The 70,982-nt window shown below is 47.9% G+C and overlaps 1 protein-coding gene across 1 annotated transcript; it reads left to right on the forward strand.

Annotated features, from left to right (window-relative positions):
- Window positions 1-2,557: 2,557 nt before the first annotated feature.
- TDRD15 (tudor domain containing 15) lies at window positions 2,558-46,869 on the forward strand. The gene is made up of 4 exons (XM_016428356.2): window positions 2,558-2,633; window positions 30,371-36,547; window positions 39,556-39,661; window positions 45,469-46,869. The coding sequence occupies exons 2-3, from the start codon at window positions 30,409-30,411 to the stop codon at window positions 39,621-39,623; spliced, it is 6,207 nt and encodes a 2,068-aa protein (XP_016283842.2). The 5' UTR covers window positions 2,558-2,633; window positions 30,371-30,408; the 3' UTR covers window positions 39,624-39,661; window positions 45,469-46,869.
- The last annotated feature ends 24,113 nt before the right edge of the window (window positions 46,870-70,982 follow it).

Consider the following 70,982-nt stretch of genomic DNA (forward strand, 5'->3'; position numbering starts at 1 on the left):
ACACAGCTAGAACGTGTCCAAGGTCTGATTTGAACCCAGGTCCTTCTGAATTCAAGATGGGCACTTTATCAGCTGTGCTCCCTAGCTATAAGAGAGAATGACTGTGTGCTACACACGTGTGCGCTCTGTCTGGAGACAAGGAAACCCTCTCTTCCACACTGAGCTGGCCAGGGGCTGTCCCATTCTCCCAGCTCAAGACTCTCCATCTTCTGAGTCTCCTCCCAGGGTCTCTGGTGTGTGGAGGGCCGAGGCCAGCTGCCCTTCATGGGCACGTGCTCGTGGGTGTGCCCAGAGCCTAGCCTGGCATCTTGGCCAAAGCTTGTCCTGGTGCCTCAGCTCAGCCCCTGGCACGTGCCTAGAAAGCCGAGATGATGAGGGAGCTGACGGGAGCCCCTGGAAGCTGTGCAAAGTGATTTACAAATATGGCATCATGGGGTCCTCCCAGCAGCTGGGAGGGAGGGAGTGCTCGTGGGACAGCTGAGGAAACTGAGGCAGACAGGGAAGAGAGGCAGCATGTGAAGCAGGATTTGAACTCCTCTCTTCCTGGCTCTGGAACCTGCACTTTCTGCACTGTGTCCCCTCGCTGCCATGCACCATGTGACCAGGCACTGGAAAGGCAGAAGACAGCTCCTGCAGCCTCTGGGAGGAGACATAAGCAAAGGGCTCCATCCAGACAGACTGGAGACACTGAGCCAAGGAAAGGCTCTGGAACAGAGGGGGTGGAGAAAGGCTTCGTGTGTGTGTGTGTGTGTGTGTGTGTGTGTGTGTGTGTGTGTGTGTGTGTGTGTGTGTGTGTGTGTGTGTGTGAGAGAGAGAGAGAGAGCTGGGCCTGAGGGGGAGCCAGGAGGCCCAGAGGAGCAGCCAGAGCTTTTCAGGTGGTTCCTGGGGTGCGAGGGCTGGGGGTGAGCAGTCAGAGAAGCAGGGCAGAAGGTCCCCAACCCCCTCCATGGAGGGCTTCGGGCCAGCAGAACTGAGCTCACCTGTGTGGAGAGCCTGCCAGGAGAGGAGCTCGTGTGCGTGCACACGTGTGTGTCTGTGTGTCTGTGTGTGTACACATGCGTGAGCTCAAGGGTTTGACTGGGGGGCCCCTCCACACCCCACCCCTTTCCTGAGTCCTACACTGTGGGGGGCCCGCTTCTCCCCTAGCAGCACACAAACACTGAAGGCCTGATCTGGTCATTGGGTCTGGCTAAAACGGGGCAGCTGCCCGTTTTCTGGGCCTGGATACAGGGGAACCTGGCCGGGGGCCGTGGCCTTGCTTCCAGGAGGCCTTCCAGGATTCTCCCCCTTCTTTATGGCCCAGGACATCTCCTCACTCTTGGGCCTTCTCCCTCGTGTCCAGCAGGCCGAGTCCCGCCCATTCTGAATCTCTTTCCCACTTGGCACAACCTGGAGCCTCTGGTGGAGAAAAGGGAGTCGTTTTCCCCCTGGGAAACGCTGAGAAGCTTCTGGGGCTTTGAGGGGGGGGGGGGTCAGGGCTGACCGCTAGGGGGGGCCCCAGGCTCTTTGGGGCAGGTCCCTTCCTCCCCCAGGAGCCCGGGCTTCTCAGGGGGGAGGAAGCCTCTTTCTTGGATGGCGGTGCAAGCGGAAGGGTGGGGCATGAGGCTGGCCTCTCTCTCTCCCGCAGGGCTGGAGCAGCTGTTGGGGAGGGACACACACCTGGGCATCCTCAGAGCAATGACTGCTTCATCCCCGCCGGCCAAGTTCCACGGGGGCCTGGGGAAGGCCAGGTGCTTTCCTTTTCTCCTTATGGCCCGTGGGCTGTGTGTGGGGAGGCTGCAGCTCCCGAAGCCCAAGGAGGCTGGAGGGGGCTCTGGAGGCGTCTGCTCCAACCCCTCCTTTCTGGGGAGGAAGCTGAGCTCTGGGGGAAACAGGGGCTTCCCTCAGCCGGATAACCCTCCAGGGAGAGACCAGGACTGGTGTGTACGGGGCATCGGTGGGTGTGCCAGGATTGTGTCCTTCCCTGCATTTGTGCTTCACCTTTTATGAGCCCCCCCCCCCCCAGTGCTCGGCCTGGGATGGGGGAGGGGCGACCACTCACCTCCTTTTTAGCACAGGGTCTCTAGTTGGGGGCTTTTGCTTAATTTAAAAGTTTCCTTTTCTTGCCCCCTTTCCCCGGCCCCTGCGTTCTCCTCCTTCCCCTCTTTCTCCGCCCCGTTAGCTTGTTTTGTCCGTTCTCCCCCCCCCCCAGTTTTCTCTCTCTTCCCCTTGCTCGGCTTCTGTTTCTCGGGTCCCGCGTTCCATCGCGGTTCTTCTTTGGTCCCCGCATTCTCCGTGGAGTGAAACTCCTCCGAGCGGAATCTCCTCTGCCCCCCAGGGCCACCCCAGGGGTTCGGGCTCCAAAACCACTCCTATGTCCGCGTCACGGTCACTCCTGCATACTGGCTTTTCCCCGGGATTCTGTCGGGGTTTGGAAGAGATTCAGAATTCTTTGGTATCAACACCCAGCTAAGGTTCCATCCCGCTCCTACTGCCCCGCCCCCTCATCAGAGGCCCCCCCTTGGCGCTTGCGTAGAAGCTCCAGCCAGTCCTTTGCGCATGCGCGCTGGCCTGCTGGGGGCGCCACCGCCTCAGCCGCCATCTTGGGCTCCGAGGACCACTGCTGTAGAGGTTGGGTCCGCGAGCTGGAGCAGGTGAGAGGCCCAAGGAGTCCAGGAGGGCAAGCAGGGGACTCCCTTTTCCCCCGCAGCACCAGGGAGGCCTCGTGGCTCAGTTTCCCGAGCCTTCCCTCAAGTCCCTGATAGTCAGGCTTGGCCAGTCACCAGACTGCCTTTGTGCCAGCCTTAGTTTCTCCTTCTATAGGATGGGGAGATCAGCCTCCCAGAACTCCTCCGCCCTATTCCCTCCGCACCTGCCCTTTCACCTCTGGCCCCTCCCTCTGCATTCATTATGTGCCTGAGGTTTGGGGTGGGGAGCGGGAATGGAGCCTTTGAACCCCTGGGGTGCAGAAGGGACCCCTTTCCTGCTCCTGCCCCTCCCCCCTGTACTCTGGGAGTCCATCTCTGTGCCTTCCCCCACCCCATCATTTAAGGGGTTCCCTATAGCGCTTCTCATAGGAATGGGTGGAAGTGGACAAGCCCGGTCTTTGTCTGCATCCCTTGTGGTCCTGGCTGTGGTCAGCTGGCTCTGTTGGCCAGGCCAGGAGCTCCGCTCTTTTCCGGTGCTGGGATCTCCCGGCTAGGATTTTATTCAAGCCTTGGGGGGGGGGGGAGGGTCAGCGTTTCCTTGGCTCTCCCTGGTTGGGCATCAGCCATCCCTGAGGCCCAGGCGGGCCCCCTTCTTGCTCTTTGGTCCCATCTGGACAATTTGCTCTGTATCTCTGCCTCGCTTTCCCTTAGGTTTGTCCTCAGGGTCCATTGGCACAGGGCGGAGCCAGGAGCCTCCCATCGCTCTATTTTTCTAGTCTTCAGTTTGGAGGCTGCCCACTTGGCTTCCTCTTAATCGGCTCATTTTTAGTAAGGCAGCTCCTGGCAGTATTCGGGCTTTGCTTTGCTTGGATTGATTTCTCCTTCGCTTTTTGCAGGGTTTCTGTTTGGGTCTTTCACTGGGCGCTAATTTTTAGAAACGCGGGCCCAGTTCATTGTTCCTTCTCTCCTTTACTGCTGTACGTCCTTAACGCTGTGCATTCCCCCCAGTCATCCTCTGCATCCCACAGATTTCTCCCTGTTGGCCCATCCCTTTAATGGCAGGACAGTCCTCTGGTTTGTTCTTTGAGCCATTCTTGGGGCCAGATTCCGTTTTCAGCCCCGTTCTATACCTACCGGGCTTTTTATGGAATTAGAGTCCAAGAAGAGTGTCTGCTTTTATGTTTGCTTCTCTGCGTTTGATGGAGGTTTTTCTGAAGGTGCCGTAAATGATAGAACTGAGGGAAAGGGAGATCTTATTCCCATTGGGCATTCCTTGAGATCGAGCATATCCGGCTTTTGGAAAACTCTGTTCATTTCCTTCACGTCTCTCGATATGGAGGGGCCCCCACTGAGATAGTTTTGTTGTCTTTTCCCCCAGCAGTTTCAATATTGGCATTTTCTTCACCGTCTGCCGCACCCTTTAGCAAAGCTGAATTTTCCTGCTGCATCTCTCTTTCCATTGGGCCAGTTTTTGCTTTGAAATCACGGTTGCTGGCCCTCTTTTTCTTCTCACTTCCGTTGTAGCACCTTATTTTGAATTCTGCATATCTTTGTTTCAAATGTGTCTTTTTTAAACATATTCTGGTTTCTGATCTGTTCTGATATTCACTTCCATTCTAGGTAAGTTCATCCCATTTACATTCACAATTCTGATTGCTAACTGTGTATTTCCCTCCTCTGAAATCTGGGTTAGCTTTTGATTGCTGCTTCTCTTGGCACTCCCTACTCTTTTTTCTTAGCTCCTTCCCCTGCTGCTTCCCGGTTGGCTTCAATGAATTTCTGTATACCACGTGTGTATGTATTGTTTCCTCTTGGAATGAGTTTGGGTGAGAGGGAGGTGCAGAGGTGACCCACCCTCACTCTCCCCTCCATTGTCAACTCTTCCTTGTTTGCCTCCTATACATAAGATAACGTCCCCCTTCTTCCTCCCCCTTCTCTTTTCTCCTCATCCCTCTTCCTTCTCACCCTTCCATTTTCTTCTGAAATCACCCTAGCACAGCTGACTCACGCCTATGTGCGCTGTCTCAGAGACTCCCGCTACCTGTCCCCATGGTAATGTTCTTAGGAGTTACACGTGCCCTCTTTTCATGTGAGGATATAAAGTGTAAGTTCATCACGTCCCTTGTGATTTCTTTTTCATGTTCACCTTTTTCTACTTCTCTTGAATGCTGGGTTTTTATGCCAGATTTTCTGTATAGCTCAGGTCGTTTCATCAGGAATGTTTGGAAGTCCTCTTTCATTAAGTATCTCCCCGTTTCCCCCCAGGTTACTTTCAGTTTTGTTGGAAGGTTATTCTTAGTTGGGCATCTTGGCTCATTTGCCTTCAAGAATATCATGTTCTAGGAACTCATTTCTTTATTATGTGTAATGGAGGAGTTAAATGGAAGGAGGGAAAGAGGGGAGAGAGTAAAGGGATTGCTTTTCTCCTCCGTTAATTATGGGGAGACGCAAGCCAGGTCCTGTCTCCTTGGAAAGGATGTGACTCCAGTGAGATGTTGTCTTGAGAAATGGAGGAGAGGAGACTGGAGACTCTTCCTTACCCTACGTATGGTAGCTGCTTTATCTTGTGTCATCCTGCCTATGTGAACTATTTGAATGATTTCTGACTACTTTCAGTGTTTTCTCCTTGACCAGGGAGATGTAGAATTTGGTTAGAATATTCCTGGGATTAGAATTTGGGCATCTCATTCAGGAGATGATGGATGAATTCTTTCAATTTCTATTTAGTCCTCCGGTTCTATGTTACCCGCATAGTTTTCCTTTTTTTTAAAATTTTTTGATGTATAATATCAAGGTACTTTATCCTTGCATAAGGGGGGGAAATGAAAGGTTTGGGCTAAATTTAAGAGTGTGGTCGCCAGGAACTATTACTCATTTCCAAATGATTTTTTATGATAGTTTATTTACAAAAGGAGAAAAGAGTGACAGTAAGAAAATCAGGGAGAGCAGATATTTACTCCACTCAGTTGGAACCAGGCAGAGCTTAAGAGGCCCCAGCAAAGGGGGCCCAGAGGTAACTTAAATAAGAGTTTTAGCCACAAGGCCTCCTCCAAGACAAGGGCCCTCTCCAGAGGCTAGTACCTCCCCAATAAGCCAGGGAAAGGAGTCAGCCTTTTTCACTCACCCTCATAGTAGTCCTAATAGAAAATAGAAGCAGTCCAAGGTCAGCTGGAGCTTTCCCAGGGTCCTTCAAGTCCATTTCCAAGGTGAAAGACCTCATTACAGGAAGTTCTTGCCACTTTTAAAGACCATTCCTTTTGTCACTTCCTGTGCTTTCCTCCCACTTTCCATGGACAAATTGTAGTCTATAAATTTTCTTAGGCTTGCCCAGGGGGCAGTCAGTGGGTTCTGATTTGTCACCCACTTTTACACATGTGGGTCACAGAACTCCCCCACTTAAAGATAAGTGGGGTAAATACGCTTCTGGTGATGAAATCTAAAAATGGGCAGGGGAGAGTTAATCCCATCTTCACACTTGATCCTAGTTTTAAATAGGCCAATAATCTCCTTGATCAAATTTCTAGGTCATTTGTTTTTTGATGAAAGTTAACTTCTTCATTTTTTTCAGTCTTTTGACTTTGTTTTATTGTTTATTGTCTCATAAAGCCACTAGTTTCCACTTGACTAATTCTAATTTTTAAGAAGTGACTTATGTATTCGAAGGGAACACAGGGAATGAAGAACCGTGAGGGAAAAAAAACCCGGTATCTCCATATTGGGTCTCATGGCAGACTAAGATCAGTAAAAACAGGATATATTTGCAAAGGCAATTTTCTTGTTGTAGCCATATCAGAAATTCAAATGAGTTGACAAGTCCTGAAACCTTTAATGAAGGAAATGATAGGGGAGAGGGGGTTGTCTATGTTAAATTTGGAAAAAGTCTAAAAATCCCTTCGTAGATTGACTAAATTTGGCTTCTTCAACAAAAGATGCATACTCTAGCTCTCCTAATTAACATTACAAGTATGAAATTAACATATCAAACATCCCCAGCAGTCATAGGAACTCTTAAGATAGTATCCTTTACTAGGTTTCCCCAGATCCCAGTCTTCAAAAACTTCAGTCTCCAAGAATCTAAAAAGATTCTCACCTCTTTTCTACTTATCAAAAATCACATAGCCATAAAAATATGAATTATTCCTGTAACAGAAATTTTCGCTAAACTGCAACTGGACTTGTAACTCTGAGGTAACCCACTGTATTGTTTCTTTTATCTACCAGGGATGTCAGTCAAGTAATGGATTTGTATTGGTTTTCTAATTTATGCTCAAGATGGCAGCCAGAGAAGATTTTCCTAAACCTATCCTTGGCTCCAAGTCTCTTTTTTCTTCCTTTTCCCCTTCCTGTAATTCATTTCTGTAGCTCCTCTGTGGTATAAGGAACTGCCTAGATTTTATATTGGGGGGGGGGGTGTAACAGTATCAAAACCATATTTGTATTGTGCTATAAAGAATGATGAATCGATGGATTTCTATGTGAACTGGGAAGACCTCTGGGAACTGATGCAGCGTGAAAGGAGCAGAACCAGGAGAACATTGTACTCAGAGACTGATACATTGTGGCACAATCAAATGTAACTGACTTTGCTACTAGCAGCAATGCAATGATCCAGGACAATCCTGAGGAATTTGTGAGAAAGGACTCTATCCACAAAACTATGGGAGTAGAGATGCAGACGGAAGCATGATTTATTACTTGCGTATATGATTTGGGGTTTTGATTTTAAAAGATCCCTTGCAAAAATGAATAATATGGAAATAAGTGTTGCGTGATAAAGGGTATAACTTGTCAGCTGGTGGGGGGGCAGCAGGGAGAAGAGAAGGGGAGAGGGAGGCGAATCATTTAACAATGGAAAAAATTTAAAAACCATCTTAGAATTTGGTAGGACTTCTTATTTTCTCAAAGAGTTTATATATTATTGGAATTAATTCTTCTTTAAATGTTTGGTAGAATCCACTTGTAAATTCATCTGATCTTGGTTCCTTGCCCCTCCTTGCTTATTTATGGCTTGTTCCATTTCTTTTTCTATTTTTTTATTTTCATCAGTGAGATTTTGCTGTTAATTTTTATTCTTTTGTAATTTTCTTCTGTTATTCCCATTTCCTTTCCAAAATTTTCCTCCACTGCCCTTGAGTTAAAAAAAATTTTGCCCTTAAAATTAAAAAAAAATCTCTCATTAGCTCTTCTTCTAGTATTTGTTGTTGGACTTGAGTCCAATCCATGTTTTTTCTTTCAGGTTTTGCTTGAGCTCTGCAAATTCCTGACCTAGCTTTGGATCTAACCAACAGTAGATTGTTGTTGAACTCAGCCATTGGCACCCAACTGGGAAACTCTGCTAATTTGGAATTACTGCAGAATTGCTGATTTTCTTTTTTTCTGGGGACAGCTAGGTGGCACAATGGATAGTACCGAAAGTCAGGAAGACTCAGCTCTTTCTGTGCAAATTTGGCTTCAGACATTTACTACTTTTGTCATTTTTTAATTTTATTTTTCCCAATTATGTGGAAAAAACAATTTACTGTAGTACTCTCATTCCCCTGATTAAAAACATTTTCTCAGTGGATAGAGAGCCAGACCTGGAGCCAAACCTTTTTAAACTGTTTTGATGGTTAGGTTGGGAGAGCTCAGCAAAAATGCTCAATTCTATCTGCCATCTTGACATATTTTCTCACTGTTTCCCTCCCTTCATCCTTTCCATAAAGTCATCACTTATTTTAAAAGGGGAAAAGGACAACAAAACCAATATCCAGGGTTTCTCATCTCAGAAAAGAATCCAATGGAGGGGCCTTAGTTCTGTTCTTTGGGTGTCGTCATAGTTTCACAGCATTCCCTTGGACTTCTCCAAGTTGCTTTAGATTGTTGCTGAATTTGGCCATTGGCCTCCAGCTGGGAAGCATTGCTAATTTGGAATTACTGCAAAATCGCAGATTTTCTTTTTTCTTGGTGGCACAATGGCTAGAATTCAGGACCAGAAGGCAGAAAGACAAATCTCTTCCCGTTCAAATTTGGCTTCAGACATTTACTCATTTTGTCAAATTTTTATTTTATTTCCCCCCAATTACATATAAAAACATTTTCCAACATTTTTCAAAGAATATCAAGTCTGGAATCACTCCCAAATACCAAGTAATCTCATATATTTTACATGCGCAATCATGTAAAAATCCATATGAATTCTTTTGTAGAAATGAACACAAATAGAAAAGAAATTAAGAAAGTGAAAAAAATTTGCTTTGGTCTGGATTCAGACTGCTCTTTTTCTCTGGATGCAGGTGTCATTTTTTTTTAATCATGAGGCCTTTGGGATAGTTTTGGATCACTGTCTTGCTGAGAATACTCCAAGTTATTCACAGTTCACTGTACAGTATTCCTGTCACTGGGTCACATTCTCCTGGTTCTGCTTATTTCCCTCCGCTTCAGTTCATGTAAATCTTTCCAGGTTTTTCTGAGCTCCTCCTGCTTATCCTTTCTTATGGCACAATAATATCCCATTACACATATACTATAGATTACTCAGCCATTCTCTAGTCGATGGGTGTCCCCTCACTTTCCAACTCTTTGCCCTCCTAAAAAGAGCTGCTTTAAATATTTTTGTGCATGTAGGTCCTTCCTCCTTATTTATTTATTTTTTTATTCCTTTGGGGACAAAACGAGTAGTAAAAATACTAGTGATGGTATTGCTGGGTCACAGGGTATGTAGCCCTTTGGGCATCAGTCCAAATTATTCTCCAGAATGTTTGAAACAGTCCATAACCCTTCCAGACCATGCAGCAATGTCTCAGATTTCCCATGTACCCTCTAAGTTTTGTCATTTTCCTTTTCTGCCGTAACAGCCAACCAGATAAGTTTGGCAGGCGCCTCAGAGTTGTCTTAATTGGCTTCTCTCTCATTAAGAGTGACTTGGAGCACTTTTTTGCATGACTATAGAGAGCTTTAATTACTTTGAGAATTGTCTGTTCCTATCTTTTGACCATTTGTCAATTGGTGAATGACTTGTATTCTTCTATATTCAGCTCACTTCTCTATGTACTTGAGAAATGAGGTCTTTATTAGAGAGGCTTGTAAAAACTTGGTGTGCCATTATGCTTACTATGTATTACTCTCCATCCTATTTCAAACCCCATTTAATTTCTGACCTCCCTTTCCTCCAATTTACCCTCCAGCCCAACCCCCCCTTCTTTTACTTCTTCCCCTTCTACTTTCCTGTACAGTAATAGCTTTCTGGGCCCAGTTGATTGTGTATGTTTTTCTCCATTGAGACAATTCTGATGAGAGTAAGGTTCACATGCTCCCCTCCCCACCTCTTCCAGCTTCCCCTCCACTGTGACATTCTTTTGGGCCTCTTTTATGTGCAATAATTTACGCTGTTCTATTTTTCTCTTCCCCCTCCTTCCAATTTTTCCTCTTCTGTCTTAATTCAATTTTATTTTTTATAACATGGCTGGGTCAAAGGGCAGGCATTCTTTTAAAGCCCTTTGGGCATGGTTCCAAATTGCCCTCTAGAATGGCTGGATCAATTCACAACTCCACCAGTAGTGTATTAGTGTCCCAATTTTGCCACATCCCCTTCAACACTTATCACTTTCCTTTGCTGCCGTATTGGCCAATATGCTAGGTGTGTGGTGTGATACCTCAGACTTCTTTGCATTTCTCTAATCAGGAAGGATTTAGAACACTTTTTCATGTGCTTATTGATAGTTTTGATTTCTTCATGTGGAAACTGTTAAGGCAAGAGTTTATAATTTTCCCCATGGTTACATGATTTATGTTTGCTCTCTTCCTTCCCCCCTTTGTGGAGCTGACAAGCAATTCCACTGGGTTATACATGTTAACACTCAAAACCTATTTCCATATTATTCATTTTTGTAAGAGAGTAATCTTTAAAAACCAAACCCCTAAATCATGTACCCAAATAAACAAGGGATAAATCATATACTTTTCTTTTGTATTGCTACTCCCACAGTTCTTTCTCCAGATCCAGGTAGCATTCTTTTTCATAAGTCTCTCAGAATTTTCTTGGTTCATTTGCATTGCTGCCAGTAGACAAGTCAATTACATTTAGTCATTGCTACAATGTATCAGTCTCTGTGTACAATGTTCTCCTGGTTCTGCTCATTTCACTCTGCATCAGTAAACATGGGTCAGAGTAGATGGTTGAAATCTGGATGATCTCAGCCTCTTGGCAGGGGCCAGGAGGGTTGAAGGCCGCATCCAAAGGCAGAGTTTGATCTGGGTTCTGGCTCATAGACACACAGTGGGGAAACCTCTCAGGAACCTGGAGCTCACACAATGTCTGGGAGATGGAAATTGGAGGAGGACATGCAGGATCTCCGGAATCTCCTCAGTAGCCGGATCACTGGAACCTCCAGGTCTCAGGAAAGATAAGTCACCTCCTTTAGGCACAGAGACCCAACAGGAAGGACAGGAAAACGGATCCGAACTGCCTGTGTGTCCCCTTCCAGCACGGGCTCCGCCCAGCGCCACACTCTCTCAGAGCTGCTCTCAGTTCTTCCAGGGGGTAGGATGTGAGGAGAGCCCCAGGGTCCCCCGTGGCTGCAAGCTCTGGTGTCTGCGAGTGTCCTCACCCGACACTGAGCCCTGGCTCCGAGTATGGGCGAAGCGACGAGAGCCAGCAAAGGGACCCTGTACTCGCCTTCTAGGCAGTTGTCCGACCCCCCCCCCCATGGTGTGAGAGCCCCAGAAGCCTCTGCTGCTGCTTCAGCGGCCCCCAAGGCCTTTTTGAATGGTGGGTTAGACTGCTCCAGAATTCATTTTGAGGTTTTGTTGTGGTTTTTTGGAGGGTAATTTGGTAAAGATCAGATGGGCCCAGCTTCTGGCTTTAGACATTTACTGTGTGACCCTGGGCAAGTCATTTAACCCTGTTTGCCTCCATTTTTCTGCAAAATGAGCCAGAGAAGGAAATGGCAAACCAGTCCAGTGTTTTTGCCAAGAAAACCTCAAATGGGCTCACAGAGAATTGAGTGTGACTGAGACAAACTGAACAGCCACAAGGATTTTTTTGGTCTTGGAGAGCCTGGTTCTCCTCTGCAGCCTTCAGAGCAGGTTAGAAGCTGGACCTGAGACGCCGCAGAGCCAGGAGCAGATCCTCCATTTGGATGTTTGCTTCTGAACTTGTTCCTCGTTGGGTGGATGGAACAAGCCCGATATGTTGTTAAAGGACCTCTTTCCCCCCGTCGACTCGGTGTACTTTGCAGGGTGAGTTACATGGTTGTACGTCTGGAAATGTTCCCTTCTAGAAGATCCTGTTCAGTCTTTTCATCCTGTAGATTCTGGCTGTGAATCTGACTGTGGTTTCCCCGGACCTGGATGATTTCTTTCTGGCTGTTGGCAAGATTTTTTCCTTGACTTTGGAACTTGGGATTTTCACTTGAAGACCCTAGTTCTTATTTTGGAATCTCCTTCAGGAGGTGACCAGGGGCTTCTTTTCATTTTGACTTTCTCTCTGCTTCAGAGCTATCAGGACAGTCTCAAAGCTTCTTGACAAATGGCATAGAAAGTGTTTTGGGGGTGTTCATAGCTTTTAGGTCAGACAGCCAATAAATACGTATTAAACACCTACTATGTGCCAGACACTGTACTAAGTGCTGGGGAGACAAAAAGGAAGAAGAATGGAGTCCCTGCCCTTGAGGAGACCTGCATGTGCTTGTTGACATCAAGGGAGAGTAGATGCGTAGCCTAAGCAGGCCGCCATTGACTGAGGCACCACAGAAAGGGCCTCTGATCCTGGAAGGGAATCATAGGTTTAATGTGGAGGTGGATGGCTGCAACACCAGCTGGAAGAGCCACTTGTTAGCAGTTGGGCAAGCTTCTCCTATTGCAGGGATCGCAGGTTTTGTAGGTTGTGGAGAACAGTGGGACCCTCTGGATGGTCTTGGGTCATTGCATTACTGCTGGTAGGGAAGTCAGTTACATTTGATCATGCTACAATGTGTCAGTCTCATTGTATCCAATGTTCTCCTGGTTCTGTTCCTTTTGCTCTGCATCACTTCCTGGAGGTCCTTCTAGTTCACATGGAATCCCTCCAGTTCATCACTCCTTTTCAGCACAATAGTAGTCCATCCCCATCAGATACCACAATGTGTTCAGCCATTCCCCAACTGAAGGGCATCCTCTCGTTTTCCAATTTTTTTGCCACCACAAAGAGTGCAGCTATGAATGTTTCTGTACAAGTCTTTCCCCCCATTATCTCTTTGGGGTACAAACCCAGCAGTGCTATGGCTGGATCAAAGGGCAGACAGTCTTTTAGCGCCCTTTGGGCATAGTTCCAAATTGCCCTCCAGAATGGTTGGATCAATTGACATCTCCACCAGCAATGCACTTGTATCCCAACTTTGCCACGTCCCCTCCAGCATTCACTGCTTTCCTCTGCTGTCATGTTAGCCAATCCGCTAGGTATGAGGTGATACCTCAGAGTTGTTTTGATTTGCATCTCTCTGATTATGAGAGATTTAGAGCACTTTTTTTTAACTATGGGAATACTTTGCTTTTTTTCATTTGAATAAGTTTATTTAGTCAATTTAGAACATTATTCCTTAGTTACAATAATCATATTATTTCCCTCCTTCTCCTCCACCCACCCTTCCCGCAGCCAACACGCACTTTCATTGGATATTACTTGTGTCCTTGATCAGAACCTATTTCCATGTTGCTGTTTACACTAGTATATTCATTTAGAGTCTCCATCCCCAACCATATCCCTTTGACCCATGTATTCAAGCAGTTGTTTTTCTTTGGTGTTTTTACTCCCATGGTGCTTCCTCTGGGTGTGGCTAGTGGTTTATCTCCTAGACTCCTCCCAGTTGTTCAGAGTCACTGCATTGCCACTAATGGAGAAGTCAGTTACATTTGATTGTACCACAGGGTATCCATCTCTGTGTACCTTGTTTTCCTGGTTCTGTTCCTCTCACTCTGCATCAATTCCTGGAGGTTGTTCCAGTCTCCGTGGAATTCCTCCACTTTATTATTCCTTTGAGCACAATAGTATTCCATCACCAACAGACACCACAATGTGTTCAGCCATTCCCCAATTGAAGGGCATCCCCTTATTTTCCAATTTTTTGGCCACCACAAAGAGCACAGCTATGAATGTTCTTGTACAAGTCTTTTTCCTTATTTCTTTGGGCTACAAACCCAGCAGTGCTATGGCTGGATCAAAGGGCAGCCAGTCTTTTATTGCCCTTTGGGCAGAGTTCCAAATGGGTTGGATCAGTTCACAACTCCACCAGCAATGAATTAATGTCCCAACTTTGCCACATCCCCTCCAACATTCATTACTTTCCTTTGCTGTCATGTTAGCCAATCTGCTAGGTGTGAGGTGATATCTCAAAGTTGTTTTGATTTGCATCTCTCTAATTATAAGAGATTTAGAACACTTTTTCATGTGCTTTTTAATAGTTTTGATTTCTTAATCTGAAAATTGCCTATTCATGTCCCTTGCCAATTTATCAATTGGGGAATGGCTTTGATTTTTTTGTACAATTGGTTTACCTCTTTATAAATTTGAGTAATTAGACTTTGTCAGAGGTTTTTGTTATGAAGATTTCCCCCCCAATTTGTTGCTTCTCTTCTAATTTTGTTTGCATTGGTTTTGTTTGTACAAAAGCTTTTTAATTTAATGTAATCAAAATTATTTGTTTTACACTTTGTAATTTTTTCTAACTCTTGCTTAGTCTCAAAATCTTTTCTTTCTCAAAGATCTGACATGTATACTATTCTGTGTTCACCTAATTTACTTACAGTTTCCTTCTTTATATTCAAGTCATTCACCCATTCTAAGTTTATCTTGGTGTAGGGTATGAGATGTTGATCTAAACCTAATCTTTCCCATACTGTCTTCCAGTTTTCCCAGCAGTTTTTGTGAAATATGGATTTTTGTCCCCAAAACTGGAATCTTTGGGTTTATCATAGACAGTCTTCCTGAGGTCATTTACCACCAGTCTATTCCACTGATCCTCCTTTCTCTCTCTTAGCCAGTACCAAATTGTTTTGATAACCGCTGCTTTGTAATATAGTTTGAGATCTGGGACTGCAAGGCCCCCTTCCTTCGCATTTTTTTTTCATTATTTCCCTTGATATTCTTGATCTTTTTTTCTTCCAAGTGAACTTTGTTATGGTTTTTTCCAATTCAATAAAAATGTCTCTTTGTAGTTCGATGGGTATGGCACTAAATAAGTAAATTAGTTTGGGAAGGTGGTCATTTTTATTATGTTAACTCATCCTAGCCATGATCAATTAATGTTTTTCCAGTTATTTAGATCTAGTTTTAATTGTGTGGAGAGTGTTTTGTAGTTGTGTTCATATAATTCCTGTGTTTATCTCGGCAGATAGATTCCTAAGTATTTTATATTGTCTAGGGTGATTTTAAATGGAATTTCTCTTTCTAATTCTTGCTGCTGAGCTGGGTTGGAGATATATAGAAAAGCTGATGACTTATGTGGGTTTATTTTGTATCCTGCAACTTTGCTAAAAGTTGTTGTTTATTTCAACTAGCTTTTTGGTTAATTCTCTAGTATCCTTTAAGTAGACCATCATATTTCTTTTTCTTCTCCAATTGCTACTGCTAGTGTTTCTAGTACAATGCTAAATAATAGAGGTGATAATGGGCATCCTTGTTTCACTCCTGATCTTATTGGGAAGGCTTCTAGTTTATCCCCATTGCAGATGATGTTGGCTGATGGTTTTAGATAAATATTGTTCATTATTTTTATGAAAGGTCCTTCTATTCCTATACTTTCTAGTGTTTTCAATAGAAATGAGTGTTATATTTTGTCAAAGGCTTTTTCTGCATTTATTGAGATAATCATGTGGTTTTTGTTGGTTTGCTTGTTGATAATATGGTCAATTATATGGATGGTTTTCCTAATATTGAACCATCCTTGCATTCCTGACATAAATCCCACCTGATCATAATGAATAACCCTCATGATCACTTGTCTTTTTGCTAGTATTCTATTTAAGATTTTTGCATCTGTGTTCATTTAGGAGATTGGTCTGTAGTTTTCTTTCTCTGTTTTTGACCTGTCTTTCTTTGGAATCAGTACCATATTTGTGCCATAAAAGGAATTTAGTAGAACTTCTTTGCTTATTATGTCAAATAGTTTGTAGAGCACTGGGATTATTTGTTCTTTGAATGTTTGATAGAACTCATTTGTGAATCCATCTGGTCCTGGGGATTTTTTAGGGAGTTCTTTGATGGCTTATTCATTTTCTTTTTCTGATATGGAATTATTTAAATATTCTGTTTCTTTTTCTGTTAATCTAGGCCATTTATATTTTTGGAAATATTCATCCATATCACCTAGATTACCATATAATTGGGCAAAATAGTTTTTAATGATTGCCTTAATTTCCTCTTCATTAGAGGTGAGGTCTCCCTTTTCATCTTTGATACTGTTAATTTAGTTTTCTTCTTTCCTTTTTTTAAATTACCTTGACCAGTATTTTGTCTATTTTATTTGTTTTTAAGAAAAACAGATTCTAGTCTTATTTATTAATTCAATAGTTCTTTTACTTTTGATTTTATTAATTTATATTTTAATTTTTAGGATCCCTAATTTAGTTTTCATCTGGGAATTTTTAATTAGTTCACTTTCTAGTTTTTTAATTTGCATGCCCAATTTGTTGACTTCTGCCCTCCCTAATTTGTTAATATATGAACTCAAGGATATAAATTTCCCCCTGAGTACTGCTTTGGCTGCATTCCATAGATTTTGAAAGGATGTTTCATCATTGTCATTTTCTTCAGTGAAATTATTAATTATTTCTATGATTTGTTCTTTAACTCATTTTGGAGAATCACATTATTTAATTTCCAATTAATTTTTGATTTGCCTCTCCATGTACCCTTACTAATTATTGTTTTTATTGCATTATGATCTGAAAAGCTTGCATTTATCATTTCGGCTCTTTTGTACTTGTTTACCATGTTTTTGTGCCCTAATACATGGTTAATCTTTGTGAATGTACCATGTGCTGCTGAAAAGGTGTATTCCTTTTTGTTCCTATTTATTTTTCTTCACATATCTATTAACTATTTTCTACAATTTCATTTACATCTCTTACCTCTTATTTATTTTCTGGTTTGATTTATTTAGATCTGATAGAGGAAGGATCAGGTCTCCCACTAGTATAGTCTTACTATCTATTTCCTCTTTCAATTCAACTAGTTTCTCCTTTAGAAATTTGGATGTTATATCATTTGGTGCATACATATTTAGTACTGATATTTCCTCATTGTCTATACTGCCTTTTATCAGGATGTAATTACCTTCCCTATCTCTTTTAATTAGATCTATTTTTACTTTGACTTTGTCAGATACCATGATTGCAACTCCTGCCTTCTTTTTCTCAGTTGAAGCCCAATAGATTTTGTTCCAGCCACTTACATTTACTCTGTGTGTGTCTACCTGCCTCATGTATGTTTCTTGTAGACAACATACAATAGGATTTTGGTTTCTAATACACTCTACTCTTTGCTTTCATTTTATGGATGAATTCATCCCATTCACATTCAGAGTTATGATTTCCACCTCTGTATTCCCCAACATTTTGATATCCTCTCCTAGTTCTGCTCTTTCTTCTTTCGCTATTTTCATCCTTAAAAAACAAGCAAACAACCTTACATTCCGCTTAGAATCAATTGATTCCAAGGCAGAAGAGTGGTAAGGGCTAGGCAATGGGGATGGGGTGGTAGGTGACTTGTCCAGGGTCACACAGCTAGGAAGTGTCTGAGGCCATATTTGAACCTAGGACTGCCCATCTCTAGGCTTGGCTCTCAATCCACCCTGTCACTATTTCCTTCTAAACCAGTGGTTTGCTTTTAATCAGTTCCCCTAATTCCCACCCTTATTTTACTTCCCTTTCTTACCCCTCCCTTTTTGTCCCCTTCTTATTTTTTTAAGGCCAAATTCCCTCCCCCCTCCTTTCCTTCCCTTTTTGTACTCCCTGCCCCCACTTAGTTTTTCCCTTTTCCCTTTCCCTGTAAGGTAAGATGAATTCAATACCCCAATAGATCTAGATGCTCTTCCCTCTCAGAACTGATTTCACTTAGAGTAAGGTTTAAGTATTACCTATTAGCACTCTCTTCCTTTCCTTCTTATAATAGCATCCTTCCCCTCCCCTTCCCATGTGTCTCTTTGTGTGATGTAGATTATCATATTTATCTTATTCCTTCATGTTTCTCTTGATGCCATCTTCTAAACCCCCCTTTTTCCTTTTAGACCACTTGTTACTCCAACCTCTACCTATGAATAATTCTTCTAATTATTATAATAGTGAATATAATTTTTGAGAGTGACAAATACATCTTTCCATATAGGAATATGAACAATTTGATCTCATTGAAGCTCTTAAGAAAATTAAATATTTTTTCCTTTCCCCTCTCTTTCTTATTTACCTTTTCATGTTCCTCTTGATTTTTGTGTTTGGATATCAAACTTTCTGCTTAGTTATGGGCTTTTCTTTACAAATACTTGGAAATATTCTATTTTGTTGGATGTCCATAGTTTCCCCTGGAAGTATATAGTCAGTTTTGATGGGTAGGTGATCCTTGGTTGAAGACCCAATTCTCTTGACTTTCTGAATATCATATTCCAAACCTTGCAACCCTTTCATGTGGAAGCTGCTAGATCTTGTGTAATCCTGATAGGTGCTCTTTGATATCTAAATTGTCTCTTTCTGGCTTCTTGTAACATTTTCTCCTTAGCTTGGAAGCTCTTGAATTTGGCAATTACATTCCTGGGGGTTGACTTTTGAGGATTTAGTGTAGAGGGTGTTCTATGAGCTCTTTCAATGTCTATTTTTCCCTCTTGTTCAAGAACTTCAGGACAGTTTTCTTGGATAATTTCTTGTAGTATGATGTCAAGATTTCTGTTTATTACTGGGTTTTCAGGTAGACCAAAGATTCTTAAATTGTCTCTTCAAGACTGGTTTTTGTGGTCTGCCATCTTATCTTGTCAGTGAGATATTTATGTTTCCTTCTATTTTGTCAGTCTTTTGATTTTGCTTTATTCATTCTTGCTGTTTTGTGAGATCATTGGCTTCCAATTGTCCAATTCTGTTCATTAAAGACCGATTTTCCACTATAATCTTTTGATTTTCCTTTTTTGGTTTGGTCCTATTTTTTATGGCTTCCAGACATTTAATTTTGGTCTGCAATTTATTCATTTCATTTGATTTCTGGGTTCCTTTCTCCAATTGGGTGTTCCTATCTTTTAGACTGTTATTTTCTTTTTGAACTATTTCCCACTTTTCTTGCCAAATCACTTCCATCATTCTCAAAATCTCAGATTTAAATTCTTCAAGGGCTTGTGGCCAATTTCCATTTTTTTGAGAAGGTTTGGATGCGTTTACTTGTTCTCTGCTGTTTCTTCTGTAGTCTGGATTTTTTCTCCATAAAAATTATCCAGGGTCAATGCCTTCTTATTCTTCCTGGTGGTTGGAAGTTGTATTTTCTGGGCATTGTTTGCCATCACTATGCTGGTTTCTCCTTCCCATTCTAGTCAGAAGTCTGAGTGAGGAGGGAAGGCTCTCTGTATATGGAGCTAAGGAGTGTGCTTTTGTCTAAGGCCACCTCTTGAGTCTCCCCGGCTTCTACTGTGTATTGCCCCTCTCTGCGCTATCTCTGTGCCCAAGGTCCATGCTCTTCTGCCTGCCTTCTAGCTGCTCTCAGGGGTATGTCCTTAGTGGTCTTAGTCAGCTGCCAATGACCTAGAGGTGCTCCTTGCTCACCTGCTGGTTCTGGTGAGCTGGCTCTGACTCTGGCTCCGTAGGTGGGGTTGGGGAGGGTTGATCAGCTTATAGTGTGGAAATGCCCAAATCCCACATACCTTCAATGCTGTGCCCCACTCACTGTGGAGTCCTTTTGTTCATCTGAACTTGTTTTTTTTGGCCTTTTGAAGTAGTCTATATTGGTAGGTGGTGATGAGGAGAGTCCTGTGTCTACACTGCAGTCATGTTAACCCAGAAGTCTGTGGAACCAGCCTATTGAGCTAGAAAACGGGCTCAGAATGGCCTCAAGCCAAGTACAAAGCCTTTCTAGCATGGTAGAACCACTGGCACACCTGGGAAGAGGCAGAGTCACATCTGTGCCACTTCCCAGGTGTTGGGGAGGACAGGATGAGAGATGGACAGCTGGATGGGTCTTTTTCATGGTGTTTGTAGAGACTGCAGAAGCCTCAGGGATAGATAGATAGATAGATAGATAGAACTGGATAGATGCAGACTGTCCCTGTCTTGATTCTCTCACTTATTTGCTCTTTTGAGCTGATGTCCTAAGCCTCCTGTTCCAAAACTGAACAGAAATGAAGGGTAAACTCTGGGCAGCTGTGCTTTGTCTTCCTTATTTGCTTTTTGGGAGTGACCCAGCTTCTTGGTGCGCCTTGGCCCAGCCTGTTCTAGCAAGCCCAAGAGAAGATGTTGTGGGGCTGGTAGCCTCTGCTTGTGGCTAACTTGGAGGGTCTCCTTGGGAGATTCGGGTTCTCTTTAGGAACCTTGTCCCTGTGGGTGCCCTCCAGGCAACGGAATCTAGAGAGCTGTGTTCTGAAGCACCAGCATTGCCTCCTGTTGCCAACATGTCTTTTTTGGGTTCAGGGGCTCCCGGCTATAGGATCCTGGTCCCTTTCCATTCCCCACAAAGTGGGGTAAATCTGAGTTACCCTAGATCAGTCATCTGCGTACCTGTTGCCTCTCAGGAGGTACTGAATCAGTGGTAAACTTATAAATGAGTCAAGAGGCCCAGCTGATGGTGCTCGTGGGGGGATCCTCTCCTGGGGAGAGTCACTTAGAGTCTTAGTGTCCCAGGCATCTTCCTAGGGTAGGCCACTGACCCCTGGAAAGGACCTGTCCAGGCCAGAAACCCCGACTTTTAGTGTATTAGTCTACTCTAAGGGCAGTCACTTGGTGCTGAGGGGTGAGGTAAGGAGCCTCTTGTGAGTTGGCATGGATGTAAGTGACGCTGATGAGAGGCAGAGCCTGAGCACGTGTAGAGTAGAGTGGAATTCAGTTATGGGCGTTGTAAACCTCAAATTTCCTTAGACTTATAAATGTTGGTAATTTCACCATTGGGATATTTCATACTTGGAAAATTTCTTACTGATAGTCTATTGGAATGGGAACCCCATTGGCATGGGAGGTTCCTTCTCTTCCCTTCTTAAGATTACTTTAGGACAGAAACCCTTTGCTGAACAATGGAAAGGACTTTGACCTATGCTTGAGCATAGAACAGGAATTTCTTTGAGTCTTGATTGATTTTAGAATTGATACAATGGAGATACTCCACCCTATTCAGTCCTAATAGGATTGAGTAAGGGCTGCAGCCTAGATCAAAATTTAATTATTCCAATCTCTACCATACTCAAGTTAACAGGATTTAGAAAGGGCTGTAGCAAAGGAGTATAGATTTAATCATTTGAAAATATGACCTTCAACAGACATGTGCAAAAGCCAGAAACCTCTGGGCGGTCCTGGGTTAAGCAAGAGCCTCCATTGACAGGGAAATTGATGAAGAGTGATTGGTAGATGTGAGGACTGAGGGGAGGCAACTTGGATGGTTTCCTTAAAGATAGGAGGGTCTGGAGACTCGAGGAGAGGATTGAGTTTTTGGTCGGTGTGGTTCCTGGGCTCTGAGGAAGCTTGCTCTGGAGGAAGCTGAAGGTGGGGGCCTCTGAGACTGTTTCTCCATTTTTGGACACGTGAGTGAAAGGGACTGATCTCTTTTCTTTGCCCCAGCTATCTAAGGGCTTGGGCCTTTTGGCCCAGCCTAAACAGAAGGGGTATTTAAGCCCTATTCCCTTCTCTCCCCTTTCTCTCTCTATATATATCTCTAATTCCTTTCTTGCTCCTATTGTAATTAAACTCCAAAAAAGGCTGACGGCTGACTTGAGTTTTTCATTTAGGAATTACATAGCTGATTCCTTGGCGACCTTAAATTAATATATATCAGTCTTTTAAAGTGATTCCCTTGTAACATTGTGGCGACCACGAAGGGACTCTAAAGAATCCTCTCAATAAAACTTTTTCCTTGCCTTTTTACTATACTGTTTCACCACTTAGTCCTTTTTTAAAAAAAAAAAAAACTTGGCTTAAAGACACAGCTGCTAGAACACGTGAGTATAAAAAACTTTTTCTCTTTTCTCCTTAAGTTAAATTGGAATCAGCAGTTTTTTCTTTTTCTTCCCTTTAATCTTAAGGGACAGCTGGGTAGCTCAGCGGATTGAGAGCCAGCCCTAGAGGCAGAAGGTCCTGGGTTCAAATCGGACCTCAGATACTTCCCAGCTGTGTGACTCTGATAGACAGAAAACAGCTGTTTTTAAATCTCAGCAACAGGACTCTAAAGTCCTGGCTGGAAGAACTGTTTCTAAATATCCTTTCCCTTAAGGAACAACTTCCTGGATTTAAAAAAAAAAAAAACCCTGTTGAAAGTTTGTTGCTTTGCCCTGCTCCCCATGTGTTTTGTGAAATTACAAAATATACATATAAAAATGAGTACTACATTCTTTGACAATTATATGGCAGCTGAAGAAGTAGGGGCATTGAGGAATGAAGGATACCTCCAATTTTTTATATTAATAGGTACTGTCATTTTTGTACTCCTCAATACTATATTTAGAGATGAAAAAATAAAAAATATTGAGGATAAAATAAAACAAAATGAGGATAAAATAAAACAAAATGAGGATAAAATAAAACAAAATGAGGATAAAATAAAACAAAATGAGGATAAAATAGAAAATATTGAGGATAAAATAGAAAAAAATGAGGATAAAATAGAAAATATTGAGGATAAAATAGAAAATATTGAGGATAAAATAGAAAAAATTGAGGATACAATAGAAAAAATTGAGGATACAATAGAAAAAATTGAGGATAAAATAGGAAATATTGAGAATAAAATAGAAAAACTTGAGGATAAAATAGGAAATATTGAGAATAAAATAGGAAATATTGAGGATAAAATGGGAGATATGGAAGATAAAATAGGAAAAATTGAGGATAAAATGCAAGCCCAATTAGAAGATCTAAAATGTTTCTTACAGGATCAATGGGAAAACACCCACTCTACCAGAAACAGACCTGTTTCTGAACCTTTGAATGAGGAAATTTCCTTCCCTGAAATAGAGATGGAAAACACCTTCCCTATAGCCCAGTTAACAGACTGCTTCTCTCGTGCAGTGCAAATCTTGTCTGAATTTAATCCCCAAAACTCTTCCCCTGCAATCCCAGCTTCTCATGTTCCTTCTCCTACAGAAAACCAAATTCCAATGCAAGGGAGATCTTGTCCTCCTAGAGAAACCTGTCCTTGTCAAACTGACCCACAGGTGCAAAATTCAACTAGAGGCCTGTTTCCTCTAAGAGAAGTACCTGAAATAGGACGAAATGGGGATGTGGTGACTTTAAGACATAGGATACCGTTTACTCCCCAAGAAATAAATGAATTTACACGAAATATCCCCACATATGAACAAGATCCTTTTCTAGTAACAAAAAAGATGGGAGACATATTTTTTCAATATAATCCGTCTTACAAGGACGTTGAGAGCTTACTACAGGCTTTTTTAAGTGAACGTGAAAAAAATAAAATAATTGCTCATGTCAACAAAACCCGGGGGCGTAATGCAGCACATTGGCCATCTCAGGATCCCGAATGGGACTATAATAATCCTGAGGACTATCTACAACTATACCGTTGTAGAGAGGCCATCCTCACGGCCATGAAGGAATGTGCGGACAGTACAGATAAGTGGATGGAACTGGAAAAAATTAAGCAAAAGGAAAACGAAACACCCTCCAGATTTATGGACAGAATTATCGAGTTTGGGGACAGATACTTAGATTGGGACTTAAATAAAGAGAATAGTTTAAGACAAGTTAGAAGAATCTTTGTAAACAATTGTTGCAAAGTAATTAAAAATTATTTTAAAACACAATGCCCAAGATGGTCAGATATGGACCTTGAAGAATTGCGAAAAACAGCTATATATGTTTTTAAGGGAAACGAAGAAAAGGAGAAAGAGAATAATGATGACATGGAGGAAATGAAGAAAAAAATGAGATGTGTAATAGATAGGATAACTAAATTAGAAAGTGGGCATGATAATGAACCAACGACAATTGCCCCTCTCCAGAAATCCAATTATCAATCCATTACTTGCCACTTCTGTGAGAAGAAGGGCCACAAAATGATGGAATGTAGAACCTTTCTTAAGATGTTTGGAAGGAATACACAGTTTAATAATGGTTTTAGAAATAATAACTATAGAAATTATGATAATGGTTATAGAAACCAAAATTCTAGAAATTATAATAATGACTATGGAAATAACTATAATGAATATAGAAATAAGAGCTTTAGAAACCAGAATTATAGAAATAGGAATTGGGAATTTAATGACAATGCTCAAATTGAAGAAAATTTTAATGATAATACTCAACAATATATGAGAAATGGCGCTCGTCCAAAAATTACTCGAGGTACTAATGACCCTCAGAGAGGTGCCCTTCAGGGGGGTGCCCAAGGAATATCCCAAACACAATGATGGTGCCCGGGGGGGGCTGGGGCACAGGAATCAGAGGATACAACCTTTGATTTCCCAGACCCTGATGTCCTACTACCCGTTGTCCCTATCCACTGCCCTCCCCATACTAATGAACCCCATGTTACCTTAAAAGTGGGTAACACCTATTATGATTGTCTATTAGACACCGGAGCTTCCTGGTCTGTATTAAAGAGAACACCTGATTTACAATGTTATTCTATTGGCTCAGAGAATGTAATGGGAGTATCAGGAATAACCCAAAGAGTTAAAAGACTTCCTCCTAGAATGGTGTCTGTAGGACCCCTAGAGGTACAACATTCCTTCCTTTTGATGCCTGACTCCCCTTTAAATTTGCTGGGGAGGGACCTTCTATGCAAACTCAGAGCCACAATAACCTGCTCCCCAGATGGCTCATTATCATTAGAAGTACCAGAGGAATCTTTAAATTTACTCCCTGTACTTCTCTCTGAAAACCAGGAGGCAAAAGAACCTTCCATTTTTGAAATACCTAAAGATATACCGGAGTCTCTTTGGGCCACATCTTCTTCTGATGTAGGATTACTTAAATCTGCTGTTCCTGTGCAGATAAAAACTAAATCTAGCCCACCTCCTTCTATCCCTCAGTATCCCCTCTCAAAGGAGGCAATTGAGGGTATTACACCAGTTATTAACTCATTAATAGAACAGGGAATAATAATCCCTTGCAAATCTGAATACAACACGCCCATCCTGCCAATTAAAAAACCAAAAAAAGGACCCGATGGCAAGCACATCTATAGATTCGTACAGGATCTAAGGGCAGTGAATAATCATGTTATAAAGAGACACTCCGTAGTTTCTAACATACATACTATTATTTCATCTATTCCTAGCACAGCTACATACTTTACAGTAGTAGACTTGTGTTCAGCTTTCTTTTCCATACCAATACATGAAAACTCCAGGCATATTTTTGCTTTCACCTGGAAGGGCTCACAATATACCTGGTGTCGGCTGCCACAGGGTTATGTCGAAAGTCCGAGCTTATTTGAGCAAATTTTGAGCCAAGACACAGACAATATAACATTTAAAAATAGCAAATTAATCAAATATGTAGATGATCTACTCTTGGCTTCAACAGATGCAGAAACATGTCAAGAAGATAGCAAACACCTTCTTTTGGAATTGCACAAAAGAGGACATAAAATCTCTAAGGATAAAGTTCAATGGTGTCTCCAAAAAGTAGAATATTTGGGATTCATCTTGACTGCGGGTGCTCGTTATATTTCTCCAAAACGAATTGAGAACATTCAAAAATTGAGTGCTCCTACCACTAAGAAACAGCTGAGAGCAATTTTAGGAGCAACAGGGTTTTGTAGACAATGGATTCCTTGCTATGGGGAAATCACTAAACCCCTTATAGCATTAACAAAGGATTCAGTTCCTGAACCCCTCAAATTAGAGCCTGAACACTTGTCAGCTCTAACAGATCTGAAAAAGGCTATCATGTCTGCCCCTGCTCTAGGCATCCCAGATTACAACAAGCCATTTACTTTATATGTGCATGAGCGAAGAGGAGTAGCCTCTGGTGTGTTAACTCAGACTTTGGGACCTTCTCAGCGCCCAATTGCTTATTATTCTGCCCAACTAGACCCAGTAGCAGCAGGAGCACCACCATGCCTTAGAGGAGTAGCTGCTACAGCCTTACTAGTAACAAAAACCGTTGATTTAGTATTGGGATGTCCATTAACAATAATGTGCCCACATGAGATTGAAGCATTATTGGTAAAACATAGAACACAGGCATTCTCGGATCAGAGAATTACAAGGTATGAAATAACCTTATTAAATAGTGAAAATATTACCTTGAAACGCTGTTCAACTCTTAACCCTGCCACCTTGCTTCCAGATTTACCTACTTCAGGAGAACCACTACATAACTGTGAAACATTAGTGTCCATGGCAGAAAAGCCTCGAGATAATCTCTTGGACACTCCCTTAGACAATGCAGATCTGATTTTATTTACCGATGGTTCCTCTTTTATGAGGGATGGCATACGTTACACTGGAGCTGCCGTAGTCTCAGAATTTGCCACTGAATGGTCAGCTTCACTACCTTCTAACATTAGCGCTCAAGGAGCAGAACTCATAGCTCTAAAACAAGCTTGTATAATTGCCAAGGATAAAAAGGCAACAATTTATACAGATTCTAGATATGCTTTCGGCATTTGTCACTCAGTCGGGATGCTATGGCTCCAAAGAGGATTTTTAACCTCAGCTGGAAAATCCATAGCTAATGCAGAAATTATTAATGAAGTTCTTTCTGCTCTCAAACTGCCTAAAGCCCTAGCTGTAGTTCATTGCTCTGCCCATACAGGTGGCTCTGACCCTGTCTCTAGAGGAAATGACCGAGCAGATGCCGCTGCAAAACTAGCAGCCATAGAAGGACCTGGATTAATTTTAACATTAACAACCACTGATAATTTAAATTTATCACTCTCCTATAATGAAAAGGAAGTGGAAAAATGGAAACAAAAATTTAAAGCAAAACAAATTAATGGAGTATGGGTGTCACCTGAAGGAAAACCCCTGCTCCCTAGAAGTTTCTATAACCAAATTTGCCAATCTATTCATAAAAATGGTCATTTTGGCACCCAGGGCATCGTGGACTCTGTCAAGAGAGTATGGATAGCCCCTGGTATAACTACTGTAGCCTCTAAAGTATGTTCAGCCTGTCCTATTTGCCAGGCATATAACCAACATGCATATCGTGGAAAAGCCTTTGGGGGACGTCCTCTGGCTTACACACCTTTTGAACATCTACAGATAGATTTCATAACAATGCCAAAGGCTGGACGTTATAAATTTTGTCTAGTAATTGTAGATCAACTAACCAGATGGCCGGAAGCATTTCCTACAACCCGAGCCACAGCAGATTTTGTTGCAAAGATACTTTTAAAAGAAATTATCCCTCGTTTTGGCCTACCAGCACGTATTGACTCCGATAGAGGGAGTCATTTTACCGATTCTGTCTTAAATCAAATATATTCTTGCTTGGGGATAACTCCAAAATTCCATGTTCCATATCAACCCCAGAGCTCAGGCCAAGTGGAGAGGATGAATAAAGAACTTTAGACTATGATTGGCAAATTATGCACTGAGACCCATTTAAAATGGCCTGAAATTCTCCCTCTGGCCCTATTTTATCTTAGAAGCAGGCCTAGAGGAGACTTACATATTTCACCATTTGAGATGCTTTTTGGACATCCGCCTATACAGGCTAAGCCTTTCTCCCCGGCTTATACATCGCTATTAGGGGGAGATATTACTATTGCTTCCTATATACAGGAGTTACAGCACAAACTACGTGAACTTCATGAATCCGGAGCTGCAGTACAAGCTGGACCATTAGACTTTTCTCTGCATGACCTGAACCCAGGAGATAAAGTTTATATCAAGAATTTCAAGCGAACTGGAGCAACTGAACCTTCCTGGGAAGGACCATTCCAAATATTATTAACTACTCCAACATCTATAAAGATTGGAGAAAGAGACTCTTGGATTCACTGCTCACATGTGAAGAAAGCATCTTCTGCTGAGACTGATTGACTCTATCCTATCATATGAATTGTGACTCTATCTTATCATATGAATTGGAGATAATAATCCATAGACAAATGGATGTTTTTTTTTCAAGAATATATTGAATTACTGATTTTTTTTCCTTATTTTTTCTTATTTCTTTTTATTTTTTGATCAGAATATTTGATTTTTTTCTCATTTTTTTGTACTGAAGGTACACATAATTAATATTAATATTATTTTTTTCCCTGCAGTAATACAAGTTAATATATATACTCTTGCTATAATATCAATATATGCCTAAAAGCTTTAAACTATGGGAACCTGCCATTTATTGATAAAATATTATAGGACTGTGATTAATGTTTGTGTCTGATTCCAGGAAAAGGGATAAAAACAAGGAGCACAGACTAAACCTGAATAGTGCCAATAGAGCACACATGAAATATTAAAGTGAGACTCAAGGTTGCGACGCTTAACTTATGTTTAAGTCGTAGGACTTCCTTGTATCTACACTCCTTTCGAAGTACTCAAACAAGTACAAAGCTTGACTATCATGCTGGCTCCCTATATCTCTGAAGGAAAAAAAAATCAGACAAGGGAATGACATTTCCCCATCAAAATAGAATTCTAATTCTTTTCTTCTTATATTATGGCAACTTCCTGTAGTCTTGGCTACAAATGGCTAAGTGAAATATTACTGCATTCTGTTCTACATACTTGTGGGATAGAAATTACTTTAAACTGGACCTATACAAGGTCTATTTTGAGTTTTTCTTATGTTTTTGATTATTTTTTCTATTCTTTTGATAATTGACACATACAACCCCATAACTGAACATTGCATTCTGAGCTAAACTTGATATTTTTTTTTTAATACTTACTTCAGGGGGGATTGTATTTTAATTTAAAATCTAAGAATTTTTGAATTTTTTTTTGTTTGAGATTGTATTTTTATAAAAATCCAAGACTTTTGTTTAAGATTTTACTGTTATAAAAAAAAATTTTCAAAGATTTTGATTTTGTTCGAGAAAAGATCTTCAAGAAAGAAGCTTGAAACTTTTATATCCAGAGAATGAACTGTTGCAGAAAGATGCCAAAAACCTACACTTCATCAAGAAGATCAAGAATGAACCTTGGATGTGATTGATTGGACTGAACTTTTGATTGAACATTTATTGTAACATTTATGCCAAAAGGGACTGCCCCTAATTTGGCTTTCTGTCAATGCGCCTAGCAAACATTGGTTTTGCTTTCTTTTCTTTTCTATTTCCTCTCTCACTATTCTAATTTCTCCTAGAAAATTGAATATTGTGTATATCTTTAGTTAGAAGTGAATTTAGAACTACAAAATGATTATGTTAAATGATCAATGGGGAGACTAGTCTCCCAATGATCATCAGGGGGGATTGTAAACCTCAAATTTCCTTAGACTTATAAATGTTGGTAATTTCACCATTGGGATATTTCATACTTGGAAAATTTCTTACTGATAGTCTATTGGAATGGGAACCCCATTGGCATGGGAGGTTCCTTCTCTTCCCTTCTTAAGATTACTTTAGGACAGAAACCCTTTGCTGAACAATGGAAAGGACTTTGACCTATGCTTGAGCATAGAACAGGAATTTCTTTGAGTCTTGATTGATTTTAGAATTGATACAATGGAGATACTCCACCCTATTCAGTCCTAATAGGATTGAGTAAGGGCTGCAGCCTAGATCAAAATTTAATTATTCCAATCTCTACCATACTCAAGTTAACAGGATTTAGAAAGGGCTGTAGCAAAGGAGTATAGATTTAATCATTTGAAAATATGACCTTCAACAGACATGTGCAAAAGCCAGAAACCTCTGGGCGGTCCTGGGTTAAGCAAGAGCCTCCATTGACAGGGAAATTGATGAAGAGTGATTGGTAGATGTGAGGACTGAGGGGAGGCAACTTGGATGGTTTCCTTAAAGATAGGAGGGTCTGGAGACTCGAGGAGAGGATTGAGTTTTTGGTCGGTGTGGTTCCTGGGCTCTGAGGAAGCTTGCTCTGGAGGAAGCTGAAGGTGGGGGCCTCTGAGACTGTTTCTCCATTTTTGGACACGTGAGTGAAAGGGACTGATCTCTTTTCTTTGCCCCAGCTATCTAAGGGCTTGGGCCTTTTGGCCCAGCCTAAACAGAAGGGGTATTTAAGCCCTATTCCCTTCTCTCCCCTTTCTCTCTCTATATATATCTCTAATTCCTTTCTTGCTCCTATTGTAATTAAACTCCAAAAAAGGCTGACGGCTGACTTGAGTTTTTCATTTAGGAATTACATAGCTGATTCCTTGGCGACCTTAAATTAATATATATCAGTCTTTTAAAGTGATTCCCTTGTAACAGTGTTAAAAAGTTCAAGTGGAGCAAAAAGACGTTACACTTGGACAGCCCGTCTTCCCAGGAGCACTTTGTGAAGCTTTGCATTAACTTTGGATCGCTCGCTTGTTCTTTTCATGTGAGCATAGTTTTCCGCAGTGAAACGAGCGGGCCACAGAGGCTTTTTGCTAGGAACGCTTGAATTTGTGTCCAACTGAAAGAGAAAAGCAAGTGAAGTTGAAAGTTGGCTTCTTCAGAAACTAATTCTTCTTTCATTTCTGCTCCACAGTTGGTGACTGCTGGGCCCCTGTTCGCCCATCCTGAGACATGGATCTGAAGATTTCTCACATCGAATGTCTGGCCAAGGAGATTCTGGTGAAGTTTCAGGGCAAATACGATATCGAGTGTGAATTTGACTACCACATCCTGCAGAGTGAGATACAGCACATCTCCAAAACGCACAGCCACGTGAGGGTGGGCGAATTTTGTTTGGTGGAAGAGAGAGATTCCGGAGAATGGCACAGAGGACGTGTTGTGGAGAGCAAAAATGAATTCTACAGAGTGTTTCTCATTGATTGTGGGAAGGAGCTGCGAGTCAGTGCTGCCCGGGTCGCCTCTGCCTGCGAGAACTTATTCGAGCTCCCCCCCCGGATCGTGGTGGGCGTCTTTGCCAACATCCTCCCTCTCGGGGAGAAGTGGTCTCCCAAGGCCTTAAATTACTTCACGTCCTTGGTAGGACTTCAGGTGAAGGGCTACGTGCAGGCCATTCTGCCTCACCAAGTGGTTCTTCTGGAAGCCCCGAGAATCATCTCTGAGGTCCTCGAGCTCCAGCTGGGAAGACTTATCGATGGAGATTCTTTCCATCTTCTGATAGAGATGTTAAAGGAATTTCCCCCCAGTCCCTCTTGTCCCCAAATGCCTGACCTGTTGGAGCAGCAATACAAAAGACCCAAGTCTTTGTGTAGCAGCAGTGAGATTTCGCCTAATTTTCAGCACATCCTCGATGACTTGCAGCCATCACTGTCCATTAACTGTATGGAAAGTGTGAAAATCGCTTCTGCGGTCAGTCCGAGCTGGTTTTATTGCCACCTAATGAAATGGTTGCCAGAGCTGGACAACTTGACCACCGCCATGTCTCTGCACTATGAGACGGTGAGCCGAGAGAGAAACCCTCCTTGCGATAACTTTGGGCTGCTCTGTGTGGCCAAGAGGAGGAACGGGCAGTGGTATCGTGGGGTTCTGCAGCAGCTCCTGCCACTGGACCAGGTGAAGATCTGGTTCATGGACCTGGGCAACAGTGAGGCTGTGCCCTCCAACTATGTGAAGAAGCTGAAGCAGGAGTTCAGCTCGCTGCCCCTCTTCTCTTTCCCTTGCACTCTGTCCCACATTGGCAACCCCAACAAGGACGTGAGGAACATGCAGCTGAAGTTGTTCAAACAAGCCCTGTTGGGCCAGATGGTCTTTGCCCACATCGATCAGTTCAACCCTGACGAATGTCTGTATTACGTGACCTTCCACAGTCAGGAGTCGGTCATCAGCTCCAAGAACCTGCTGCAGGCAAGTGAGTGCCCTCTGGCGCCTCCCCTGACGGCGGCGGTGCAGGGAGCCCCAGGGGACAGCAAGGCTGAGAGCTTGGTGGGCCCCATGGCCCCCCTGAGCCCGGATTTGGAGAAGGACCCTTTGTCCAAGGTGGCCGTGTCCTGGAAGACCGTGGAGATGAGAGTCAATTCTTCATATGTGGCTTTTGTTGAGTATGTCTTGAACCCGTCCAATTTCTGGGTGCGCACCAATGATCACCAGAACAAATTCCAGGACTTGATGAAGAAGATTGGGGAGACATATGACTCCTGCGAGAAGGACGACATGCTCCTCAGAAAGCCCGAGCCTGGCGTATTCTGCTGCGCGCGCTACATCAAGGACATGCACTTCTACAGAGCCGTCGTCACGGAAGTCAACGGTTATAAGATCAACGTCTATTTTCTGGATTTTGGAAATACTGAATCGGTCCCATTCTACGACGTCAAAATTCTGCTGCAAGAGTTCTGCGAGTTACCGGCATTGGCCATGTGCTGTTCCCTGGCTCACGCATGTCCAACAGAAGATATTTGGGTAAAGAAAGCCACGGACTTTTTCAAAAAGACCGTGTTCGATAAAGCACTCTTGCTCACAGTCGTGGCCAAAAAGAAAGACAAGTATATTGTGAATGTGCAGAGTGTTGAGGCCTCCGGAAAAATCAATGTTGTCGGGCTCATGGTGCAAGCAGGCTACGCAGAATACTGGGAGGTCAAACCGGACAGTCTTCCCCATATGGGGGCAGAGATTTTGGCAGCTGGTGGCCAGCCTGGGCACAGCAATGCAGCTGCTCAAGCCAAGAAGCCTCGCCCGTCAGACTTGCCCGCTGCCTCAGCAGGCTCAGCAAGTCCCTTTCCTAGAAACATTGGGCCATTGCCCGGGGCAAGCGAGTGTCTCCATCCATACAAGGAGTATGTGTTCAAGCCAGGCACCATTATCGACGTCAAATGTTCATACTTCTCCTGCCCTGGGGACTTCTCGTGCCAGCTGCAAAGCAAGCTGCCGGTGCTGATGCTGCTGATGGAGCAGATGCAGGAGTATTACAGGACCCACCGAGACCCATACCAGGTGGGGCAGGTCGCCTGTGTGGCCCTATACGCCAAAGATGGGATGTGGTATCGAGCGGCCGTCCTGACTCAAGTGTCATCCCGGGAGATGGACGTCATCTTTGTGGACTATGGGAATCAGGAGAGAATCCCAATCAAAGACCTTTGTGCTATTCACCCCGACTTTATGCTCCTGGAGGGCCAGGCGTTCCGATGCAGTCTCAACAATTTAATCGAACCCATTAATTCCGAGTCATTCAGTTGGACCACAAAGTCCTGCCTGGAGTTTGGGAACTTCATTTCTTCCTACGATGGACTGCTGACATGTATCATCTATGCTTTGGTTCTGATCCACCCACACTGCCTGTGCAATGTTGTCGATTTGAGAACACCATTCATCAGCGCACGGCAGTTTCTGGTCAATTGTGGCTGTGCACGGCATAGTGTCTTCTCAGAGTCTTTGCCAGCGACCGTGAGCCTGTACAGTTTCTGCTATTCTTCCTTTAACTTAAAAATCGGGAGTGAAGAAGAAGTCTGTATATCCCACATCCACAGCCCCAGAAAGTTTTATTGTCAATTGAGGAGAAATAGTCGAAGTCTGGAGATCATAACAGCAAAGATTGCGGAGATGGGCAGCCTCTCCAGTTATCCAAGATTTGATGGCAAAACAAGATTGTGCCTGTCGAAGTACTTTGAAGACGGTTTCTTTTACAGAGCCATTGCCTCTCCCGTGGATTTGTCGTCCTATTTGCTTGTCTATTTTGTGGACTTTGGAAACAAGCAGATCGTGGCGGGAAATGAATTACTGCCTATTTTAGAGCAGTCTCCAGAGTTACTCTTTACACCTATGCAGGCAATCAAATGTTATCTTTCAGACCTGAAGGATGTGGACATTCCAGCAGAAATCAACGTCTGGTTTGAAGAAAACTTCTTGGGAAAGTCGTTGAAGGCGGTCGTTGTGTCCAGGGATTCAGACGCCCAGCTTGGCCTAGAGCTCTACGATGGAAATCAGCAGATAAATCAGAAAATCAAAACTTTGCTTCAAGTTTATGGGAAAAAGTGTGACCCGGGAAAAGGGGCCGAGAAGTTTCATAAAAAATGTGAAAGTAGAATGTCAGGTAGGGTATTCTTGAAAGACAAAGGCAACCCCCACCAGTTCAGTGTAAGTAAAGCTACTTATCCTAAGTATCTCGAAAACAAAGCGGATCAAGCTGTGCCTTCCAAAGACATACATACCAGACTCTTGAAGCCCGCAGCCTCTCTGAAGATGGAGCACACTGTAAGAAGCAGGGCGGACCAGCCTTTCAAAGGAGGACTGAAAACTGCCGACGGAAGAGCCAGCCCCGAGTGTGCCGGCCAAACGAGTGAAGGAAAGCCGCCTGCCGCAGAAGCTTTTACAGCCAAACGGCTCCTGGCTCCGTCCAGAGCTGAGGGGGCGGCGAGACCCCAGATCGGAGACCTCCCGCCGCCTCTTCTGCACCTGAACGTCAGAGTGAAGGGCTATGTGTCGAATATATGGAGTCCGGCCAGTTTCCACATTCAGCTTGCTGAGAGCGAAGACTTGATCTTCAGACTTGCCAGAGAGCTCAACGAAGGAGTGGCCGCTCGAGGCCGAGACAGTGAGCTGGCGGCGCTTTCGGTGGGAGACCTCGTGGTTGCCGAGTACGCGGTCGATAACGCCTTATACAGAGCAGTGATTAAGAACATCATATCCAGGAATTCTTTGGAAGTGGAATTTATCGACTATGGGAACACAGAAGTTGTAAACTTGACCCAACTCCACGAACTTGATAGGAAATTTCTGACCATTCCTCAGCTTAGCCTTCATTCTTTTCTGAGTGGAGTAAGATATAATGAGCCTGACGAATTGTGGGACAGCAAAACCATTGCTTACTTTGCTGAAAAAGTAAATAACAAATTGATTTCTTGTGAGTTTTTGAAGAAGCATGAGCAAAAGTGGGAAGTAAATATTCTGTGTGATGAGAAGTGTGTTGTGAATGAAATGATGAAGTGGATAGCATGTTCAAAGAAGCGGGAGAAAGTCTCCAAACCCCCTGAAACTCTCTCTAAAAAAGCGATTCTGGGCATTGATAATAAAGAAAAGAAAAGGCCTGTGGATGGAAGTAAGTGCCCGAGAGCAGCCTTCCAGCAGCTGGCTAAAATCCCGAGTCCTGAATTAAAGCCCGGCCAGCTGGAGAAGGCCGAGATAGTTCATGTTTCAAAATGCGGAAACTTCTTTGTGAAACTCAAGAAAAGCGTGCCCGCCTCCTCCAGCTTGCTTTCCTTGATTATTAAAGAAGCCAAGGAGAACCCTTTCGTCCCCGTGGAGAGCATCGAAGAAGGCTTGGAGTGCCTGACGAAATCCAGAATCGCAGCGGCATGGTGCCGGGCCAAGGTGGAGAAGAAACACTTGGGAGAGGACAAGATGCTGGTGTATTTGCTGGACTACGGCCGCTACGAGGTGGTGCCCCTGCTGGGGACCAAGGAGCTCGGCCATGAGAGCAGGACCATTCCCCAGCAGGCTGTGCCCTGCAAATGGATCTGGATCGAGAACGCCCGGAAGATGTCGTTCGAGTCCACAGTGCATTTGTTCGCTCATCTGGAGACAAAAATTCTGTTCCTCCGCCGTCTCGACGCCGCCTGGGAGGTGGAGATCCTGGTCGACGGCCTGTTGCTGTTGGAGTACCTCCACTTCAGGGCCAGCCAGAGCGAGGAGAACCCCCAGACTCCTGGCAAGGTCCTCCTCGGGGGGGAGTCCAGGCTGCCCATGATGTCCTTCCGCGTGAACTCTGTGACGTGGGCCCTCCTTCAGAGCGGCCGGCGCTACAGCGGCTTTGCCACGGCCGTGTCAGACCCCTCGGACTTCTTCGTGCAACTTGAGGACTTCTTTGACACCATGACAGCCCTGTGCCGGCTGCTCCTGGCCCTGCCGGACCACCTCCCGGCGCTGCCCCCGCAGCTCGTCGTGCCGGGCTCCAGCTGCCTGTTCCGCTATGGCCAGGAGGAGCAGTGGAATCGGGTGGAGATCTCCGAGGTCTCTGCGCAGGCCGTGCTGCTCCTGTTCATGGACTATGGCTTTTCTGTCTGCGTCCCCCGTTCCGAGTGCGCCAGCCTCAAAGTCATTCCCGAGGAGCTCCTGTGCTTGCCCCGGCTGACGTACCGCTGCGCCCTGCATGGCGTCCTGCCTGCCAATGGCGAGCGCTGGGAAGAGGCCGCCAAGACTCTGTTCCAAGACTTCCTGAGCAAACTGGGCCTCTTCTTCTTGCTACGGGAGTACAGCCCCGGCATGAAGCTCCAAGTGGACGTCCTCCATGGCAAGAACAGCCTGGCTGACCTGCTGGTAGTGGCCGGCTACGCCGTCTTCTCCAAGGAGGCGGCGCGCTTTGTGGCCATCAACAGCATCCAGTCTACCCAGATCGAGTACAAAGTGCAGGGGAGGCACGTCTGTCCCCCGGCCGAGAAGAAGGGCTTCCCCAGCGAAAACGTGTTTCTGACGTGCACAGCAACGGAAGGGCCGCCGCAGCAGTGGAAGTTCATTCCGTGGAAAGACGTCTACAAAAACATTTTTGGGAAAATCATCCCGACCACCTGCCTGCATTCCAGAAACCTAACCCTGAAGAAGAAGGTGGGCAACGGGAAGCACAAAGCCAGAAGCACCATCGAGGTGGAGGCGTGTGAAAGAAATACGTTTTGGGAACGGCACCGCCGCCCCAAGGGCGAGCCCGCGTGCCCAGAGGATCATCCCGCGGAGGTGCCCCCGGGAGAAATGTGGAAGACCTACAACCTGTGCACCAGGATCAAAGCCCTGAACATCAGCGAAGAAATGGTTCTGGAAGAGCATCCGAACAGTAAGTGATCCTGTTCCAGTCACCGAGTACCTCTTCGTGCACGCTCAGGCACACACACACAGCACAGACTGCAGGTCTGGCTTGGGGGACGAGATCCAAAGTCTAAAAAGGGGAGTTTACAAGGGGGGGGTTGCCTGGGGGACGGTTCAGTGTGTGTTTTCAAACGGCTCTTCCCTTTCCACAAAGGTTCTACTCGGTGACGAGGCCCTCTAACAAGATCTCAATTGGGAAGATCTTTATCGAAATTCGAGGAGGGACTTGTATAGTGCATGTGGTGAACGTTGATTGTCTTCTGGTTGGCAGATTTCCAGAGACTGTGTGTTCTAGACACCGTAAGTGCAGGTAGCCAGCCATTAGGGCCTCTAATTCTGTCTCTTTCTCTCTGGCATCATCATCGGAGTTAAAAGAGAATGGGAAAAAGGCCTTTGAAGAGAAACAGCTGGTTTGGAGAGGATAGCTGGGTTAGAAAGTCACCCCCTTCAGTGCCCGAAGGGAGGGAGGGAGGGAAGGAAAGAGAGAGAGAGAGAAAGCCGAACCAGAAAACTTGTCTTGCTCTTTCTGATCACAAAGATGTGAAAGGAGATGCCCCAGGACTACAGTGTCTGGGTGCCCTGGCAGACACGCTCCCAAGTGTAACTTTGAGCCCCCTTTAGGGCAGCCTCCTCCGCTCTCCTCTTGGCAGAGAAACGAGAAAGAAGGGAGGGGGACGTTGGGGCTTCCTTTCCTCAAAGGGTGAGATGGGACAAAGCAGAAGAACGTTGCTTTTAACAAGGATCTGCTGCTCCGTGCCAGGCACTGTGATGTGCTGGGGATTCAGAGAAAATCTGCTTCGGAGGAAGCAGCTCTCCTCATGGGGGAAACAGCAGGCCCAACTATGTTCAGGCATCCTACAGACAAGAAGAGCTTCTCTGTAAAGGTGAGGCTTTCTCCAGGAAGCCAGGAGCAGAGAGGAGGAAGAGGAAGAGGAGGAGCAGCAGGAGCAGGAGGAAGAGGAGGAGCAGGAGCAGGAAGAGGAGCAGGAGCAGCAGGAGCAGGAGGAAGAGGAGGAGCAGGAGCAGGAGCAGCAGGAGCAGGAACAGGAGGAAGAGGAGGAGGAGGAGCAGGGCAGAAAGAGCAGGAGGAAGAGGAGGAACAGGAGGAGGAGGAGGAAGAGGAGCAGGAGAAAGAGGAGGAGCAGGAGCATGCTGGGGATCACCTGGAGTTGGGGGAACGTGGAGGGCCTGGGGCAGGTATTCCCAAGGAGGTCAGTGCCCCTGGGTTGTAGAATGGGTATATGGGGGGTGGGGTGTAAGAAAGAGCTCTTGGAAGGTGGGAGGGGGCAGAGTATTTGAAGACCCAGAGAAGGCTTCCTAGTCCGTCCTGGAGGTGATGGGAGGAGGAGGACAAGCTCTTTGGCAGCGGCGTGGCAGATAAGACTGGATTGGGGAGAAACTCGTCGCAAGCTGCCCAGCCATTAGGCTCTTCCGAGAGTCCATGGAGGAGTTGGCAGAGGAGAGGGGGGCTTGTGTGACCATAACCACATGTGGGACACCGGTGATCATCGGGCGTGACCCGGCGAAGACCCGGCGCCAGACGTGCGCGGAGATCGGCCACCAGCTGGGCGCACACGTCATGGCATTCATCTGCCAGGCTCTGTGTTTGGTAAAAAGAGGTCGCTGAATGCCTGGCCCCGGCTCCTAGGGCGTCAAGTGTGTCGCAGAGGAGACAAACACATGAAGAGAAAATGGCCCTCGAACGAGACAACGAGGGGTAGGTCACAGGAGGAGCGAGGAGGAGTTGGGGCTGTCAGACAAGGCACAGAGGTATGAGGAAGGGTACTCTGCAATGAGGGAATGGCCCGAGCCAATGCCAAGAGACTCGCTCCTGTAGCAAGCATTTATTTGTGATCTGGGACTTGGAACTGGGGGGTCAAAACACCAGCACGTGGGAGCTCAGGGAAGCCCTAAATGGCGCCTCGAGCACGTTAGGGGTTTCAGGAGACAAGAAGAGGTCGGCCATCCTCGGCGCTCAGGCCAGCCCCTGGGATTCCGTGGAGACCAGAGGTGGGAGCTGGCTGGCCAGTGGAGCTGCAGGGTGGCCAGGGCTGGCCTGGAATTTTCAAGGCTGCGGCTCTCAAGTGGTCTGTGTGTTTAGCCAGCAGGCACCGAGGAACTCTGCAGTGTGTCGGATGGGGGAATGAAGGGTGCGATTAGGCCTGGCTTTCAGGATGAGCAGCCTTAGCAGTCGTGTGGAGGGAGGGTCAGATAAAGGGCTCTGAACGGTGGTTCAGGTGGCGTTGAGTAGAGAAGAGACACGGGAGAGACAGAGGAAAGCTGGAGGCTTTGGCTAGCTCACGGATGGCTCTAGACTGCTTTCTAGGTGAGCAGAAGCAGTCGGTTGTCCCCCGTAAGGTTAGAGGGAGGCGGGGAGGGTTTCGAGCCGACTGGGATGGTGTCAGCCTTTAGTGAACACCTCCATGATTTCCATGAAGACAACTTCTGAAATGCAGCGAGCCAGCTCCTGGCAGGAGGCTCATTCGACGGTCCAAGGGGAAATGGCTAGGGGGCTCTCAGAACAGGAGTCCGTCCTTGGACCTGGGGAGGACACGCTGACAAACTATTTCTGTTGGAACCTGCTGAGCTTTGAAATGAAAACCCACCGAGCTGTTCCGGCACGTACGGCTGTGGAACTTGGAGAGGAACGAGTTCCCCTCGGTGTCCGTGTTCTTAAGAAACCGGTAGTATGGTTAAGGAAGAACGTATTTCTGAGTACAGAGTCCGCTTTGGATCAGGGAATTCATTCCTTTGTGGAAACATGGAAACCAGCCGCCTTTTATTCCAGCCCTGGGACTACGATTGGTTAATCCCAGGCAAGTTCCCCTCTTTCCAGGATCGCCATTTTAGGGTTTGAGTTGTGAGATGTCTGACTGCTGAATGTTCTGCTAAAACAAGCTCCATAAAGAAGGACCCGTTTAACCGTAGTTAGACCAGTCCTAGCCAGCACAGAGCTCTTTTTCTTCTGTTTTCCAGAGGAGGGAGATGAAAACTCGGGTCATTTAGGTTTGCCAACTCCTGTTGAGAGGGAAGCCTACTCCTGAAGCCCAGTTCCGTGCCCCAGATCCAGAGTGGGGTGTAGGTAAGTACCCGAAAAGGGCCTGAATGCAAGGGATGGCCTTCTGCTTGCAGATAGAGGGGTTCTCTGACTGGGCCAATTAGCCACGTTGGGTGGGGGGCAGATGATCAGCTTGGGTAAGTCGCTGTTCTTTGTGCTTTGGAAAGGGGATGAGATCTCTCCCCAGAGGAGCCCAACACCAGATAACGTCGTGGAGGCACGAGAGAAGGACACAGATCTGGTCTTGACAGGGGTTCGATCTGGGGAGGGTCAGAGCTCTGAGCATATATTGGGACATTAGAGGAAGATCTGAAGAAAGGAAGGTTTGGCAGGTGAGAACTTGGCAGTGTGGACAGCCAAGTCCTCCGCATATGCTCTGGGGATGCTGTAGATAGAAGGTTCGGCTTCCCTCTCCCCAAGTCATCTGGGGTGGGGGTGGGGGAAGGACAGTGGGGCAACAGCATTCTGGAAGTGTGGCTGGGCACTACGTGGGGAGGGCCAAAGGCCCAGCTTAAAAGGCCATAAGCCTTTTAAGGCGTCCTAAAAGGACGGAATTTAAAGGTTTTTCCGAGCAGGGAGTGATAAGACCAACTTTATGCCAAAGAAGTACAAATACGGAAGTGTAAGTAAAGAAGGTATTTAGTCAAGAGGGCACAGTGTGACTGGGCCTTCGTTAGGGCACTGTTGGCAGAAACAAGGAGGAAAAAGATTTCAGGTGCCTCCAAAGGACTCGACACCTAATCAGCTGGGAGATGAGAGAGGCAATGTCGGGTACATCATCCAGAGTGCGGAGAAGAAAGGTCACGGTGCGTCATGGAAATCGTGAAGGCAGAAGGAAGAGCAGGTTTCGGACATGTTGAGTTTGGGGGCCGGTGAGATATCCAGGTGCCGGAGATGCAGATCTGGTACTCAAGAAGGATGAAGGGCCTGGAGGTGCAGACCTTCTCCGGACAGATGATCGTCGAAGCCAGGAGTTTGAGAATTTATAATAAGAAGAAAGGGGACTTAGAGGTAGGAGAACCAGGAGAGGAATTGTCTTTACTACGAAGGCAGGAGACAATGACTGGACTAGTCAGTTGAGTTGAATTCTGCATAAAGTCTGTTGAATAAGGAGTAGGGGAAGCCCTTGAATTGTGTTATTGGATCTTTGAGGGACCAGTTCCTGTGGAGTTGTACCTGCTTGTGTCTTGTAGGGCCAAGACATCTTCACCTCTTTCTGCTCTCTTGCTCCATTTGATGTTGAAAGGCTCGATGGGCTGCCCCACTCCTGTCCTCAATTATGTCCTTCCCATGGCTCACTGCAGATGTACCCTCCCCTTCCATTGGGCCTTCTGGAACCCCCATTACACAGCGAGCATGTCCTCTTTCCAGAGACTGGACAACTTCCCATCATCCTTGCCATCATCTCCAGCTCAGGTTGAGTTCTCTCTCATCTTCCTCCTCTAAGCTCCCTCTCTTTTCCCCATATGCATGAGCCCTAGAAGGAGAATCAAAAACTATTTATTGCTCCCATTGGCACATCTGCAGTATCCTTTGGCTGGCATCACTTGGCACTCTCCTCCTTTTGGGCTTAGTGATACCCAGATTGATCACCTCATTCAGATCCCTGTGTCTGTTATGCCCCTAGGACATTCCCATGCCTTTCTCCAGGAGGTCAGTCTTGGCTCTCAGTCTCCTGATAATCCTGACTCCTGACCTTAATCTAGGGGCCTTAAGTAAAGCTTCTTCCAGGACCTTCCAGTTCCCTCAAAATAAATTCTCCAGTTCTCCCTCACCTCTATCTGGAGGTTTGTCGTCAGTCACAAAGCTTCTTGAATTTCCCCATTACTGTGTAGGATGCTGCCACCTTCCCAGTCATCCTGCCTCACCACCCCAGAGTTGCTCTCTTCATGATCAATGTCCATTTTTTACTTTATTCTGGTGTGAGATGCTGGGTTGCACCTAGTTTCTGCCACACTGGTTTTCCATTTACGCAGCAATTTTTGTCAAATGGTGAGTTCTTTCCCCAAAAGCTTGGTCCTATGGGCTTATCAAACACTAAGTTGCTGGGGAGAGCAACTACTATGTCTTGATTACCAAATCTATTACAGTGATCCATTATTCTATTTCTTAGCCAGGATCAGGTTGTTTAGGTGATTGATTACTGCTTTATAGTATAGTGTGAAATCTGGTATGGCTAACCATTTATTTAGTTCTGATTTTATTTGTGTGAAGTGTTTTGTAATTGGGTTCCTACATTTGCTGGGTTTGTTCTGGTAGGTGTATGCCCAGGTATTTTCTGTAGTTTAGAGTCATTGGGAATGGAATTTCCTTTTCTCTCTCAAGCTCTGTATCTTGTGCCTTAACTAAGATTGTTAATTATTTCTATTAGTTTTTTTGATCTCTAGGATTCTTTGGATACCCTATTATATCACCTGCAGTGATAACTTTGTTTCTTCATTGCCTGTTCTAATTCATTTAGTTTCTTTTTCTCTTTTTTGCTAGCATTTCTGGTACCATATTAAACAGTAGTGGTGATGATGAGTACCTTTGTTTTACCCTGATCCTATTGAGAAGGGTTTTGTTTGTCCCCATTACACATCATGCTTGCTGGTGGTCTTAGATAGATGCCATTTATCACTTTAAGGAAATCTTTTTCTATATCTATTGAAATAATCATATGGTTCTATATCTATTGAAATAATCATATGGTTTCTATTGGTATTGTTCCTGATAAAATCAATTATTCTGGTTTTCTTTTTCTCTTTTAGCGCTTCCTGGTTTAGGTATGGGTACCATATTTGTGTCATCGAATTGAAGGAAGGATTCTCTCTTCCCCTATTTTTCCAAATAGTTTATGTCCTATTGGAGTTCGGTATTCATTGAATGTTTGGTAGAATTCACCTGTGCAGCCTTCTGGCCTGGGGCCTTTTTCTGAGGGAAATCTGAGATTGTTCATTCGATTGTTCATTCGGTATCGTTTTCTGAGATGGCGTTGTTGAAGTACTCTATTTCCTTTTATAATCTTGGTAGTTCCTATTTTTGTGAAGGATCCTTCTCTTCCCACACGTTCCATCAGCAGCAGATCTGCCCTTTCTTTTCCTCACCGTTCTCATCTGCGTGTCTTTCTCTTCCTTCACACAGCTGCCACCCCTCTTTGGTCCGTCATCGCTTCTCTCCATGCCTAGTAATTGGCCCTCTGAGTGGTCTGGTTCTGACTCTTTCCTCTTTCTCCTCATTCTGTCCTTCCCTCACCCAGCTGCTGGAGTTCTTCCTCCAGCTCCTGTGCCCTCACATACTTCACCCCCGTATCATGTCCTGCCTTACCAAGGGGCAGCTCTGGGCAAATTCAACCCCCTGCCTCCTCCCCAAGTCCAGATGATGGCCTGAGGAACTGCATGGCTGAGCATCCTATGCTCACATCACAGGCCCCCCCCCCCCCCCCCGAAAGATGTCCTGTGGTTTTGTTCCATACCTGATCTCCCATCTGCCACAGAGGACCGTTCCTCCTCAGAGGCCGGGTACTGAGCTTACTGTTCTTCATTTGGGATCCCAGGCCAACAAACCTCTCTACAGGTGTCCCTATCTTCAGGCTCTCCCTCCCTCCTGGTTCTTTCTGTGTTGCCTGCAGGCATGGCTGGGTCTCCTCTGCCGTCGCCAGTCTCAGTTTGCTGTCCGTCTCTCCTCTTCTCTCAGCCAGACTCCTTGGCACACTTCTCCATGTTGGTGGCCTCCATTTCCCCATTTCCACAAGCCAGGTTCCAGCACCATTACTTAGCTGTAAGGACTCTTGAGGTCCCCAAGCGTCTCTCGAGGGCTTCTCTGGAGCCTTTGGCCCTGCTGACCTTCTCCTCCACCTAGATGTCCTCTCTGCCCATGTTTTGGTTCATTCTGGGGGTCCTACCCATCAGACCCACTTCCTTCTCTCGTGCTCTTTGTTCTGCCCCGTCTTTGGGGCTCCCCTTTCCAGGCCCTTTGTCCATGCCCTCCTCTTCTCCTCTCTTCTGGAGGTCCTTAGACATTTTGGACCCAGAGTCCTGGGGATGTCCTAGGTCAGTCCATCCAAAACAAAGTGTGTCATCTCTGTCTTCGGGGCCACTGTCCGTCTGGTGACTTACTCACAGGGAGGGATGCTGTTCTCGCTTCTCCTCGACCCAGTCATCTGGACACTCCCTCCCTTTTGGGGCTGACCTTCCACCTCGAGGCCTGTCCACCACACAGCTGCCCACATTCTCCTGAAGCCCAGAGTTGCCACACTGTTCCTCTGCTCAGGAGTGGTCTCTCGGGATGCTAATTTTCAGCCTTTATTTCCCCCGACTCCTGCCCCTCTGATGGTAATGTCCTTGAGGACTGGATGGCGAGGCGTCCTGACCCCCTTCCATGCCAGTTAATTTGTGGTTCTCCATCTTAGGTCTCTGCCCAGGTACCTTTGGGGGACAGAACTTCAGGCTTGGCAGAGCATCGCTTGGCCCCCCCATAGCATCCTTCCCCAGTCACCACTCTCCTGCAGGACTCTAGAGGCCAGCCCCTGTCCTGGGCTGCACAGCCCTGAGTGGGGGCCAAGAGAGCCCAGGGGAGGACGGCAACAATGAGGCTGGATGTGTCGGTTGGGCCTGAGCGATGGAGGGCTGGAACAGGCAATCCTGGGAGGCAGGAGGGACCATAGCTGGCTACAGAGCGATGTGGTCAGAAGTTCCTCTGGGAAAATCAGGCCTTGAAATGGGGAGGGGGGGAGCCTGCTGAGTCCAGGGGAGGGAACGAGGGCCTGAAGGAGGGAGGGAGAGGGTGAAGAAGAGCAGAGCTCTTGGACATTGCCTTGTGGGAGATCCCTTTGGGGCACATGATGGGGAGAGGGAGGGCTCCTGACAACCCAGGGAGCACGGGGTAGAGGCAGGGGTGCTTTCCATGGCCTGAGGATTGTTTTTGATCTGCTGTATTATTCTGTACATCAGGCTGTTAGGTCTCAGGACCCGGGTCCAGTCCGCCTATAGACTGGCATTCTCTTGTCCTGGGGAATGTGGTTCTTTGGGGAGGGGCCAGGGGTCTGTTGGGCCACCTCTTCATCTGCCATCACCAGTGAAAGATGTCTCGGGGCCATCGGGGAGGTCCTGAAGATGGAGCTCCTAGAAATGTCTTCGTGTGCCTGGCCAGGAGTTTCCGTCTGTCTGGTGGTAGTTGAATGTCTTGGCCGTTCAACAGTGAATTCTATGAAAATGAAGAAAAAGCCGTCTTTTCGGATAATCGTAGTAGCCCCGCTGGCTGGCCGGATGCTGTAGAGGGCAGGGGAAGGACCATGCAATCCACGAGACCGAAGCTGCAGAGAAGAGAGGGATGGCTGGAGGCTGGGCACAGGGGGGTGCCTGAGGGTCACCCGGCCCCAGAAGATAGACAGAGGGGGAGCCTGGGGAGGAGGAGGAGGAGAGAGAAGAAGGCCCTTTGGGTAAAGAGAATGGGAGAGGAAGGAAATTCAAACTTGGTCGAAGTTGCTCGAAATAAATACTGAAGCCTCCCCTGCGAGGAGAGAGTCTGTCGGGGTGCTTCAAGCAGGTGAAAATGAGTGTCAGGACTCTCCATGTTCCCTGGGGAGTGCTTTCTCAAGGGACCCCGGAATGGGGAAGCCCAATTCACCCGTGTCCCCAAATCTGCTTTGTGCATGGTGATCGTGGTTCACATTGAATGAATAAAATGAGAAAACAAGTCGTAGAAAGGATCCTGACAAAGTACTGAAAACCGCCCTGTGACAGTGATGACAGCTTGTGTCTAGCCAGATTCTGCAGAACTAGGTACGTTTGGGGGTGCTTTTTCTTAGACTGGACTAACATCCCCAGTAACGCTGTGGTTTCTTTCCTCAGCTCTTGAAGACGAGCACGATTCCCTTCCGTTAGGGGACGTCCGCCTGAAGAGGAGTCTCGTTCTGTGAGCACGTATTGCTTTCACATCCAGCTGGGGACTTCGCTTTTTGTTTTTGCTATAAAATACGGTTTAAATGGTTTTGTTGAACTCTTAAATTAACGCGGATGCTTCAAGAGGGCCGTTTTCAGCCTTCCCAGGTGGGGCTCTTTCAGTGAGACTCCATCAGGAGGCGCTGTTGACCAGGCCCAGTTTTGGGGGCCTCTGGCCAGAGCATGCTGCCTGTTTGGGGCAGAGACAGGCCTGCGCTCCTTTAGGGGAGCTGCAGAGAGCCGGGGTTCCTTGCTCACCCTGCTGCTTCTCCAGGCCCCGTCCACTTTCAGGTCAGCAGGTTCTGTGGCCGCAGTGACTGCCGGGCGCAGCAGGAAGCGCAGCCCTTACTTAGACTGACTTCCCTTTGTTTCCTTGGATTGACCTTTTCATTGTGTAATCGTTGGCTGCTCTGGCATGTTGAGGGAAACTCCCCCAAGAGTGGATCCTTTCCCTACTTTGTTGGTGTCGGGGCCCCTGTGGGCAGGAATCACCAAGAACGGCAGAGCCGGGGGAAGGGGGAGCAGAAGCAAGGAGGATGGGCAGCGCTGAACAATCCCACAAGATCGTACTGTGCCGGAAGCTCATTCTCTGCCCGCCGGCTCCTCCTGACTTTGCTGGCACATAAGCTGCACCCCAGCCAGCCGGATTCTCCCCCCAAAAAGGGAACTTCCTGTTTGGAATTGCCTTCACGTGGTTGATGTTAGGTTGACTTTGCTATGCATTTAAGTTTTGAAAATCCCCCTTTTTTTTTTTGTCATTTTGAGTTACACGAGAAGTTTTGCTTTCTTTGTGCTCTTTGGAAGTGCCTCAAATAAACCTCCAAGTTCCTTTCTTCAGTAATCAGGTGTAAAAGGCAACCACGGAAAAAGATTGGTCGTTTGGCTGGTGCCAACACTATCAAGAGAGATCCATGCCTAGACGTGGTTTGGGAAGTCCTGATCCACTTGGGGTCTCTCTGGAAGCCATTAGCCGGTCGGAGAGAAGCGATCTCGGCAGAGCCTCGGCGGGCCTCCCTCAGGTTGGTCTTTATTTTCCTCATGGAAGGGTTCCCCGTGTTGAGGTGGAGAACTTGAAAACAGGACTGGAGTTTCCGTGCGAACGAACGGTTGTACTTTGGCTTTGGCGGCCCAGCCTCAATGATCGCCTCTTTCTGTGTGATGGTCCATATCATGTGTTTTTGTTCAGCAGCTTCAACGACACGAAATTCTTTTGGTAAATTTGGCAAAATTCGGTGAAAACAAATCATTGTATCCTTTGGTTTCTTTGATGTGGCATTGACAAGGTCTGTGGATTAAAGTGCTTACATTGCATTCAAGCGAGTCGGCCTTCTCTTTCTTGACGGCGAGCCACGCTCAATTGCCCTTAGAGTGGGTCTCCACCAGACAGCTTGCTCTGGGCCAGCCTCTCCCATCCCCGAATCTCCCTTCTCTCCCAGAAGCCTGGGCTGTCCCTGCCCTGCGGCCTCACCACTCTCCTCTCCCGGCGAAAACACTTGGGGTCTGCACTGAAGCCCCCTCCTGTGCGCGTGCTGCCCAGGGAAGGCAGGAAAGGCGTAGAGCCACCGTGCTGGGGTCCCCTCGAGATCGGTTACCCAGCATCCCCTGGGCCCACCCTCTTCTTACATCTGTGCGGCTCCCTCCGTTGTGCCCCAGCTCTTCCATCCATGGTGCCTCCACCAGCAGCTCCCCCTCCACTGGCTCCTTCTGTCCAGCCTGAACCCTGCCCCGAACCCCCACCCCCACCCCAGTTCTCCTGTCACCGCTAACTGCCGTCCCTGTCTCTCCTTCTGCCCGCCCCTCCCCTCCCCGTCTGACTGTTCCGCCTCCTTCCCAGGATCCTTTGCCAGGCGGAGTCTCCCTCCTCCCCTCCTGAGCCTCTCCCTTCCCTTCCTCCTTTCTGACTGCTTCTCAGACACTAAATCCCTCCAGGGTCTTGGGGCCCCACCCAGGAAGCAGCTCGGACTCCCCTCGGCACCCCCCCACCCCATCCTACTCCTGGGCACAGGTCTGAGGCCCCCCCGACTCCAACCTGGAAAAGGGCAGCTGCTGCTTCTTGACTCCCAAGATCCAGAAGGGCCGCTCTCAGGCCCTCTGCCCCAGTCCCCCCCCCCCCCCCACCTGGGCCGCCCCCCTCACCTTCCAGCCTCCCTTTGCTCCTTTCCCATCTATCAGGTAGTATAGAGCAAGTTGGCCTGCTGCCTTCCGGTCACGTGATGAGCTCCCGAAGGCGGGGCCTTCTGCTGCCTGGCGCCTCCCTGCCTCCCTCCCGGCCTCTGGGAAGGCTTCCTTCCTCCTGGCTCCGGCTTTGCTTTTGGGACCACCTTACAGCCGCCTCATGCGCACCACATCCGCCTGCTTTTTCGGGGAGCCTCCGCGGCCGTCTCCCCCCAGAAGCTTCGCGGGACCGAGGTTCAAGGGGCGAGTGCAGGCCAGAGCCAGACGCCCGGCGCTTGCTTATGCCGCCGGGCTTCCCCCTGTGGTCACGGACTGGGGGGCCCGGAGGGGACTCTCAGGTGGGGGAACACACCTTCCCTGCCACCAGCTCGGCCCCAGGGCCCGCCTTTCTTCCAGAGGCTCCGCCCCTCAGGGCCCTGGACTGGGGACCGGGTCTGGGGGGCTCTGAAGGCGGCCCTCCGGGTGCCCCGCAGCGGCCACGGGCCCTGTATGGGCCGAATCCTGGGCGTTTCCACTGGCGGGGGTTCCTTTAGCGCCTCTCCTGTTCTCAGCCCCCACCGGACATTCCCAGCGCGCTCTGCTCTGCTCGCTGGCACACGCGGCAGTTGCTCTCACAGCAAAGCCGGGCTCTGCGCAGCTTCTCGTGCGGAGCCCGCCGCACACTTCCAAAGACCTGAATGCGCAGGGGAGGGAGGGGGCTGGCTGGAATAAACATGTGCAATCTGGAATGCAAGGACGACCCTGCCCGCCGGCCTCCCCCGGCCTCCTTGGGAGGGCTCCGAACACAAGCTTGGGCCGCCGGGCGGAGCCTTCCCGCCTCTGTGAACACACTGTGGTGTGCCGGTGCCGACCTCCAGTGGGGCCGGGCTGAGCTCCGTGATTGCCACCTTTCTAGGCCGCTTCGGCCTTGGCCGGATACATTGTGAACAAGGCGATTGGAAGATTAGGTTTGCCTCGAATCCAGATCCATTGCAGACCTTTGAGACTCCTCCCGTTCTCTCCTGCTTCCCCGCATCCTCTTCCAGCTCCCACAGACTCAGTGGCCTCCTCTCTGCTGAGGACCCTCAGATAAACCCAGCCTCTCCTCTCGGGCTGGGCGTCCAGTAGACCTTTTCAACTCAGAACCGGTGGTCTTGGCTCCTGACACTAGGGAGGGGGACGCCAGGATCCCCCAGCCTGGCACCCCTGCACCCCCTTCTCCCTTCTGACCGTGCAGGGTCCAGGGGCAGCCCCTCACCCCCCAGCTGCTGGGCGGGTGCTGCTCTGGCCGCCTTGGGTCTCTCCCCGGCCAGGATGAAGTACACAAATGCTGTGGTGGGCGATGGCGGCTCCTCCCTTCCTGGTCACTCTTGGCGCTCTGCCCCCTTTCTGTTCATCTTGTGAGAAAACCTTATCCAGTGGCTGGCCTGCTGCTCAGAGACCTGTCATCAAGGGCGGAGCTTGGGGGAGCCAGAGATGGGCCGGCGGGACCAGTTTTCTCACAACTATACACTGAGGCCACTGCGCGGGTCCATCGTGCTCTTTCCAGGTTCCTTTGCCTGAACACAGACCTCTGGGAAGAGCAGAGGCGCCCCTTTTCTGATTTCAAGGAATGAGACTCCTTCCTTGTCTTCTTTACCAACTCTGGAAATTCGCTCATTGTTGGCACAGCTTGGGAAATCTGGATTTTCCTCCATAGAAACAGATGACCTAATTTTGAATCCTTTGTTTCCGGTTTGTTTTTCTTCTTCTAATTGGTTGGTCTTATTTGATTAATTTTTTTTTACTACACAAAAATCTATCTCTGTATTTGGGGTCTTTGAACCTCACGGGGAGTCTGTCGACCCATTTATTGTGCCTGTTTTGCTTACTACACTATGGCTTGGATTGTGCACCCTCCTGTGCCTGGCGGACTCTGCTCTGGCTCCTGGCCTCCCTGCATTTATTTAAACCCCAAATAAAATGCCACCTTCTATAAGATGCCTTTCAACTCCAGTGCCTTCCCTCTGTTGATTATGTCCAATGCATTTATTGGCTTATCCGCTGTCTTCTACATTAGCTTCTACATTAGATTGCAAACTTCTTGAGAGGAGGAGGGATTTTAAGATAACTTGGGAGGACATTAAGAAAGGTCTGACCCACCAGGTAGGAGATGGTCTGAATGAGAGTGAAGTACAGATTCTGCTGCCTCAGTGGACATCAGGAAGCATCGCCCCAGAGGGCTCTCAGGTAGTGGCTATTGGCAAAGGGGATGGTGGAGGCCCTGCCTGGTTGTGGGTTGGACACTGGAGTCTCTGATTTTGGTTCCAGGGTGAACAGATGCTTGTGGCTGTGGTAGGCCAGTGGTGTGTTTCTTGGACCAGGGAGAATGAGAATGTTTGCTGTGGTCATGGCCATGCAGGGAACCTGGTCAGGGCTCAACTCAAGGGTGGAGAGGAGTGTTTGAGGTCACTTATAAACCAAGATGTAAGCCAGAAAAGCAGCAACCGTACTTGACACTGGATCATAGCATGCTGGAAGAACCAAAAATGTCAGATTCCCTCTTAGATAGAGCTCTGAAAACAACAGCACAAAAATCCTCATGCCTGAGACATCATCTTCCACCCTCTGGGAACAGCCTGACCCTAACATAAAGTTAACAGCCAAAAAATGAGTAAATAACAGAAAAAGAATGTGACAGAGACAGTTACCATGGTGATAGAAATGATCAGGGTTCAAACTCCGAAGACAGTGAAGTCAAAACGTCTACTTGTAAAACTTCAATGAAGAATGTAAGATGGCCAAAAGCCCCCCCTCCCCCAATTCTTGGAAGCACTTAAAAAGGACTTTAAATGTCAAATAAAAGAGGTAGAGGAAAAAATGAGTGAGTAAAGGAAAACAATGCAAGAAAATCAAGCAAATTATGAAAAGGAAGTCAGCCAGCTAGAAAAAGAGATCCCAAAACTAATTAAATACAATAACTTCTTAAAAGTTATAATTGGGTAAGGGGAAGCTAATGACTTCATAAGAAATTGAGAAACAAAAACACAATGAAAAACTGAAAACTAGAACATGAAATATTCCATTGGAAAATCAAATGACTGGAAAACAGATCAAGTAGAGGTAATATTAAAATTGTTCAACTACCTCAAAGTCATCATTAGAAAAAAGAGTCAAGACGTTATATTGCAAGAAAATAAGGAAAATTGTCCCGAAGTTTTAGAGCCAGAGGGCAAAATAAAAATGGAAAAAATTCACTGATCGCTGCCTGAATGAAAACTCATAGAAATATTATAGCTAAGTTTCAAAGCTCCTAGGTCAAGGAGAAAAGATTTTCAACAACTAGAAAAAAATAAATATTGTAGAACTACAACAGGATAACACAAGACTTAGCTTCAACATGAAAAGACTGAAGGATATGGAATATGATGTTCTGTTGAGCAAAGGAACTGGGCTTGCAGGCCAAAATAACTAATCCAACATGGACATCCGGAAGAGGAAAGTAGGATCCCAAAGAACCACCTTGGCTTCATCAGGAGCGGATCATGCTGGATTAACTTCATTTCCTATTTGACAGGGTTACAAAACAGGTTGATCAGAAGATGTTATGAAAATAGTTTATTTAGGTTTTGGGAAAACAGTCGACAAAGCCTCCTAAGCTTCCTAGGTGAACAACACCTACAGAATGTTTAGATGACGGCACAGTGAAGGGGGATTGGCATTGGGGCAAAGGTAGACTCCCCGTAATCATTAGTGGTCATTGCCTCTGAGGAGGAAGTCTCTAGTGGAGGCATTTCTCGTCCTGTGGCATTAAATGTCTTTACTAGTGATGTGGCTATAGGGGTGGATGGCGTGATTGTCAAATTTACAGATGCCACAAAACTAGGATGGACAGCTAACACAGAGGATGACAATCGGGAAATTATTGATGGATTACAGCACTGGGATGTGTCCAGTTGTAGGAGATTCTCTGGAGGTAAATGAAAAACTTTGTTCTTGAGTATGAAAGATCCACTCTGGATATAGGATGGGGAAGGCACACGTAAACTGTTGTTTGTCTGAAAAATGTCTGGGGATTTTAGTGGCCGATAAAGTAAACATGGAGTGTGTTGTGGCAAATGCCACTAGTGCATCTTTAGGTTATCAGATCTGTCAGATGACAAAGTGGGGAAATAATAATGATGGAGGGGATGTGAGAGAATTGGGGCACTGAAGCCCTGTTGGTGGAGCTGTGATCTGGTGCCATCCTTGTGGGGAGCATTTTGGAGCTGTGCCCAAAGGGCTCTAAAACCACCTGTGCCCACCAATGCTAAGCCTGTATCCCAAAGAGATGCCAAAAAAGAAAACTATTCAGGTGGACAAAAAGATTTAGAGCAGCGTTTTTGTGGTGGCAAAGGGAGGGCTGGAAACCGCGGGGATGGCCATCATTCCCGAAGGGCGGAACAAGTTGTAGCCTAGGAGGGTCATGCCATTCTATTGGCTATAAGAAGTGATGAGCAGGATGGTTTCAGAAAGACCTGGAAAGGCTCACATGAGCAAGCGAGGCAGAACCAAGTGAGCCAACCAGAACGACGCTGGACCCACTGGTAACAGCAGTGTTGTTTGGCGAAGAGCTGCGAATGGCTTCTCGATTCTCTGAAATACACCGAGCCAAAAGAGGCCCAAAGACACGTGATCAAAACGATCTCTGCCTCCAGGATGAGCTGATGGAGTCTGAATGCAGATAAAACCCCACCAAGTTTCCCTCTTTTGTTGTTGGAGATTCTTCCCCCAAACGGCTAATCTAGAGAAATGACTCGCCTCTAAAACGCGGGGGGACGACAGGAGAGGATTGCTTTAAAGGAATGCTAAAACGGGTTTCTACACGGAATTAGGGGACAATCAAACGTATTTAAAAGAGGGGGGCACGCTTGACCAGCCCAGACGGTGGAGGAGGAGGGAGCAGTGCCGCCTGGCTCTCATGGCCACTGCAGGAACAGAGATTGCAGATCTGAGCAGTGATTGGAAGTGTCAGGAGAAAGCATGCGATTCATGCCAAGATCGCACATTTGGCTCCCAAGGGCAGCAGCTGGGGAGTAAGGGAGGGCTGGGACTGTGCAGCCAGACCCCAGAAATGAGCCCCAGGAGAGGAGCCAGGAGAGGGGACTTCAGGCTCCAGCCCAGCCAGCACAGAGCCTGGGCTTCCCTCCTACCCCTGCAACAACAGACCCTATGGCTGCCTCTCCCAGGAGGGGGGTCCTAGAGCCACACGTAGGGCAAATGGCTGGACTGCCATGAAGAGGTCTAAGATGACACTCCTGGGCCCTCCCTGTACCCAAGAGAGGGGATCTTAAAGCCAGACTCCGGTGCTGCAGAGGCCAACAAAACCCGTTTTCCGGTTCCCCAGCAGCTGTGACTTGGTGCCGGCTCCTACCAAATCCAAAGCAACTCGTACGATCATTTCATTCTTCTGGCTGAAAACCTTCCGTTCCTCCCCGTTGTCTGCCAAGTAAAACTCAGATCCTCGGGCTTGCTTTCTAAGACCTCGTTGCTTCGCTGTGGGTTCAGCCTCGCCATTTTGCTCTCCTTCATGCCTGCTGCACCGTAGGAACGAACACCCCCAGCCTCTGGCCCTGGGCTTTTGCTGGTCCCTCTGGCTGCTCTTTGCCTATTGAAGACCCAGGGCAGACACCATCTTCCAGACGCATTGGCTCAGGATGTCCGTCTCTTAGGGAATGGAGGAACAAGCGCGCTCTGTGGCTCTGATGGAATGCCGGGAGAAATGATGAACAGGAAAAGCCTGGAGAGACACATGGACCAGTGCAAAGTGAAGAGAGAGGAACCAGGAGAACGGCACTCACAATAACGGAAATATCCGACGACGATCAGCTCGAAGGACTCAAGCCAGGCCCCGAGATAACCCCAAGGAGCTCGGGATGAAGAGGGCCACCCACAACCCAAGAAGGAGCTGCTGGAGTCCCAGTGCAGAGCGAGGCAGGCCAGCTTCCCCCTCGTGTGAGATGGGTCTTCCCTTGTATAACCCTGTCAGACGGGTTACTGCCCTGGGGCAGGCGGGGGAGATGGAGACAATCCAAATCCCCAAATGTCAGAGAACAATTGTCAAAAGTGGTTTCTACCAAGCTACAGACCAACCTCCTTCAGGAGCATCGATGCAGAAATCTTCAATAGAATGTTAGCAAAAAGACTCCAGCAAGTCATCACGAGGGTTATTCACTACGATCAGGTGGGATTTATAGCAGGAATGCAAGGATGGTTCAATACCAGGAAAACCATCCACAGAATTGACCATAATGACAACCAAACTAACAGAAATCACATGATTACCTCAATAGACGCAGAAAAAGCCTTTGACAAAATACAACACCCATTCCTATAGAAAACACTAGAAAGTATAGGAATAGAAGGGCCTTTCCTAAAAATAATAAAAAGTATTTACTTAAAACCATCTGCCAACATCATCTGCAATGGGGATAAACTAGAAGCCTCCCCAATAAGATCAGGAGTGAAACAAGGATGCCCTTTATCACCTCTACTATTTGACATTGTACTAGAAACACTAGCTGTAGCAATTAGAGAAGAAAAAGAAATTGAAGGTGTTAGAATTGGCAATGAGGAGACCAAGGTATCACTCTTTGGGGATGACATGATGGCCTGCTTAGAGAATCCTAGAGATTCAACCATACAGCTAGTAGAAATTATCAGAGGGGGCAGCTGGGTAGCTCAGTGGATTGAGAGCCAGGCCTAGAGATGGGAGGTCCTGGGTTCAAATCTGGCCTCAGCCACTTCCTGGCTGGGTGACCCTGGGCAAGTCACTTGACCCCCATTGCCTAGCCCTTACCACTTTTCTGCCTTGGAGCCAATACACAGTATTGACTCCAAGACAGAAGGTAAGGGTTTAAAAAGAAAAAAGAAAAAAAAGAAATTATCAGCAACTTTAGCTAAGTTACAGGATACAAAATAAACCCACATAAGTCATCAGTATTCCTAGATATTTCCAACAAAATTCAGCAGCAAGAGGTAGAAAGAGAAACTCCATTTAAAAATCACTCTAGACTATAAAATCCTTAGGAATCTATCTGCCAAGACAAACACAGGAACTCTATGAACACAACTACAAAACACTTTCCACACAACTAAAACTAGGTCTAAACAATTGGAAAAACATGAATTGTTCATGGATAGGATGAGCTAATATAATAATAATGACACACAAATGAATCTACTTATTCAGTGCCATTCCTATCAAACTACCAAGAAACTTTTTTTTACAGAATTAGAAAAAATTATAAAGTTCATCTGGAAGAACAAAGGGTCAAGTATATCAAGGGAACTAATGAAAAAAAAATGGAATGGATGGAGGCCTAGCAGTACCAGATCTTAAACTGTACAATAGTACCAAAACTATACTATATGGCATCAAAACAATATGGTACTGGCTAAGAGACAGAAGGGAGAATCGATGGAATAGACTTGGGGCAAATGACCTCAGCAAGCTAATGTTCAATAAACCCAAAGATCCCAGTTTTTTGGATAAGAACACACTATTTGACAAAAGCTACTAGGAAAATTGGAAAACAGTATGGGAAAAATTAGATTTAGATTAACATCTTTCACCCTATACCAGTGATGGTGAACCTTTTAGAGATGGAGTGCCAGTCCCCACCACCAACCCCTAGACTGTGTGCTGTGCTCCCCGCCACGTGCGCCTTACCCCTCCCCTTACCCCATACAGGGGAGGAAGAAAGCACTCCCATTGGTCTGCTGGGCAGAGGGGCCAGTGATGTTAAAAAATGTCCTCAGGCATTCTCGGAGAGGGAGAAGAGAGCAGCTCTGCCTGAGTCCTCTGCTTTTCTAGTAATGTACTCTGAGGGGAAGGGGCAGCCACATCTTGTAGAGAGCCCTCTGTGTGCCATCTTTGGTACCTGTGCCATAGGTTCACCATCACTGCCCTATACCAAGATAAATTCAATAATTTATTATTATTTCCCTCTTTAAATTTAAATAAGTAAATTGGGTAAACATAGAATAGTATACCTGTCAGATCCCTGGGAAAGGAAAGACTAAGCAAAAGATAGAGAACATTACAAGATATAAAATCAATAATTTGATTATGTTAAATTTAAAAGTTTTCAGACAAACAAAACCAATGCAACCAAGATTAGAAGGAAAGCAACAGACTGGGGGTGATGGAAATTTTACAACAAAATTCTCTGACCTCAAATTTATAAGGAACTAAGTCAAATATACAAGAAATCAAGCCATTCACCAATTATCAAAAAATTGTCAAAAGTCAAGGGATAAGAACCAGCAGTTTTCAGATGAAGAAATCAAAACTCTCAATAATGACATGAAAAAGGGTTCTAAATCTCTTCTGATTAGAGAAATGCGAATCAAAACACACGGAGGAACCACCTCACACCTTATTGGCCAATATGACAGCAAAGGAAAATGACAAATGTTGGGGGGGGTGTGGCAAAATTGGGACACTAATACACTGCTGGTGGAGTTGTGAATTAATCTAGCCATTCTGGAGGGCAATTTGAAATTATGCTGAAAGGGCTTTAAAAGAATGCATGCTTTTTTATTGTGACAAGGAAATCACTTTAAAAACTGATATAATTAATTTAAGGTCGCCAAGGAATTCAGCTATGTAATTCCTAAATGAAAACTCAAGTCAGCAGTCAACCTTTTATGGAGTTTTTAATTATAAACAGGAGGAAGAAAAGTATTAGAGAGAAAGAGAGAGAGAGAGAGAGAGAGAGAGAGAGAGAGAGAGAGAGAGAGAGAGAGAGAGAGAGAGAGAGAGAGAGAAAGAAGGGAATAGGGCTTAAATATCCCCTCTGTTTAGGCTGGGCCAAAAGGCCCAAGCCCTTAGATAGCTGAGGCAAAGAAAAGAGATCAGTCCCTATCACTCATGTGACCAAAATGGAGAAACAGTCTCAGGGGCCTCCACCTCCAGCTTCCTTCAGAGCAAGCTTCTCAGAGCACAACCTCTCAGAGCAAAACCTCTCCAACGAACCCCCCAGTCCTCAGACCCCGCTATCTTTAAGGACACCATCCAAGTTCCCTCCCCTCAGTTCTCACATCTACCAATCACTGTCCATATCTTCCCTGTGCCAGTGGTGGCTCTAGCTTAACCCAGGACCGCCCAGAGGTCTGTGGCTTTGCACATGTCTGTTGGAGGTCATATTCTCAAATAATTAAATCTTGATCCTTTGCTGCAGCCCTTCCTAAATCCTGTTACCCTGAGTAGGGTGGATATTCATTCCAAGTATCTCTATTGTATTAATTCTAAAATCAATCATGACTCAAAGAACTTCCTGTTCTATGCTTAAGCATAGGTCAAAGCCCTTTCCATTGTTTAGCAAAAGGTTTCTGTCCTAAAGTAGTCTTAGGTAGGTAGGGAGAAGGATCCTCCCATGCCAAGGGGGTTTTCACATTCCAATAGAGTTCTACTATCAGTAGGAAATTTTTTCTAAGTATGAAATTTCCCAATGGTGAAATTTCCAACATTCATAAGTCTAAGAAATTTTAAGGTTTACATGATCCAGCCAAACCATGGCTGGGTTTATACCTCAAAGAGATTTTTAAAAAAAGTTTGTACAAGAATATTCATAGCTGCGCTCTTTGTGGTGGCCAAAAACTGGAAAATAAGGGGATGCCCTTCAATTGGGGAATGGCTGAACACATTGTGGTACATGTTGGTGATGGAATACTATTGTGCTCAAAGGAATAATGAACTGGAGGGATTCCATGTGAACTGGGATGACCTCCAGGAAGTGATGCAGAGTGAGAGGAGCAGAACCAGGAGAACACTGTACACAGAGACTGATACATTGTAGCACAATCTAATGTAACTGACTTCTCTACTAGCAGCAACACAATGAGCCAGGATGATCCAGAGGAACTTAGGAAAAAGAATGAGAAAGAACTGTGGGAGCAGAAATGCAGAAGAAAAACGTTGATCACTTGCTTATCTGGGCACAGGACGTGGGGTTTTGGTTTTAACAGATTACTCTGACAGAAATGAATAATATGGAAATAGATTTTGAGTGATAATACATATACAACCCAGTGGAATGGCTTGTCTGCCCCGGGAGGGGAGAGGACAAGGTGAGGGAGAGAAGATGGATCATAAAACCATGGAAAATACTTAAAAATAAATTAAAAATTGTTTCTACATGTCACTGGAAAGATGAAAACGAAACAAAACAAAACGCGGTCCCTCGTGCCCCTGTCAGGAATGACCATTGCCTTTAGGCCTTTGGAAAGCAGCGATTTGTATTTCTTTATTGTCTTGTCCTTTAGGACAGTTGATCCACAGGTCCGTTTCCTGGGACGGCAGGGTTGACCTGATGGCTGCTGCTCAAGTCCGGGATGGAAAGGAAGGGGGCAGGGGCATGAGAATGGGGGAAGTCGTGCCGGGGATGTAGGGGCTGAGCTCGAGTTCTGAGGCAGACTTTCAAGGCAGGAGCTCGGAGCATGGCACTTGGGGAGGTGGGAGTTGTGTCTTCAGTTTCCCACTTGACAGTTGCCTGTCCCTCCCAGATGTCGCCAGTCCTCTCTCCGAAGGCTGCTGCTCTTGGAAGCCGTCACCCATTTAAGGGCCTTCTCTGTGCCAGGCCCGGGGCAGCGTCCGAGAAGGACAGGCCCACTCACTGACTGCACGTGGGCCCTCCCAGGCCCCCAGACTGGCAGCGCCGCAGATGCACGTGCCAGGTGACTCGGATGCAGGAGACGCGGGACCCCGTCTTGGAGCCCTCCTCAGAGCTGCGCCCCGTCACCAGCAGGGCCCCCTTCAAGCGCCTCATGGATTTCCAGCTAGAGGGTGGAGGGCTGCCATGTAAAGCAGTCCTTCATGTCGTCCCCCCCACAGATTGGATGACATTAAATGAGTCCATGAAGATTGTGGCCATGAATGGGGATTCCCTGAGGAAGCCTCAGAATGAGCAGGAGGGCAAAAGGCAGGAACAGCCGAAGGCTGACCAGACGTAGGAGACGATCTGTGGCTCGAGCCCACAGCAGAGCCTGACTGTGGGCATGGGGGGGGGGGCGGGGGGGGGGGGCTCCTCCGGACAAAGCCAGCGCCCCAGAGCTGTCCTCTGCATCAGGCCTCCCTTCTTCAGCTGAGTCTCTCGTGCCTCTCCCTGCATTTCCCGTGTCTCCTGTCCAGCCGACTGGTTAGGATCGGTGTCCCTAGGCAGTGGCGCCTTTAGAATGGGTCTGGCATGAAAAGCACCAACCAAGCCGCTCGCTGGCTAGAGCCAGGCTAGAGACCCGAAGTCCAGGCTGTGTGACCCTGGGCAAGTCACTTAACCCTTCTTGGAGCTGGCATTTAGTACTGATCCCAGACAGATGATGAGGGCTTTTTAAGTGCCCTGTCCTTTCGCCACCACCTAACCCCACATCTGGCTCCCATCTCCCTTTCCCGCCTCAGGTCCTCCGACTCCTCTTTACTCCACTAGTTCTTTCTAGCTGGCCTGTCCTGGGTGCCTCTCGCTATCCTTGGATTCCCTGAGCCTAGACCGTGATTGCTCCTTGTCTCAGCCTTTGAGAGCTCCCCAGCTGGGTGCCGCCTCCTCCGGGAAGTCCTCCCTGGTTTCTACAGTGAGCCCTCCCTTGGCCGACAGGACTTGAGTGACTTGTGGCTGGTTTCTCTCCACACAAGGGGCTCGCCCTTTTGCTCACCCTTTCCCCAGTGGGGGCTAAAGAGCCGCAGGTGAGTCTATTTGGCCCCGCTGGCAGGTGAGGTTAGCTTCAGACAGATGTCCAGGGGGACCCCCCAAAGGGATGCCTCGAGCCTCAAAGCTTGGTGCTCCGGTCAGTTCTGCCAGGGCCTAGGGGGGCCCTCAGTGGCTTCCTCCCGCCTTTAAAAAGCCCTCTGCGCCTCCCGGGGCGGCTTTGTCCAGACGTGCTCCTTGCCCAGAAGTGCCCCTTGGTAGCCTGGCTCCTTCCCCGCAGGCCCAGCTCAGGGGAGCTCCCCGGGGCCCATCCTTGGCATCTCTTTGTGGGGGCTTCCCTGGCTCCCTGCCATCCTCCCCAGCGGAATGTAGCCTCGAGGGCGGCCGGATCCCTGGCTGGCTGTCCTGCAGACCTTGGCTGGTCTCTACTCCGATCAAGAATGCAGAGTGTGGAGTCGCCTTGGGCAAGTCCCTTCTCCCTGCCCCCCCCCCCCCCCCTTCAGCCCTGCCTGCCTGGTTCCGGGTCTCGCTGCGCCAGCTCCAGCCCTGGCTGGGCACCACGTGGGGGGCCGCCTGCGCTGCTCCGGCTACTGGGGGCAGCTTCCGGGGGCTCCTGGCCGGGCAGATCCGCGGGCCGGCAGGGCTCCTGGAGCGGGTCTTCTGGAGGAGGGAGGTGCCTGTCCCGGCACTGATCAAGTCAGGATCCCCCAGAACATCCCCCGGCTGCGCCGGCGGCAGCACTGAGGACAGGGCCTGGGGGAGGCCGCGTGACCCGCCCCCCTCTCCAGACTGGGCCCTCCCTCTCCCTCTCTCTCCCTCTCCCTCTCTCTCTCTCTCTCCCTTTCTCTCTCCCTCTCTCTCTGTCTCTCCCTCTCTCTCTCTCTCTGTCTCTCTCTCCCTCCCTCTCTCTCCCTCTCTCTCTCTCCCTCTGTCTCTCTCTCTCTGTCTCTCTCTCTATCTCCCTCTCTCTCTGTCTCTGTCTCTCTCTCTCTCCCCCTCTCTCTCCCTCTGTCTCTCTCCCTCCCTCTGTCTCTCCCTCTCCCTCTCTCTCTCTCTGTCTCTCTCTCTCTCCCTCTCTCTCTCCTCCCTCCCCACTCTCAAAGGACCTTCAGGAGCTACAATACAGTCCTCGGCCACCCGATGGCACCACAGGCCCACTTTCCTCAGGCAGCCTGGGAGCTGACTCCCCTGTGGGTGCCGCAGCTTCCGGTAGGGCTTGAGGGGGGGATGCAGGAGGGGGGGGATGCAGGAGGGGCGGGCAGCTGGTAGAGGAGGCCATCAGGGGAAGATCCTGGCAGAGGAAGGGCAGGGCGAGTCCCAAGAGGGAGCTACATCCCTGGGATGGGAGTCAGGCCGCAGGGCTCATCGGGCATGGCAGTATCAGATGCAGAAGGGCTTTGGGCCCCCTTCCAGCCCCCCAGCTTCCCCCCAGCAACCCTCAGGGAGCCTTCTTGCCTGTGTGGGCCAGGATGACTCCCTTCCCCGAAGGCCAGGTAGGTCTGTGCAGCCCTAAATCCCAGCAGCTCAGTCTGATGGCTCTCCAAGAGCCGGGCACGGGCTGCAGGGAGGGGATGCCCCTCAGCCCGTGCCAGGAGCCTTCCCATATCTGCTTTGCTGAGGCTCTCAGACACACAAGTGGGGACGCGTCTCCTGAACTCACAGCCCGGCTGGCCCAATGACTCCCTCTCCCCTGGCTTCCCCTCCATAGAGCCTGCGCCTGTTAGGGTGCAGAGGAGCTTAGATATGTGGGGCAAACCTTCAGTGTAAATAGCCCCCCCAACCCAATGACCTCTGTGTGGAAGAGCTACAGCCCCAGTGCAGCTGAGGGGGGCCTGGAGAGAGCCCCAGATTCAAGGTGGTGCCCATCTGCTCTCTCTCCTCTGAGCCTGAAGCATCTTCTAACCTGAGAGCCTTCCTCACAGACTGACAAGAGCAAATGAACCCTAGAGAAGAAGGGGGCTGGTTCCCAACCGGACCTTCTAGCTTGAGACAAAAGCAGAGGACCATGGGAAGTCCTGGCTACAGAGAGGGTGGCTGGTTTGGCCATGAACTCACAGGAAGGAAGGAGAGAGGGAGGGAGGAAGGAAAGAAGGAAGGAAGAAGGAATGAGAAAGAAGGAAGGAAGGAGGGAGGGAGGGAGGAAGGAAGGAAGAAGGAATGAGAAGGAAGGAATGGAGGGAGGAAGAGAAGGAAGGAATGAAGGAAGAGAGGAAAGGAGTAAAGAAGAAAGAAGGAATTAGAAGGAAGGAAGGAAAGAGGGAAGGAAGGGAGGAAGGAGGGAATGGGAGCCGATTTTCCAGGACCTTCCCAGGAAAGCTGGAGCCCGGTTGATCCGGGGCTGCTGCCTCCTCTGCCCTAGTAATTGGGCTCCGAGTCTGCTCTTCTCTGCCCTGTGTGTGTTGGCCCCACTAGATCCTGAGCTCTGAGGTCAGCCCGCTTCGGGGCCTTCCAGTTCTTGGCACATGGGGGGGAGGGGCTCCGTCCAGCCCGTATTGGCCGGTGTCGGCCCGCTGGGGCCCCTGCTCTGCCCCCGAAGCTCGCTGGCGATGGCACTATTTAAAGGATTCGCCATCCAGGCTTTTGCAGGCTGCTCCCCCAAATGCCCGTCGTCGGCCCTTGCCCAGCATGCTCCAGGCGGGTCCCGTGCTCAGCCGCTGGTCTCAGAGGTGGGGCTCTGCCTCTCCCTCGGGCTCCCCCCCAGGCTGGGGGCCCCGTGGCGAGGGCACTCTGCCCAAACGGCCGTCCTGCACCCGCTCCTTCCTCTCCTTCCTCTCCTTGGCATTACGCCTTCTCGGTAGTTCTCGGGGGTCCCGGCCTCTGTCGTGTGCTGCCAGGGGGGCGTCACTGTGGGGAGCAGAACAGAACAGGCACTGCGAGTGCCCAGGCAGATACAATTCAGCACGGGACCCGGCAACACTTTTAGGCCATGAAATATCTTTAAAGAGGGAAAAGGTATTGGAGGCCATGGGAGGCACAGTAGATGGAGCCTGGAAGCCCTGAGTTCAAATCCTCCCCTGACACTGTCTAGTTGTGTGACTTCTCTCCTCTATAAAATGGGAATAATAATAGAAATGGCCTCCCAGGGAGTGGAGAAGATTCTCTTCAGCCCATTTTCCAGAAGCCATTCGCTGCCATTTTTAAGACTTAAGAAAAGTCCTGTTTCTGCTGGGGGATGTCTGCAAGGGCTAATGGGAGCCTTCACCAGGAGCCCAGGGGCTGCTCCAAAGGAATGGCGTCTTGAGGCGGCAGAACAAAATCCTTGTTTGGGGAATGCAGGAGCAGTGGGGCAGAGTGGGGTTATTTTGGGGTGCCAGGCACACTCAGGGCAGAGCCTGGGGGTACTTTGGGGTGCCGGGCACACTGGGCAGAGCCTGGGGGTACTTTGGGGTGCCGGGCACACTCGGCAGAGCCTGGGAGTATTTTGGGGTGCCGGGCACACTCAGGGCAGAGCCTGGGGGTACTTTGGGGTGCTGGGCACACTCAGCAGAGCCTGGGGGTATTTTGGGGTGCCAGGCACACTCAGGGCAGAGCCTGGAGGTACTTTGGGGTGCCGGGCACACTCGGCAGAGCCTGGGGGTTCTTTGGGGTGCCAGGCACACGCAGGGCCCCCCCTTTGGGGAAGCGTTTCCCAGGCCCCTTCTTTCTAGCCCCACCAGGCCGAAGCTCCTCCAGGGCTCTAGGCACAGGTCCTGGGCACAGCAGGCACCTAATTAATATGGATGGCCAGACTGAAGCCCGGGATTGGACCCAGGCTAGAAAGAAGTCGCTGGTAGAGCAAATGGGAGAATCCGGGGAAGAAGGCTCCCTCCCTGGCTGCACTCTTCTTGCAGGACCAACATTCACTGTCACCGGAGAGAAGGTAAACAGACGCCTTTGGCTGCATGGGGGAAGCAATGGCCCACCAGGCGGTCAAGGAAAATTCCTTTCACCTTGGAATATCACTTGGGGTTCATGTTTAACTACCAGCTCTCCCGGGTGGGGGACAAAAACAAACAAAAAAACGACACTTGGCTCAGGCTTTTTTGCTTCATTACCAGCGTTGTTCTCTGCCTGTTCAACAAAACAATCAAGCCTGGATTTGCAACATTTGCTGATTTCCAAGGTGGAACCGCGCACGGGAAATTTAACAATCGGCTCTCCGGGGCTGCTGGCTTCAGCACCCCCCTGCAGCCTTGCCTGCCCAGCTTACAGCTCAGAGAGGGCCGAGAACTCTCCCAGGAGGCCCGGGATTTCCAAGACGGGAAGACGGAGTGGCAGGTTAGCCTGAGGAGGGGAGGAGCACAGAGCCTGGTACACAGCAGGAGCTCCATAAGTGCCTATTGGACTGGACGGAATTGATGGGCATTTAGATCATCACTGCCGGCCGGCCACCCCCAGCGTCAGCCCAGAAAGGAAGCAGCTTTCCCCAAGAAGAGAGCGCAGTGGCCAGCCGCAGACGTCCCGGCGCAGACACGAGGGTGTGCGTAGTAGGTGTAGGGGGGGCGGCTCCTCTCCGGAGGGAGGCGGGGCGGCCAGGAGCCAATGGCGGGGAGCGGCGTCTTTTCTTGGGCCACGCCCCTCTTCTCCCCTAGTTCCAGCCCCTCCGTTGGTTTACCGACTAGCTGGGGTCCTGCACCGACTCCCCCGCCCCCGCCGAAAACCCCCAAAGACTAGACCCTTCCCCGGACCTCCCCACCAGCCTGCCCCACGGGGCTCCGCCCCCTCCCGGAGGCTCCGCCCCCGCTGGCCCAACTTTCGCGTTGGCATTCCCTAACCTTTAGCGCCCGAGAAATTGCCCGAAAATCTCCGGGAGCCCCTCGGCGGGAGGAGGCGGGGGAGGGCCGGCAGCCCCTAAGCCGCATTACCAGCGAGCCTCCAGGCAGCCCCCGGCGCGCTTTGTGTTGTAAATGGGATTAAAATCGGAGCCATCGAGCGGAGTGAGCGCCGAGAAAGGAACCTCGGAGAACGGAGCTGGGAAACCTGTTCCGGCGCCTCGGAGGACCCTCTCTGCCGACCCTGGCCGTGGAGCTTTTAGGCTGGGTCGTCCTTCCCCCCCGCTCCCCCCCCCCGCCTCCCCGCCTCAGTTTCTCCATCAGTGAAATGGGTAACAACAGCGCGTGCCTCCCCAGTGTGTAGGGAAGATGCCATGTCTTTGGGAGCCGTCTAGCCAACCTGGAAGCGCATTCCTGGGAAACCGGCCCTCCCGCCTCCCCGCCCTCCAGGCCGGGTCTGGGGGCTCCCCAAACGCCCCTCCGAGGGTTTCCCGGGAGAGCCGGGGCTCCCGGTGCTGCCTAGGGGAAGTCCCATTCGCATCCCGCGGGGGCCCTCTCGTGGCGGACGTTGCTTGACCAGGTGGCCGCTGGAGAACGCATGGATGGCTCCTCGGGTTCTCGCACGCGCGGGCGGGCGGGAGTCCAGCTCGCTCTGCCCGGACCAGCCGCCCCTGGGCTCCAGGCCCCAAGCGGCACGTGCCCTGGCCTCTCCGCGGGCCTCCCAGGCCTCGGAGGATCTTCTGCGAGTGCCCCGCGGCCCGTCCCTCGGCTCAGACGCGCTGCCGTTCCCCTGGGAGAGGCGTAAGGAGAACAATGAGCGAATTAGAAATGGTGGAACAGCCGCGCAAGGGCCTGGAGGGGGTCCGCACGCTCTTGGCTGCTGGGGCTGAACCCAGGCCCGGGATTTTTAATAGCCAGTTAATTTTAGCTCCCCCCGGCCCCGCCCCCTCTTTCTGCCTCTCCCCGGAAGCTGCCCTTAAGATAGAAAACATGAAAAAGGAAAAGGGGGAGAAAAACTGATCCCCCAAATCAGCTGGCTGGGCCCTGCGGGTGCCACATGGGTGCCCTCCCTCTCCGCCACCCCGCTTGCCCCGATGCCAAGGGGAGCAGAGGGAGGAGCCTCCCATCCCTTCCTGGGAGCAATTCGTGCGGCATCCACTGAGTCGTGGCTCTCACAGCAGCGCCTCCTCCTTCAAGCCTCCCCAGGCTCCGCCACATCCCCTGAATTTGGCCTTTCTTACAGGACAAGAATGTCCCTGGGCGGACCTTTCCCCCGCCAGCCGCCGGCTTCATTCTAGGTCTTTGCTCTCAATGGGCCCGGGTTGTCAATGTGTTCCGGGCTGTGGGAAGCCGCAGAATCCCTGGATGAAGGGCCCAGACATGTTAGACAGTTCAGTGGCATTCCAGGACGGCTGTATTCCTGTGCAGCTCTACCAACAATGCACCAGGGCGCCTGTTCTGCCATGACTCTGCTCTTTGGTCGTCCTTGCCTGCCCCATCCCAGGAGCTCAGTCCATCTTCGAGGAATCCCAACAAAGTTGTCTTGGAGGAGGTGAGGAAGGAGTGCAAACACTGGCAGGTTAGGGAAGGACAGTGAGGAGGGCCAGTCTGGCTTCTGGAGGAGCAGGATCTGAGCAAGGGGAAAGGGGGCAGCACGGGCAGGGAACCGGCCTGGGGAAGAGCCAGAGACAGGCCATCATGGGCAGTTGGTTAGGAGGAGACCCTGCCAAGAGGCCCAGCTGGATCGGGGAAGGGACTCCCGTTAGGGACGGCTGGGCTGAGGAACTCCGGATTCCTCTTGACTTTTAATTAAACCTGAATGTGCTCCCGCTGTCCCCTGCTCGGAGGACTGTGTAGCTAAAGAAGGCCTTCACCCCGGCCCCCTCAACATTGGCCAGCCTGGGAGGGGCCGCCGGGCAGATGCTCCAACAGACGGCCAGCTCTGTAGAGACCCCAGAGGAAGGGCTGCTGTACTGAAGAAGAGGCTCGCCTGAAAGCCTCAGAGGCGAAGCTGCCTCGCTGGCACTCTGCTAGCTTGGGGCTTCCCTAATCCCTGGACAATTCATCCTCATCCAGGGGTCCGTTCTGGCTGCCATGGGCCTGAGTGGGGGGCCGAAGAAGCTGGCTCTCGCCTCCTCTCTCTGTCCCCAAAGAAGCAGCGGCCTGCGGGACCCAGAGGCCTTGGATGTTAGTGCGTCCTGGTCACTGGGTACTCGGGGACACGTGCCCTACCATTCACTGTCTGTGAACATGGCTCCCCTGGCGAAGGAAGGGCTCAAGGGCAGTGCTCTGTGGGGCCAGAAAGAAGAGGAAAGTGCCTAATAAACATGGGGTCACTGAGTGTGTGAGTATGAGTGTTAGTGAGAGTGTATGTGAGTGTGTGTGAGTGAGAGTGTGTGTGAGTGTGAGTGTGAGCATGTGTGAGAGAGTGTGAGTGTGTGTTAGTAATTGTGTGTGAGTGAGTGAGTGTGTGTGAGTGTGTATGTGGGGGGGGGATGGCTGGGCACAGGGGATTCCACACCCGTTCTTGACCCTCTCTTGCCTCTGCTGAGGGCATCATCCTGAACAGAAATTGCCCTGAAAAACAGGGATGGCTGCAAAGGCACACAAGAAGCTGGCAATGGGGGTGGGGTGCCAAGGGGTCCCCAGCTTGGGGGCATCTTGTTCAGGCAGAACTACAGCTGGACCAAAGTCCCAGTAGTGGCCTCTTACACGGAAAGCTCAGGGAGGAGTTGAGTACCCAGCCCTCTGCCCCCCCCTCCCCCCCTCCCGCCCTCCCATCAGAGTGGGGCGAGGAGGTGCTGCTTGTGAAACAGGTCAGAGGATCTTCCGGGGGATCATCTTCTTTGGGAGGACCACTGGCTTCCTTGAGCGTTTAGGAGGACTGAAGATGGAGAGTGGCCAGGACTTCCTCCTCCTCTGCTGACCCTGCCTGGAGCCCTGCCCTGTGGCCCTCTCAGGACCACTTGGCTCTTTGTTTGGATGAGCTCCTGAAGGCTACAGGGGAAGGGATGCTGGATTTGGGAGGAAAGGGTCTGGGTTCTAATCCCAGCTTGGCTCTATGCTGCCTACATGACCTTGAAAGCCTCCTTCCCCTCTGAAGGCCTCCATTTACCCAGCGGGGAGGGAAGAGGCTGGCCTGCATGGCTGTTAAGACCTCCTTCTGTTCTAGGTCTAGGATGTTCCGCTGTATCAGTCAAGGGCCTGGATCATAACTAAGAAATGGGGGAAGGTCGCCAGCCTCCGTGTGCCCAACAGCTTAGCTTGTCCTGAAATGGAGAGGTTTGGGGATGGCCGTCCTAGATCAGAGTGAGAGAACGGGGCAGAGAGAATGGGGTGGAGTGGGAGGCAGGGAGGAGGGGCATCTGGAGACTCAAGGAAGGCTGGTCTGCTCAGAGGACCTAGAGGCGAGGCAGGACCATCCTGCCCTGGGAGGAAGGGCTGCCCTGGGGTCATGAAATATGGAGAGGTCCAGAGGGAGGCCTCTGGCACACTAGGCAGCCCCTCGATGGAGAATTAAGGAACATGAACATGAGAGACACAAGTGGGTTGGCATGTACACACCCAGGATGTATCTCAGCCAACAAGCAATGAATGAGATCCCTACTATGTGCTCTGGGAAGCAAAAAAGCCAAAAAATAGTCCCTTCCCTCAATGACCGCCCCAGGCTACAACCTAGAACAACCTGGAAACAGCTGGGTGCCAATAAGGTGGGGACAGGCTCCATTCCGACATTCTTTCACTTGGCCAGCAAGTAGAAGGAGCCCTTCCACCATGGCGAGGAAGCCGAGGTATGCCGGGAGCGTTTGGTTTTCCCTCGCTCATACCCTTCGCTTGCTCTGAATGGCAGGTCCAGAAGATCATGGGCACATCAGAGGAGCGGCGATGTCTGCGCTGGCCTAAGCACCCGCTTTTTACCTGGAACTCCCACTTTGGCTCTGTCTGCATTTTATATTATAGGAGAAAATCAGTGGGTCAGGACCAAAGTGACCCATGGAAGTCTGAGCGATTTCTTACAAAGGGAAGACACTCAAACTGGCCGAAGAAATGAGATGCCCCATAGACGTCCAAGGCACCTCCCTGGAGAGATGGCAGGACACCAGTCCTCAGGAAGAGGATCAGCAAGGCAGGCGCAGCTGAGAATTCTGGGCAGGGGAGGAGTTATATTTGAGGTGGGGAAAATACATCCAAATCTTCCAGCTGAACTGATCCCGAAGCCGTCTGTCACGGGGAGATGGAGGAAAAGGTGGATGCCGGAGACATTGTGGAAAGGAAAAGGACAGTTCTGAACAATTGACTGGGTGTGAGAGGTTCAGGGAGAGGAGAGATAAAGATGCCTTCAAGGTCTGAGGAGGCGTCTTGGGTAGAAACAGAAGTTTGGAGGAAGAACCCATTTACAGGGGGGAGGGATGAGATCTCTTTGGAACACATTGAGTTGAGGCATATCCAAGTGGATATTTCCAGAAAGTAGATGGATGGATGGATGGATGGATGGATGGATGAGTCTGAGCATTGAGGAAAGAATGGTGGCCACTTAGAAAACTGCCAAGAGTCTCCCTGTGCCTCAGTTTCCCTAGGATTTACAGGGCTTACATCTTACAGGACTAGAGTGAGCATAGGTGAGCAAAGCACTGGGACCATCTTAGGAGAAATCCTTCCCAGACCCATTCAGCAAACAAAAGATGGTTTCAGAACAGATGAGTGGCTGGAGAGAATCTGAGAACCAAAGTATTTATTTAGAGCTTCTAATCTGGGAGGCACCATGCCAAGAATGAATGATACAGTTCGTACTCACAAGGAGGTTCCACTCTAATGCTAGACACAAGTGTGTATTGTGAAGAGTGAATCAAACTTTCTTTGTTTATTAGTCAGCAACTTTTAACACTAAGTAAGAGAATTCAGGAGTCACTTACTAGAGTAAGCTCACACCTTCAAAGGTTACTGCCACCGCCCCCTTGGGCAGTGCTAGGCAAATGGAAAGGATGTGATAGGTTCCTATAAAGTGGGGCAGGGACAGGAAGTGATATGGAAAAAGGACTATAAAAAGTTCTGAACTTCCTGTCCAAAGGGTTTCTCCTTTGGACTTCTTCTTTGGAAGACTTCTTAGGCTTCTCCTTTGGAGTTAGTCTTTGCACTCTGTGTTGGTGATCTGGACAGAAAGAGGAGACTCTCTCCCTGGATCCTACACTGACTTGGTGAAAGAGTAGCTGGCCTTCCTTTCTTTGATTCTGGAGAGATTGGTTCCAAAGATTCCTGCCTTGGCTTTGGAGGAGGCTGTGTTGGTGGAACTCTAGCTGAAGACATCACCAGACTTCTGGCTGAGGATTACTGGGAAATCCACATGGGGACAAAGGATGTGGGGAAGCTCCTTCTGGGCTGAGCCTCACTTCATCAAAGAAGGGCTGGTAGGTTTGTTAAACTCTGTCTCTTTATCTAAATTTTTCCACTTGCACTCTTTCTACCTCTTTGTAAATAAAGCTGCTAAAAGTCATTTTGACTTAAGTTATAATATTTTTAAATTGGTGACCACAATATTACTTTAGAATTTTCATATTAGCTTGAAAACCTAAATTTTAAATTCTTACAGTATGTATATTTTTATCTATATGGTCAATCTATATACTGCATAAGGATACTGTAAGGATTAGGTGTGTGGAATTGGGGAGTAATCCCCACACAAGAATAAACCCAAGATAAAACAGAGTCAATGAAATGGATTCCTCTGTCTGAATTAATGCATGCTGGAGGGCCAAAGAGAGGACAAATCTCCCTCAAAAGCACCTTAGTAAAAAAATCTTCTGTGACTTGGGCACTTAGGAAAGGCTTCTATTCATCTAGTGAGTTGGTCCACTATGACCAGAGAAACTTTATAATATCCAGCCTTAAGCATAGTAATAAAATCAAGTTGTAAATGCTCAAAATTTGTGTAATCCAGAGGATGCCCACCAAAAGTCTTGCCACAAAAAGCATGTTGATTGTCTACCTGGCAAGTTGGGCAAGCTGAACACACATTAGAGTCTATGGTGGTTATACCAAGGGCTATCTAGACCTTTTTAGCAGAGTCTACAATACCCTGAGTGCCAAAGTGACCACTCTTGTGAACAGATAAGCATATTTGGTGATAGAAGCATCAAGGGACTAGGAATTTTCCTTCAGATGACACCCATACCCCATCCACCTGTTTTGCTTTAAACTTTTGTTTCTATTTTTCCACTTCCTGTTCATTATAAGAGAGAGACAAATTTGACTCGTTACTAGTTGTTAGAGATAAAATCAACTCAGGTTCTTCTAAGGCAGCAAGCTTTCCTGCAGTATCTACCTGATGATTCCCTCTAGAGACCGGGTCAGTACCCCTGAATGGGCAGAACAGTGAACTACAGCTAGAGCTTCAGGTAGCTGGGGAGCAGAAAGCACCTCATTAGTAATCTCTGCATTTACAAGACTCTTTCCAGCAGAGGCTAGAAACCCTCTTTGGAGCCATAGCATGACCACTGCACGGTGCAAAGAAGCACAAGGTCGAGGAGACCAACAATCCCTGTGGGATTTATGAGAATCTACGCCAAGACAGAGGACTCATGTTGAGGTTCAAGGAAGTGGCTGTTTGACAAATTCAGACATTGGACTTCCCTGTGCCAGGTTTCTACAAGTACCTTTGTTTGGCTTTCACTTTGGCTCCCCTCATTCTGGGATTAAAGGTAAAATCAGACCAGGGAATCATACTTCCCTTTTACCTCAGACTTTTTTCCCTTTCTCTTTTATAGTATGGCAGTTTTCCATAGTCCTGGCTGCCAATGGGTAAGTGCAATATTGCTGCAATTGTCCTGCAAGCTTGTAGGACATAAGCCACTTTAATTGGGCC

The sequence above is a fragment of the Monodelphis domestica genome, chromosome 1, assembly GCF_027887165.1.
Source record: "Monodelphis domestica isolate mMonDom1 chromosome 1, mMonDom1.pri, whole genome shotgun sequence".
Classification (NCBI taxonomy): Eukaryota; Metazoa; Chordata; class Mammalia; order Didelphimorphia; family Didelphidae; genus Monodelphis; species Monodelphis domestica.

What these genes read in the sequence shown, in the direction of transcription:
- TDRD15 (XM_016428356.2), top strand. Translation starts at nt 30,409, where the DNA reads ATGGATCTGAAGATTTCTCACATCGAATGTCTGGCCAAGGAGATTCTG. An exon ending in TCTGGAAGAGCATCCGAACA is followed by an intron (nt 36,548 to 39,555) that starts GTAAGTGATCCT and finishes TCTGTTTTCCAG; the next exon opens with AGGAGGGAGATGAAAACTCG.